Source organism: Xyrauchen texanus, chromosome 16 (assembly GCF_025860055.1).
Source record: "Xyrauchen texanus isolate HMW12.3.18 chromosome 16, RBS_HiC_50CHRs, whole genome shotgun sequence".
In the NCBI taxonomy this organism is placed as follows: Eukaryota; Metazoa; Chordata; class Actinopteri; order Cypriniformes; family Catostomidae; genus Xyrauchen; species Xyrauchen texanus.
The window spans coordinates 21188381-21260469 of record NC_068291.1 but is presented as its reverse complement, the minus strand read 5'-3'; the positions used below and the strand labels follow the sequence as shown (position 1 = coordinate 21260469).

The 72089-nt window shown below is 37.6% G+C and overlaps 3 protein-coding genes and 1 pseudogene across 3 annotated transcripts; 2 read left to right on the top strand and 2 right to left on the bottom strand.

Moving 5' to 3' along the window:
* Positions 1–24227: 24227 nt before the first annotated feature.
* LOC127656740 (RNA polymerase II-associated protein 1-like) lies at positions 24228–47189 on the bottom strand (annotated as a pseudogene).
* Positions 47190–48104: 915 nt separating this feature from the next.
* On the top strand, positions 48105–54536 carry LOC127656562 (transmembrane protein 151B-like). Its single transcript, XM_052144942.1, has 2 exons — positions 48105–48209; positions 52983–54536. Exons 1-2 carry the CDS (start codon positions 48105–48107, stop codon positions 54534–54536), a joined length of 1659 nt encoding a protein of 552 aa, XP_052000902.1.
* Positions 54537–62315: 7779 nt separating this feature from the next.
* Positions 62316–65852, bottom strand: haus2 (HAUS augmin like complex subunit 2). Its single transcript, XM_052144951.1, has 8 exons — positions 65835–65852; positions 65564–65680; positions 64537–64657; positions 64348–64443; positions 64181–64250; positions 63936–64068; positions 63634–63742; positions 62316–63415 (listed from the first exon to the last, which is right to left on the bottom strand). The coding sequence occupies exons 3-8, from the start codon at positions 64621–64623 to the stop codon at positions 63302–63304; spliced, it is 609 nt and encodes a 202-aa protein (XP_052000911.1). The 5' UTR covers positions 64624–64657; positions 65564–65680; positions 65835–65852; the 3' UTR covers positions 62316–63301.
* A 577-nt stretch (positions 65853–66429) lies between these two features.
* Positions 66430–70661, top strand: LOC127656565 (ADP-ribosylhydrolase ARH3-like). Its single transcript, XM_052144948.1, has 6 exons — positions 66430–66977; positions 67228–67324; positions 67466–67673; positions 68679–68866; positions 69583–69683; positions 69786–70661. The coding sequence occupies exons 1-6, from the start codon at positions 66803–66805 to the stop codon at positions 70139–70141; spliced, it is 1125 nt and encodes a 374-aa protein (XP_052000908.1). The 5' UTR covers positions 66430–66802; the 3' UTR covers positions 70142–70661.
* Positions 70662–72089: the final 1428 nt, after the last annotated feature.

Below are 72089 nucleotides of genomic sequence, written 5' to 3'. Positions count from 1 at the left end.
CAGAACTGCTCAACTGCAGGGTTAAGAGAAACAGTTAAACAGCTATTAGGCTACATCACTCCTCTCTCTAGAGCAGTTTTAATAAATATGAAATGTACAAAACCAATAATAATATAGTAATATTAATACTATAGGCTACATAAAAATGTCATATTATCTATCTATCTTATATACATATTAAATAAGAAAGGTTCTCAACATTTAATTTGTTAAAAAAATTCATTAATTTAGTCAACATTAAACTGACATTTTTAATGTAACTGTTGAGTATTGACTTGTACTCTTAATGTGAAAGTTCACTCAAAAATGAAAATTCTGTCATCACTTATGCCGAGTTTACAATACATGAATAGCCAGATTTACGCTCACCAACAGTTTTGTTGAGATCGGTGACAAAAGCCAGAAATCATAGGCAAATCAGAGCTCGCTCCCGTGAGCAACGAACGCAATGGATGAACTATCAAAGACACGTCGCTGATGTCAGCGAGATGTCTAGTATGTTAAATATCTGGACCTGTCTGCAATTCCAAATCGTGCAATGTGAAATATGTTTTGACTGAATACAAGTGCAGCGTTGACCTACAGCCAATGAGAGAGTAAGAAAGGGGGCATGGGATGTTTCAGTGGGAGGAGTCCTGATGTACCTGCAACAGAACATCAACTAGCGGCTGCGGTATCAATAAAGTCTCACTGGACCGAAGAAATGGAGGAAAAATTTGTGGAACATTGGCAGGAGCACCAGTGCCTGAAATCTGATGTTTCCTCTGAACTTTACCACAACCGAGTGAAGAAAGAGAAGAGTTAGAGAGAAATTGCCAATTCTCTTAGTCAGGTGAGCAAATACGTACATTTTTCAGTAGGAGGTACTTTTTCATATTCTAACCAATAAAATATATAATTAAAAACATACACATCATATTCTGAAATGCATAACATATGATCATGCATTTGTTTTCATATCTCATATCACTTCTCGCATGTACTCTGTAGTGAAACGTAATTTAGAGTACAGGCAGCGTCGTCGAGGATTCAACAGTGAAGTGTCTTGTAATGTGTTCATCCCTGTCGCTGATTCGTCTTGTAATTTGAAAACGCTATGACTTCCATGACAAGACAGACAGTTGTGTAATATGAACGGTACCATGAGCCGACATCATTGAAAGTTGTGTAGTGTGTAGGAGGCATTACTCACCTTCATACTGACTAACATCTCCTTTGGTGTTCCATGGAAGAGGCAAATTAATGCAGACTTGAGGGTGAATAATGACAGAAGTTATATGTTTGGGTGACCTGCCCTCTAAATACATGTTAAAGTATTTGTTAAAGGTATCTGCCAAGAACAAGAACATTATGTAAGTCAGCACATGTTTACATTACGTCTTGCTGGGAAACAAGTGACAGAAGAGAAGGGCCGTAATGTATACTTAAAAAAAAATAAAAAATTAGGTAACCAGTGAGAAATGTAGCCCCTGCATGATATTTAGGTAAGATTGTTGTAAAATTTCAGATGTTTTAGTATTACAAATTGTATCCCCACAAAGCGCATTGGTGGAGGGGTGGAGGAGCCTTTCCCCCACTGCAAGAGCTGAATTCTGTAGGAAAAACTGACACAGAGAGCAATGCGATTTTGAGCCACTCTGCAGTCAAGTGCTTAACCAGCAGATGACTCACATGGTAAGAACCTTAATAAGTCAAATAGAGTTTATGGGCAACGGTGTGATCAGGACCCCTGCAGATGGTTAAATCAAAGTGAATAGTGACTAAAACTTTGAAGCTCCAAAAAGCACATTAAAGCAGCATAAAAGTAATCCAAATGACTCCAGTGGTTTAATCCATGTCTTCTGAAGCGATCCAACAGGTTTTGTGTAAGAACAGACAAAAATATAACTCCTTTTTCACTGTACATTTTACCAATGCTGTCTCTAAGCAAGACCATGATTTCAAGATTGATTACACTTCCTAGTGCTTGACACATGCGCAGAGCGCTAGAAAGGGTAATTGATCTTGAAATTATGATAGCCAAGGAGACTGCTGATGTCAAGATTTATAGAGAAAAGGGAGTAAAATGTGGGTTTATTTTCACCCAAAACCGATTAGATCGCTTCACAAGACATGGATTAAATCATTGGCGTTATGAATTACCTTTTTGCTGACTTTATGTGCTTTATTTGTGGAATTCACAGCTTAACCCAGCAACCCTGTATACCACACAGTTATGGCGGTTGGCTGGCTCGATATTAAATGATGACTCCCATCCTTTGCACAGTGAATTTCAGCTTCTTCCTTCTGGACAAAGGTTTATAGTTCCAATGTGCAAAACAAAGCGGTATAAAAGCAGCTTTGTTGAGGCAGCTATAACTCAGTTGAATAAGTCCTAGCAACATTGCTAATATGATGATATAGATGCAATGTCTATTTTATTTAACTATTTATATATTGTTTTTAAAGATTGATTGGAACGCAGAGCACTTTTATCATGTTGTACACTGTTTGTGTTTTTTTTTTTAAATCATGTTGTTTTATATTTTTTATGTCATACACTGATTGTGTTGTTTTTGTATAAACATTTGTCAAACATATGAACTCATCCACTGCAAACAAAAGCTACCTATAGGTATAAATAAAGTAACCTGAACCTTTATGGAGCTTCAAAATTTTAGTCACCATTCACTTGCATTGTATGGACCTACAGAACATAAATATTCTTCTATATATCTTTGTGTGATATGTGGGAGGCAGCTAAATATTACATTTCTTGTAATTAAATTAGTTCTGAAATAAAATGTTTAATACAATGAATTTAATACAATTTTTGTATGTATGACATATAACTGATGTCATATAATAGTTTATCTGACATGGGATTTGTGACTCTGTATGCTGTAAAACATTTCATGGGACACCAAAATGTAAGGTGTCATTTATCTTTAATTGTCATTAATCAGTGTTTTCCTATATGTCCCTTTGTTGTTGTTTTACTATTACCATTTTAAAGAGATAGGATTAACTCATAAAACAAACCTACAGGGAAATAAATTGACTTGTTTAGTCAAATGTTTTAAAACAGTGTCAGTGTAAATTAACATAACACAAGAGACCTTTGCATCTGCTGGTTTTCTCTCCTCCATGAAGTTTAAGAGGAGTCAGTCCATGAACTGCTCTCAGCAGGCCTTTGCTTCAAGTCCCCCCTATTAAATGTCACATATCTGCTCTTACATAACATATGGCCTTTAGGAGGGCTCTTTTAATTATGAGCAGAACGTAATCTTGCATCAGCATTTGTGGACTGTGGCAATACTGTACATCTATGTGGCTTGCAGTTATGTGCTAAAGTCCACATAGCCTTATATGAATTGGTAAGTGTAGTCCCCAATTCACTTTTGCCATAATTTCTCAATGTGCCATGCTGTGAGACTTATAGAGACAGAGTAAAACTGCGATTTCACTGTCATAATTATTTTTTGACAGAGAGCATAAATCAATTCGGTATAAGTGAAGCACAGAACAGAAACTCCCAGCAACAGTTGTCTAAATCTCAACCAACACAAAAATGCAGAGATAAAAAATTTAATGTAATATCTCTTTATTACTAAGCAGACCAGACATGCCACAAATCAACAATTAATCAAACAGAAGCTGGTTGAAATTTGCTTTCTACAGAGGCTTTAGCTTTTTTAAGATTATCTGTAAAATATAATGAACACCATTTTGCAGCCCAGGCCATCTAATTCCAAAAATTATATATTTTTTGATGGCCAACATTGAATTCACAATGTGAATTCATCACAATACTACGAGGTAACGAATTCGTACAACTTATACATCAATCAGTCACATACGCTTCATGAACATGCATTCAGAATAAGTTTATTAATACTACTGTGACAAATTCCCACGAGATCGGGTTGGCCAGTCAAAGGTATAGACATTTATTCAGCCGAAATACATTTTGTTTTGCAAGCAACATATTGTAAGGCTCCAGACTGCCATGCCTCTCCCGGCCAGCCCCTGATTTACTCCATCGTTTGTCTGCTCATTATGTTCATTTGTATCACCTGTGTTTTACCCTATATAAGTTTGCTAGTTTCATTTACATGTGTTCAGACTTGAGCCTTCATTGCATGGAATATTCAAGCTCTGTAAAGCCGAGTTCCCCTGTGTTTAGTGTTTTTGCCTTATACTCACCTTTTGTTCCCTTCTACTTCCATTTTCGTTGAACTTTGTTATCATTTCTCCAGTAAAGTACTTAGTTTTGATATCCAAGCCTCCTTCCAGCCTTTACTGTGGCAAGCCAGGCCACTTCAGATCCAACTGCCCTGAACTGTCGGGAAAAGTCAACTTGTAACGCTCAGCCTAGATTATAGGAGATGATACACAAAAAAAATACTGTCTTGACCCTAAGTTTGTATGGTGATGGAAAATTTTATCAAACAAAAAAGGCTAGGAAGACAACAATTCAATTTAAACCCAAGGTGTATTTACAATAAGTAGAAGAAAAAACATCAAAGTGAATCCAGACATATATATACAAATGTACAAAAGACAAACAAGAAAGCAAAAAATAAATAATAAATGAAAAGTAGATGGAATGACTATAGGAGTCCCATACAATGTCCTGTTTATGTGTGTGTGTTGAATCGGCCTCACCGGTGGTTATGTTATGTCCGTGAGCTCGATGTGAAGCAGCGCTGTTCTGTGACGAAATCCAAAGGTGAAAAATCAACAAAAAAGATAATCCCACAGTGTCTTTCTGTTCACAGTCTGTAACAGCCTATGGTGGAGGTTTTCGCGCGATCGATCACAAATCCCCTTGAGCATAAACGTGTCGCTCTCGAACGCCGGTTTCCCGGCTCCATTTAAATGGAAGAAAAAGTCACACAGCTGATTTGGAGTGACATCACTGGGAATTCCTTGGAGCTACGCGACACATTTACTACATCGGTTCTTGGAGGGTTGCCCCAGCACACAGTGTAATTTATTGGCCCTGTTTTACTTTTTATTTCAGCTGGACCCTCCCACTTGGGCGCTAGCTTGGCAGAGAACTTGATGGAGGAACTAGAGAGAGGATGGGTTTTAATCCATACCAGGTCACCTGTTTGAAACTGCGCATTTTTTCTACGGTAATTATAATACCTAGCTTGTTTGGCTTGGCACATCCTCATTCTCTCTCTCACTTCTGCCATCATACTGTCTTGTCGTTCCACCAGGGAATAAGCAGCTTGAGCTGGTGAAGGTGGTCGGTGGATAAGACGTTCCAGTGGTCCTAGAATTTGCCTACCCAGCATGAGCTCTGTAGGAGACTTTCCTGTGGTTTCTTGCTGGGCGGTGTTAATGGCATAGCGGAATTCAGGTAGCCACTGGTCCCAGGACTGATGTTGTTGTCCCACATAGGTAGCAATCATGGTTTTCACGGTCCGGTTGACCCTTTCCGTTAGGTTTGACTGTGGGTGATAACTCGTAGTGAGTTTCTGGACACATCCCCATGTTTTGCACAGATCACCCAGGATGCTGGAAGTAAATTGGGGACCCCTATCGGACACCAGGTATTTGGGTACCCCCCAATGAGTGAATATCTCCTCCCGCAGAATCTTCACTATTTTCTGGGTCTTACTGTCTCTGAGTGGGAACATTTCTACCCACTTTGTGAAATAATCCACAATGACTAGGAGACAAGTATTCTGCTTCTTGCTGATGGGGAAGGGTCCCATTAGGTCCACCCCTAACGTGTGTCCAGGTTCGGTGATCGGTGTACTCTGCATCAATCCCGATGGTTTGGTATTGCTGGGTTTATATTTTTGGCATATCTCACAGGTTTTAATGTATTGGCATACGTCTTTCCGGACAGACGGCCACCATGCCACATCTAGGATCTTCAGCAGGGTTTTCAACTGTCCGAGATGGCCTCCAAGTGGATTATCGTGATAGTAATGCATGAAATCTGATGTTAAGGATTGTGGTACCACCAGTTGATATTTCACTCCTTGGTTTTTTATGGGAACTTTGCGGTACCACACCCCTTGGAGGTCTTCAAAGCTGATGGATTGGTCTTTGACTGCTCGGGGTTCAGGATAGACTGCAGGTGAGAGATGGTATCATCCAAACTTTGAGCCTTTGATATTTCTTCCATAGAGTGAGGTAATGGAGATGCATTATGTGAAGACAAGATCAGGCAAGGAGCGTCATCAGCACCAGGTTTCTCCAGGACCCGGGACAACGCATCAGGTCCCTGGTTGAGACAAGCTTTCCTGTGATGAACTTGAAAACAGAACTGTTGCAGGCGGAGTGTCCAGCAGGTAAGGCGTGAGGAGGTCTTAGGGCAGTTGAACGCCCAGGCAACAGCCGCATGGTCTGTGAAGACGTCGAAGGGTCTTCCCTCCAGGTAATGTCTCCACTTTTCTACCGCCCAAACCACGGCTAGACATTCTTTTTCTGAAGTGCTGTAATTCTTTTCAGCTCCAGTTAAGGTCCTTGATGCATATGCCACCACCTTTTCTCCCTCCTCAGAATGTTGAGTGAGGATGGCTCCCAGTCCTACCTCACTTGCGTCGGTATGAACCTGGAAGGGTTGGTTAATATCAGGTTGTATTAGGACCGGTGAATTTTGCAAGGCTTGTTTTAGTTCTTCCATACTAGCTTGACACTCGGGGGTCCATTCCCACTTAACTCCTTTCTTTTTTAGGAGGTTCAATGGAGCAGTAATGTCAGCAAAGTGGGAAATAAACTTATGGTACCAGCCTGCCAGCCCCAGAAATCGTTGCAAAGCTTTCAGATCTTGCGGTGGGGGGAACTCTGCAACGACCCTGGTCTTCTCTCGGTCCACCTCCACTCCCCTCTCCGAGATTATATGGCCGAGGATGTTGAGCTGTCGTTTGAAGAAGTGGCATTTCTTCATGCTCAGTGTCAGATTGGCTTGGGTCAGCCGTTGCAGAACCATATCTAGGTGTTGAATATGTTGTTAAAGTGATTTGGAATAGATTATTATATCGTCAATGTATACAAAACATATTCTCCCTCTCAGATCCGACAGTACTCTCTCCATCAACCGTTGGAAGGTAGCAGCGGCATTTCTGAGCCCATAGGGCATCGACTTGAATTGAAACAGCCCCTTGGTTGAGATAAAAGCAGTCTTCTCTTTACTTTTTTCATCCATCTCCACCTGCCAGTACCCAGACTGCAGATCCAAGGAAGTAAACCAGGAAGCTCCTTCCAGGGATTCAAGGATGTCATGAATCAACGGCATTGGATAAGCGTCGGGTACGGTCTTGCTGTTCAGCTTCCTGTAATCCACACAGAACCTGTAAGAGCCATCAGGTTTGTGGACCAGGACTACCGGTGAAGACCACGGTGAAAAGGAGGGTTCAATGATATCGTCCCGTAGCATCAGGTCTACTTGTTCTTCAATAATCTGCTTCTTCAGAGGAGACACGTGGTATGCACGGGACTTGAGGGGTATGTCATCTGATAATGTGATTTTATGTTGTACAATAGAGGTCTTACCCAGGGTGTTTGAAGTGGTGCATGGCCAGGCGGAGATTAACTTCATTAACTCCCCGTGATTGTCAGTGTCCCACTCAGGGATCTCTGAGGAAATGGACATGAGTTCGGGCAGTCTACCAGTGGAGGGTAAGGCATAATATAGATTCAGCTGCGCAGCCATATTAGCAAGCACTTGACCGGACGGGTTGTTTGTCTTAGTGGGCGTCTGTGATGGTATGAAAGGGTAATAGGTGTATCCTTCGTCAGATGTTAACCCATATCTGCCTCGTCCCACTTCTAGTACTGCTCCCATGGCTCTCAGAAAATCCAGACCAGCAATGAGTGGAAAAGCTAAGTGAGTGTCTTTTAGAATATACGTATCCATTTGGCATAAGTGGTCATGCCATTGAAACTCAATCCTTTGCAAGTCTCTGGACTGGTGAATCGTTCCGTCTGCCATCATGAACCTTTGTGGACTGGAGGTAACCACTGATGTAATCTCCCCTCTCAACTGTTTCCACAGGCTTTCTTGCATCAAGGTGTAAGTGCTACCTGTGTCTACCACTGCCTTGACCTCCTTGCCCTTCACCCTTACAGGCACCACAAGAAGAGACGACAGTGGATGGGGTTGTGCTAGTGTTACTCCAGCCAGGTTTTTTCGGAAGGTGCCTTCAGCTGATTTTTGTTGGTCTTTTCTTTGCTGCTCTGAGTTCCCACTTTCTGCCAGTAATCTTTAGCTCCCATGTAGTCCTTTTCCACCATGGAGCCGATTTTCACCAGGTGTTCAACCGAGTTGACTGTTCCCTCATACACCCAGCGACTCTGGGGTTGATGTTGTTCAGTATACGATTCACTAGCTCCTCTTCAGAGATCTCTGGCTTCCATTTCAGACATAAGGCCCGGTAGTCATATGCAAAGTCCCTCAGGCGTTGTCGTGGCTGCTGAACCATCATCCTCAGCTTTTCCTCCACTTCTGAGAGGTAATCATCTGGAAGAAAAGCAGCCATGAATGCCCTTTTGAAGGATCTCCAATCCGTTACCTTGACCTTCTCTGCCTTCCACCAGCTCAGAGCGGGTCCCTTCAGTACCGTACTCAAGGTTCCTAGTAGTTCAGCACAGGGATGGGGCCAGATCTCCAGGAAGTTCTCACATTGCTCGATGAAGTTGAGCACCTCTGCCGTCTCACAGGAGTCTCCGAAAGAAGGGAACTCAATTCGGATAGGCGGACGGGCACAGAATGAGGATGCACCTGCCACTACAGAGGAGGTAAGCACATTAGGATGGTGAGCAAGCACCTGAGGTTGAACAACATAAGTATCATTGAGCGATTTATGAGTGGGAATTTTCTCTCTAGATACTAGAGCTGGGGTCAGTGGTTGACGGACAGTGGAAAAATGGGAGGAATCTGGTGAGTAGGCCTGTAATCTGGAGAGTGTGGGGGTGCTAGTGAGCCTCATTTTCCTCATTTGACTTTCCCATTTTGCATCTCTCCTCAGAAAACAATCTGTTACAGCCTTTTCTAATTTTTCCAGTGCCTTAATGAAGTAATCCTCCAACCCTGCCAAGCTAGAGTCCATGGCTTGCCTAAAGCTTGCTTCCCTATTCAATGTACTGTCCATTGACTGTTTGAAATCTTGTTCCAAAGTATGTAATTTTTGATTTAGAGCCAATAAATTACCTTTACATTGAGTCAAGTCAGTATGCATCAATTGTACCATGCCTATATTCAGTATGCTACCTTCATCATCATCATCAGATTGTTCAGTGTCAGACATGTATAATGAACTAATCATTGAAGTTATTTCCTCAGGCGGATTACGCCTGGTTACAAATGAACCTGTGGTAAAATCCACCTCTGTTTGTTCAACATCATTTTGGACATTTCCAGATTTCACAGGGTTATCCATATTCTCTTCAGGAACTTCCACCAAATCAACATTTGTCACATCCATTTTGCAAATTGAAAAAAGAGAGAGAGAGAGAAAGAAAAAAACCACACCCCAAACAAACACAATAATAATAATAAAGGGTCCCCGTACGGGCCACCAATATGTAACGCTCAGCCTAGATTATAGGAGATGATACACAAAAAAAATACGGTCTTGACCCTAAGTTTGTATGGTGATGGAAAATTTTATCAAACAAAAAAGGCTAGGAAGACAACAATTCAATTTAAACCAACAAGACAACAATTCAAAATTTAAAAAGTAGATGGCATAACTATAGGAGTCCCGTACAATGTCCTGTTTATGTGTGTGTGTTGAATCGGCCTCACCGGTGGTTATGTTATGTCCGTGAGCTCGATGTGAAGCAGCGCTGTTCTGTGACGAAATCCAAAGGTGGAAAATCAACAAAAAAGATAATCCCACAGTGTCTTTCTGTTCACAGTCTGTAACAGCCTATGGTGGAGGTTTTCAGCGATCGATCACAAATCCCTTGAGCATAAACGTGTAAGCTCTCGAACGCCGGTTTCCCGGCTCCATTTAAACGGAAGAAAAAGTCACACAGCTGATTTGGATTGACATCACTGGGAATTCCTTGGAGCTACGCGACAGAACTCTCGCGTGAGTAAAACGAGAACTCAAAAACACTTATCTTGGCAATAAACCCAGGAAAATAACATATATTAATTATGGCTGTTTTCTAAGAACAATTTAGATTTTAAACAGCAATATATATATATTCCAGACTTATGTGGCAGCGCTACAAACTCTCATCCAAAAAGAGAGGAGCTGGGATGAGAGTAATCACCTTCCCCTGTCTGGCAGCTTCTGGAGTTTTCATTCATATTACACACCTGGGGCAAACTAAATCACAAGCTTCGTGCTTTTACTGAGTCTGGGTCTGCCAGAGTTTTAAGGACATTGAGCTGACCAAGTACCTGCGTATTCAGCCCATTACTCAGCCCATTGGTAAGCCAATGCACTACACCTCTCCATTTTCAAGTGGGTTGTCATAAAAAACAGATACAGTTTTTGTGCAGAGTTCCCCCACAATATACAGACTTCATTGAAGTCTTCAGTCAGACCCAAGCTGCCTCTCTGCCACCCCATAGACCTTATGACTGTGCCATTGAACTGCTTCCTGGAACCTGCCCACCTCAAGGAAGACGTTTTTCCCTCTCTGCCCCAGAAATAACTGAAATGGAGAGGTATATTAAGGAGGCACTTGAGCCCCCGGCCATGCATTGATTACCGGGGTCTTAATCGCATCACTTTAAAGAACCGATACCTGCTACTTCTGATGACTACGGCCTTCGAGATCTGATGCTACCATCTTCACTAAACTGGATATTCAAAATATCCTGGTCAGGATCCAAGCTGGTGATGAATGGAAGATGGCCTTTAACACTCCAACTGGCCATTACGAGTACTAGGTAATGCCCTTTGGTCTAGTCAATGCCCCAGCAATGATGTGCTCTGAGATATGCTGAATAAGTTTGTTTTTTTTTACCTTGATGACATCCTCATTCCCTCCCATTGTTATCAAGAACATGTTCAGCACATCCGACTTGCCCAGTTGTTGAGAAACAAACTTTTTGTCATGTCTCCACTGTCTCTTTTCTTGGCATCATTGTCTCCAGTGGCAGCGTCCAGATGGATTCTGGCAAGGTCTGTGCAGTTCTGACTTGGCCCCAACCCTGCTCCGTCAAACAGGTACAACATTTTCTTGGTTTTGCCAACTTTTATAGAAGATTCATTAGGAAATTCAGCTCAGTTGCAGAACCCTTAACTGCTCTCACCAAGACGACATCAAGACCATTTATATGGACTGGGAGGGCTGTCCAAGCTTTTAACAGACTCAAGCAACAGCTCACTTCCGCACCCTTCCTGACTCTCCCAGATCCCGACTTGCCCTTTGTAGTGGAGGCGGATGCATCGGATGTCAGAGTAGGGGCTGTCTTGTTTCAGAGGTCAAGGAGCAACAACAAACTTCATCCTTGTGCTTACTTCTCATGTCGACTCCCCCAGAAGAACTATGACATTGGTAACCGGGAGCTGTTGGCGGTGCACTGAAGATATTGGCTGGAGGGTGCCAAACATCCATTCCTCATCTGGACAGAACACAGGAACCTCACTTACATCCGGGATACCAAGTGGTTGAATCCACGGCAGACCCAATGGGCCCTCTTCTTTAATCGGTTTGATTTTACCCTGTCGTATCATCCAGGTTCCAAGAATTTGAAGCCTGACACCCTATCGAGACAGTTTTTTCTACCAGAAGAGAAATGCAGACCTGAGCCAATCCTATCCACCTCTAAATTGGTGGCCTCAGTCCAGTGGTGAATCAGGTTAGCCCCCCCACCCCCAATCCCTCTGTTTCCCAAGCAGGAACCTGAGGTTTGCATTCCAGCCGCTGCTTAACTGGTCCAGAGATGTTGGAGAGCCTGTGCACACAAAGAGTTTGGCTATCAACAAGGTATGTTCCTGAATGAGTCTCATAAACTAGCCCCTAAGTTCATAAGACCCTTCAAGATCCTGAGAAAGGGTGCTCTTATCCAGGTCCATGCGCATTCATCCCACTATTCACATTTCCTGTCTGAAACCTGTTGTCTTTTCCCCTCTGTACCTCGTATCATTGACGGTCAACCAGCTTGCATTGTGCGCCGGCAGTTAGACTCTCGTCGGGTCCACAGGAGGGTCAAGTACCTTGTGGACTGGGAGGGCTTTGGCCAGGAGGAGCAGTACTTGGTACCAGCTCAAGACATTCTGGACCCAAGTCTCATCAGAGACTTCCACCACGTGGTCCTATGCGCAGCTATGGGAACGTCAGGAGCCTTTCCTAGAGGAGCGGCTCCTGTAATGCTCCAGACTGCCATGCCTCTCCCGGACATTAGTTGGCATCAGCCCCTGCTTTACTCCATAGTTTGACTGCTCATTTTGTTTATTTGTATCACCTGTGTTTTACACTATACAAGTTTGTTTGTTTGATTCACTTGTGTTCAGGGTTGAGCCTTCATTGCCTGGAATATTCAAGCTCTGTAAATCTAAGTTCTATGTTTAGTGTTTTTGCCTCATACTCACCTGTCAATTAGTGGTAGAGAACTGTACACCTAATCTGATAACACCAGGGACCCAGGTTCGATTCCCACCTCAGATTACCTGTTACACATATAACAATTTGCAAATATTTCATTCTATCATGTAAGAAATCAGTTACCAGGGCTTAATAGACTGCCTTTGAGATAAATGAAAACACAAACCGAATGCCACATATTATAGACATTTCTCATCTGACTCTTTAAGATCCAAGATTAATTTCAGACCAGCTAGTTGCCAGGACACATGGGCAGCAATTAGAATATCATCACTTTAACCAGGTGTAAAAGTATTTTTCATCTGAGACTCCATGACATACACCAGATTGCTACTTCCAAGAACATTTCACACAGTTGTCAGAATTTTCAACCATCTATTGTTTCAGCTTAAACATACAGTATGTCCAATATTGTTCTAAGACAACTAGTGGCGCTGCAAACTTGATGGTTGTATAGGCGATTATGACAACCTTGCTGCAAGCAAACTTGCAGACATCCAGCAAGCTTCTCCTCTGTGCTTGTTTTCAGCCTATGGTTAACATGCTTCTAACTCAATTTGGGATTGTCAGGGTCTCAAGACATTGCCAGAGCCCCATGTCTTCAGTCTAATATAATCAGTCCCAGTGAATTACTAATAAAATTATGACCTGGTGACACCAATTTAGTCCCTTTTGGCCGGGGTCTATACCTTCATATTACATGGTCTGTTTACCTTATCCTCTGTTTGAAGCGAGTTGTAAGGAAAATTTGTGAAAAATAGAGGATAATACAATGGCAAAACAAACTGTTTTTCTGCATAAATTGGTCATAAAAAGTAATCTCATCTTCATCAGTCACAGGTATAGACAAACACAATGTTCTTATCTAACAACACACAAACAATTATAATCTGTCATGTCTTTATTAAACACATCCCATTAAACATTCACAGCGGTGTGGAAAAAATAAGTGAACCCTTGGATTTAATAACTGGTCGAGCCTCCTTTAGCAGCAATAACTTCAACCAAGCATTTTCGGTAGCTGCAGTTTAGACCTGCACAATGTTCAGAAGATTCTTCCTTATAGAACTGCTTCAACTTAACCATATTCGCAGGATGTCTGGTGTGAACGGCTCTCTTGAGGTCATTCCACAGCCTCTTTATTGGGTTAAGGTCTGGGCTACGATTGGGCCACTCCAAAAGGTGTATTTTCTTTTTTTGAAGCCATTCTGTAGTGGGTTTACTTTGATGTTTATGGTCATTGTCCTGCTGCATCCCCCAACGTTTACTGAGCTTCAGCTGGTTCACAGCCACCCTGACATTATCCAGTAGGATATCTTGATAAACCTGGGAATTCATTTTCCCCCCCATGATGGCAAGCAGTCCTGGCCGTGAAGCAGCTCCAAATCAAGATGCTTCCTCCATCGTACTTCACCGTTGGCATGATGTTTTCATGTTGGTATGCACTGCCCTTCTTATGCCATACGTAGTGCTGCGTGTTCTTCCCAACCAATTCAACCTTAGTTTCATCAGTCCACAAAACATTTTCCTGGTAGTATTGTGCCGTGTCAATGTGGACTTTGGCAAACTTCAGATATGCAGCAATGTTTTTTTGTTTTTTTGTACTGCCATGGACACCATGCCTTTTTAATATTTTTTGTATAGTAGGCTCATGAAGAGAGATAACCAGTTCCAATAATTTGTTTCCAAGATTTTAGCTGTCACTCTAGGGTTCTGTTTTACCTCATTGACTGGATGGTCACTTCTAGGGAGAGTAGCCACAGAATTAAATCGTCTCCATTTATAGACAATGTGTCTAACTGTGGCAGATCAATATCTAAGCTATTCGAGATAACTTTGTAACCCTTTCCAACTTTATGCAAAGCAACAGTGTGATCCTAGATGTTCTGAAATATCTTTTTTGTGTGGCATGGTCCATGTCAGCAGACACTTCTTGTGAATAATGCTTTTAATAATTCAAAGTAGTTCTATCCCAAACCTCCAATCTCATTTTATTAATTAGATGCCAGGTTTGCAAACTCTTATTAGCTTTTGTTGACGTCATTAGACTAGGGGTTCACATACTTTTTCCAACCTACACTGTGAATTTCAATTATGTATTTAGTATATACAAGAATAATACATATTTTTTGTGTTATTAGTTCAAACAGATTGTGTTTGTTCATTATTGTTACTTAGATGAATATCAAACCAGATTTTAAGTCAAAATTTGACATAAATGCAGGTAATTCCAAAGGGTTCACATACTTTTTCTTCATGGTTCCTGCAGATCCTTTAAAAGTCTTAAAATGTCTTAAATTCAGTTTTCCAAAATGTAAGGTCTTAAAAAGTCTTAAATATCTTAAATGATACAACAAAAGTCTTAATTTTTTATTTAGAGGTCTTAAATTTGGGAGCGGAAAAACAGGAATCATGATAAGATCTAATGTGATTATCAAACTTCAAAAGAATATGATTTAATTAAATAAATGCATGCACTGCATCCTTCAGAGTAATAACGTGTCACTGTTGTATTTTCTCCAAGCACGTGGGGGTTATGAGTGTTTTCAGCTGTTGCCGAGCAGTTAAGCCATATCGGAAACTTATGACAAGCTATCTCTAACGATCAACTGTTGATGATATATTGTTGATGAAATATGACAATGCTTAATTGTTTATTGTAAAATGTAGATTATTGTAGGAGTGTACATTTTATATTCCTTATTTATTTTGAATGAGCAGCTTGAAGCAGTGAAGTGGAAGCGTTTTAAAATATGAGTATTTTAAAGTTAAAGTGACTTTAATGTTAAAAGTTCCACGCTATGAATCAAATTGGGATGAGTTGGGACTTGTTTGAACAGACATTTGAGCCAATGTGAAGAGCAAATGCAGGCTGAATGATGAGGTTAAAATGTGTAAAACAGGGAGTCATCCAAGTAACAAGCTATTGCAGGAGAAAAACTGTCATAAAATGATTGAGTTGAAGAAAACAGTAACACAAAGAGGGCCATTCAACAGTGTTTATGAATATCAAAATGAATATCAGGCACCATCATTAATACACCAGCACATCTGGGTTCTTGCCCAAAACCTAGCATAAAGACCATGGGCCATTTCAGTGGCCCAAAAAAGGCCAATTTAAAGGTGCAAAACAGTGCAGTCTGTGTCTGCTTTCACACATATGGAGTGGAAAGATGGGAAATCTGATCAACCACCAAGTGACAAAAACAAACAGAAAACCCTATAAAATCTCCAGTTGAAAAAAAGTGTAGTGCAAAAGAGCAGTGTCCTGAAAGGTTATTTTTGTACGGGCTGGAATATAAATTTTTATAACCTGCTGTAAATAATTGTGGGGATTGAACAGAGCTTAGTTTATTATAGTTCACTCCAAATTTAAAATTCTGTCATAATTAAACCCATATGACTTTCTTTATGTGGAACACAAAAGATGTTATGCTTTCATGATATGTTATGTCTTTTCAATACAATGGTAGTTGATAGTGCCTTACATTAAAGCTTAAAAAGGACCCAAAAGGATTAAATGTCATTTAAAAGCATAGGATTTGGTGAAAAACAACACAAACATTTGCATGCTCGCATGTTCAAGTAAGAGCTTGTGCTGTTAAGTTCTAAAAACACAGGAAGTTTTTGTGTGAACATTTGAGCATTCGTGAACGTGCAAAAGACATCAATATTTTCACTAAAAATTACTTAATGTTTCTCAATCAAATGCCTTTCTAAAGACTTAGAAAATTATGAGCTTCTTTTAGTATAAATTTGGGTCCTTTTTAAAGCGTTAAAGTGAGTCCATTTTACCATTTTATTAAAATTACAGACCTTTTTCATTAAAACAGGTTTGGGAAGACATAAGGGTGAGAAAATAAGATCATTTTCATTGTTGGGTGAACCATGCCTTTAAGTATGGTGAAGTGGTGAAAGTAATTTTGTACTTTCCCAAAGTACTGACTAATTGTATTGATAGATTTGTGAGAATTCTTAAAGGGATAGTTCACCCCAAAATTAAAATTATCTCATCATTTACTCACCCTCATGCCATACCAGATGTATGACTTTCTTCAGCAAAGCACAAATTGTTTTTGAAGAATATCTCAGTTCTGTAAATCCCTTTAATGCAAGTGAATTGTGACCAGAAATTTAGGCAGCATAAAAATAATCTATATGACTCCAGTGGTTATAGGTGTGGGTGAGGAACAGTTTAATATTTAAGTCATTTTTTACTACAAATCTCAACTTTCACATTCTTCTTCTTGTGTTTCTGACAATCCACATTCTTTGTGCATATCACCACCTACTGGGCAGTGAGGACACATGATAGTAAAAAAGCCTTTGATCTGTTTCTCACCCACACCTATCATATCACTTCTGAAGACATGTATTTAACCACTGGAGTCTTATTATTGTTTAATTATTTTTATTGCTTTTTACAACCAATAACATACACAATGCTCATGTACACAATAAGAAATGACCAGGTCAAAGAAGAAGAAGAAGAAGAAAAAAAGGAGGGGGGTATTGTTGGTTTATGTTTATGAAGTACTATACTCAGTTATGCTATGTGCCTCTAAGTACTGCAGAAAAGACTGCCACATCTTGAAAAACATTTGACATGAATCTCGAATTGAGTGCTTTAACTTGTCAAGTTTAAGATGTGCCAGCACTTCCTCCATCCATCTTTTATGCATTGGGGGCAGTGCATTTTTCTTGTTTCTGAGAATCAGTCTTCTTGCTAGAAGTGTAGAGAAGGCTAAGACCTTTGTATAACATACTCATACATACATAATGTTCATGTACACGATAACAAATGACCAGGTCGAAGAAGAAAAAAGACAGTATGCCACTTTTACCCAAAAAAATCCAAATCATGAGAACTCTTGGAATTGGAAGGGAATATTAAAAGTGCAGAGGCAGAGCTGAAGTGCCGAATGTCATCTAATGGCCTCAGAGAATTGAACCGATTGAAATACAGATATAATATTATTTTGTTGCAGAAAGTGGAGTTTTGGCTATTCAGCTAGACAGTCATACTTTGAGTCTGGGGACAAAGCAGGGAAGCTTCTGGCTAGATACAGTATATAAAACAGAGAGTCTTTTTCTACCTTTCTCTCAGTGAAGTCTGCTGGTGGTGAAATGTTTACCTCGGCCACTGATGCTTTTAAAGAATTCTTGATCTTTATAGTGCCACATCTTCCTCTACTGAAGAGGAAATTAAAACTTTGTAGAACCATTAGAACTTCCTAAACTGTTGGCTGAGCAAAAAAAAACTTGATTCTGAGATAACCTTGGAGGAGCTTGGCGAGGTAATTAAGGTCTTGCCTACAGGTAAGGCTCCGGGGCCAGACAGCTTTGCCGCTGAATTTTTTAAAAATCTTACAGAACTGGCTCCACTTTTGTTAGAAGTTTATACAGAATCATTAAAGAATGGAAAGCTTCCGCCAACCATGACACAAACCCGGATCAGTCTGATTCTTAAAAAGGACAAAGATCCAAGTGAGTGTAAGAGTTACCGTCCAATTTCTCTGATCCAGCTAGACTTTAAAATATTGCCAAAACTTTTAGCCAACCGATTAAGTTATGATATCTCTTATAAATATAGATCAGGTGGAGTTTATTCTGGGCCATAACTCTACTGATAACATTAGGTGTTTCATCAATATTATGTTGTCAGTGGAGAATGATCAGACTCAGGTTGCTGCTATCTCATTTGACGCCAAAAAGCCATTTGATATGGTAGAATGGGATTATCTTTTTAAGATTTTGGAAATGTACTGGTTCGGGAATATGTTTAATTATGGATTAAGTTACTTTATAGACACCCAGTAGCGGTGGTACAATGGATTAATTTAAGATTATTTTACTCTGGATAGGGGCACCCGGTAGGGTTGCCCTCTTTCCCCATTATTGTTCTGTCTTGCCCTGAAACCATTAGCAGCTCCGATAAGAAAGGAGGATGATTTTCCAGGGGTGATACGGGAGGTATGGCGCATAAGCTTTTGCTTTACGTAGATGATATTTTATTATTTGTCCCTGACCCCACCAGATCTCTGCCTTGCCTCCACAGAATTAATAATTATTAAAAATTAATTAATAATTCCTTTTAAAAGTTCTCAGGATACAGAGTTAATTGATCTAAATCCGAAGCTATCTGACAGCGTACTGCCCAGTAACTGCTTTTCAGACAGGCACCTTCCAGTTGCCCAAGCAGTGCGTTAAGTATTTGGGCATTTTATTATCAGTAAATTTGTGTGATTGTGTGAGAGTTAATTTTGACCCTTTAATAAAAAGGTTTTTGAGTGATGTGGCCAGGTGGGCTTCATTAAATTGATCTGACTGGGAAGGTTAATGCTATTAAAATGAATTGTATTTCAAAATTCAACTACCTGCTACAATCTCTCCCTATAGATGTCCCCCTCTCTTATTTCAAGCAATTTGATAGCATAGCGAAGTCCTTCATTAGGAATGGTAAGCATCCCAGATTACATTTCAGTGAGCTGCATAGGCCGATTTGAAAAGGTGGGCTAGACCAACCCAAGATTTTGTTTTATTATTATGCATTCGGTCTCAGACATTTGGCTCATTGGTCACTTCCACCTCAGAGAGCCCCTCCCTGGTTTTGTATTGAACAGGAAGTTCTTGCCCTTATCTTGCCATTGGAAAGCCTATAAAACTAACCAGAGAAGTTAAGTTACACTCCGTTATCTCGCATTTCCATGTGGTATGGTCAAAGGTGTCCAGAATGTTTAATTTAGACATTTATTTAAATGTTGCTTCTAGCATATGGCTGAACCCAAAATGATGTATTAATAAGTACCCTTTCTGCTGGACAGAGTGGATTTTGAGAGAGATTAATACACTCGGTGACATATGAGAGTGGGTTGTTGAGATCATTTGAAAATATGGTTGAACATCAGGTCTCTACTTTAGATATTTACAACTGTGCCACCTACTCTGCACTATTTTTGGGAGTAGCCTACACCCCCCTAAAGGGGCAGACACTCTGGGAGTGGTGATTACGTCCTTTGGAAAAGGTCATGGGGCATCAGTGTATTACTCCCTGCTAATTCATAGTTTGGGGATGGAGATTCAACTTCTCTCAAGAGATTATGGGAGAAAGATTTAAACTTGGTATTGGAGGGAGTGTGGGCTAGGATTCTAAAAAATATAAAGTCTGTATCTAGAGATGCAAGGGTGTGCCTTATGCAATTTAAGATTTTACATTGGTTCTATTTGACCTCCTCTAGATTGTATAGGCTTGCTATTAAAGACATGCCCACCTGCTGGCGATGCCAATCAGGATATGGGGACACAACCCATGTTTTTTGTGGTGTGTTAAGATCCAAGAATTTTGGTTGAGGGTTCAGAGTTTTGTGTGAATTGTTGGGCACTCAAATTTCATTTTGCCCCAGACTCTGTATTTTAGGCGATGGGGCAGTCATTAATATAGGCGATAAATACATAAGGAATTGGGTCCTAGCCAGTGTTATAATTGGCAGACAAATCATTCTTAGGGGATGGAAGTCGGCTGGAGCACCCTCGTTTCAAAAGTGGCACACAGAGAGGGGCAGGGAGGCGGCATTTGAGGGAATGTCGTATAGTAGGCTAGGTAGAATGGATTTGTTAAATAAAAAAATGGGGCAACTATTTGGCCTTTTTGGAGAGTTCTTGGGGAGGGGCAGTGGAGGGAGATTTGTAGTTTTAAATCCATGATTTTTTTAAAAAATTTTAAAGCTATTCTTAAGTGTTTCCTCTTGTCTGTTTTTAATTGTATTTGTATGTGTGTATACTTTCATTTTGTGTTGGACCACAAGATGATTGTAGTGCGAGGGGGGGACGGGACATATCATTTGATTCTGTGTGTGTATGTTCTGTTTCTCCTGTTGTATTGAATCAATAAAATGTTAATATAAAAAATAAAAAAAACATTTGATCATCATTCACTTGCATTGTGAGGATCTATAGATCTGAAATATTCTTCTAAAAATCTTTGTTTGTGTTCAGCAGAATAATGAAATTTATAAGTAAATTATAAGAATATTTTCATTATTGCTTGAACTATCCCTTTAAGTCCAATGTTTCCCTAACCTTACTCTTGAGTTTATTTATTGTTAACATGTTTCCACAGATCTTGGCAATAGGAATACATGTTTTTAATTTGCTTTTACTCTTGTAACAGACGGCATTGGAAAAATATGCTACTTTTTCTTGCAATATTATTAGAAAGGTGACTATTAAATTACAAAATGAAGGAAGAATACAGAAACTGGACTGTAAACAACACAGTCTTTGGTCTTTTGTATGTCTTCAAATATAAACAAGAATGAGGTTTCATAGTAAAATATCAACTCTCACCAGTCCCTGGACACAATTCTCAACAGGATACGTTTTAACACATTGCTGTCTCTTATAAAAAGACTCTTATACATTTCTGAATGCCATTACAAAATATTAAGGTGGCATTTGGAAACTAACCCCAAAAAGAAGAATAAATGTAAGTACTTTTATAAAATTATAAACTCTCCAAAAATTGGCCCCATTTACTTCCATTGTTAGTGCCTCACTGTAACCTCGATTGATTTTTGTTTTAAAGAAGGGACAAATCTAAATATTTTGTTGTGGTAATCAGCATTGTGCCATAAACACTGTCAATTGATCTTAACTTATATTCAACCTGGAATATTCCTTTAATCATATGAACTATGGTCATGTTCCACTAATATTTGACAACCAGTAAGTGTCCAAATTATTTGTTTTATTTAATATTTAAAAATTTTTTATCATTTCAAACCTAATAATTATTTTTATTAAATGTTTTGCTTGAAAGTGTCTTTGCAATGACTTTCTTTAAAATAAATGCCACTTGCTTTGGTCTTTTGTTATCAATGACATTAATGCATTTGTTATTGTTATGTAAGCATCCAAATACATTTTGGGCGCTGTGTATATCCTTATGGAAGAATGTCTGTATGAATTCTCATAACATTTGTTCATTTAGTTAGATGTTAAGTATGGGAAAATGTAATTATTAACAAGACCTACCTTTGCTGAAAACAATATTTAATAATTATATATATAATCATTTTCTATGAAAACAAATGTTGTTTAAAACTTGTAGTAAACAAGACAATCAACAATTAATCACCATCTAGTATATGTCCTGAGGACTCTCTCGTGACTCACAGATGTAAAGCAACATTGCAAGGTGAGGTCAGTAATTGACAATTTTATACATCTGTAATGCTGACAGACTCTTTAGGTCTGTGCATGCTAATTTATGGCTTATTTCAGAGACAGTTGATGTAGACAGTCTGCATATATGGGGCCTCCTATGTGGCATTTTGCTTAATTCATAAACAAGTAAATGGCATCGAATTTAAATCAGCAGTCTGTAGTAGCATCAAGTTTGAAACGACACAAATAAGTCTGGACAAAAACAAATTTGTATAACTAAGATCTCAAGGTTGTGATCCAGTTAAGATGCTGTTGTCTACAGGAGCCACAGTGGAACTCCGTGCCCCCTGTCTGTGATATAATGCAGACCAGATGTCAGCTGAAGCGTGTGACTCGCATTTGCAGTGCTCACAGGAAGGCTCATTGTGTTCCATTGGCAAGCCAGAAGTCAGCATTCCTAAAGAGGCTAACCAACAACCACTGCTTTTCCCATTCATTCTCATTTACTTTAGATTTATTTCATTCCTTAATAACATTAAAAAACAACAAGAGAGAGAGGAAGCTGCAAGCAACTGCATAAACACAATTGCCCTATCCAAAGACATGACACCATGCCATCTATCCAGTGCCATACTTAATAAATAAAATAAATAAATCTAGCCTTCAAAGGGGTCATGACATGCATGTGTTTTTGTTTCTAAAGGTTCACTTATAACAGTAGTAAAGATATTTTTGCACAAAAACAGTCATATAACCTGCAAACCTATATTCCACCCTCATCCTGACCCTCTGTTATTAGCCCTTTTTCACTGACATGGTTCGAGGGGCGGGTTCCTTGGCAAGTGCGAATTCTTGAACTGTTCCAGTCGTTTCCACTGCTGTAAAGACCGTTCCGGGGCCTTTAAACTTTAAAAAGTTTGTACATAATAATGTAATTACATTACCTGTCGTCTTGTGCATAATATCATCTCTGGCAATCTTGTTGAGCAATGTAATAATGTTAGATTGCATTTTTCTGTAAGTTTAAATATCTCCTAAAAATAAAAACAGGAGTTAAAACTTTAGGTTACACAAACACTCTGATGTTTGTTTATGCTTGAGGTAGTCACGCAAAACTAACAAGTAGCTACTTTAACACATTACGTCACCGTTCGGCTCTCAGGTAAGTGGAAAAGCACGGCCGATTTACGGCTCCAGATTGCCCCGGCAGTGAACCAGCCAAGCACAGGCTCGGCTTAAGCACCATTGCCATTTCGATGGAAAAGCGTTATGTCAGAATCACTCCGTTTTGGTGCTGCTACTCCTGTAAGACATGATGGTACATGCCCACTGTTCTGATTGGCTCTCTGCTCTTGACTGACCTGCTCTTTTCTTGCCATCTTTCTTGTACAGGTGGTCAGATGCAAATGTCTACCAAAGTAAAGTGTGACATTACAATGTGGATGAAGTAGAGAACGGGTCGTTTTGGCAGCTTGATTTCAACAAATGCTCTTTTTGCAGTGAGGAGGAAGTTTTGAGTTCTGTAACTTACAGTATGTTTTTATAGTACAATGGCCTCTTATATGTCAATCGATCAAGGAAAATTGTATTCCTCATGTCAGGACCCCTTTAAGAAAATATATGTGGTGCTTGACTGTGCAAAGAACAGCACAACAATGCTAGATGCTGCAATGGTTTTCTCATACACAGTATCTAAAATGGTCGAGTCAAAATCAGGGAGAAAAAAACAGATATCCCTTTGTCTATATTTGCCCCCGGACATTTTCTACATTTGACTTTGGTCAAGCTGCTTTGTGGTATGATAATTTAAGTACAATGAACAGTGTATGGTGTTTGTTTCCCAGTATGCAATATTTGAATATAACTGACATAAGTGGAGAATGCTGCTCATGCCTCTGATTCATTTTAGTACTAGTTGGAAAAAAGTAAACAACATTTAATGCTTTGAGATTCCCCATGACTGCTTGTGCAATTAAAGAAGCTCTAAGCCAACAATTGTTGTGTAGTTTCACTGTAGGGAATCTGCTCTCTTTCCAATCAGTTGTAATCATAAATCTACATAAGGTTTCAAAACAATTGAGAATAAGTCACCTTGAACTTTTTACTGGAAAATACACCCTGATATTCGAAACGCGCCAAACCCAAAAAGACATTGTTCTTCTCAGGGAAAATGAATAGTGTATTGACACAAGAAACCACACAGTTTAATTGAGTACAAATAAAAAACATTTATTTCAAAGTCATAAATTACTTAAGAGACGTGGAGAGTACTCTGTGGACAAAAGTACATAGACACCCTCTTCTAATTGACATGTATGGCTATTTCAGTAATTCTGGTAAAAACAAACCCCATTCAACACATTTGAGATGCAAACGTTTCTCTAGAATGTCCTTGTATGGTGTAGCATTAAAGTTTGCTCACACAAAAATTACTTGAATAGCCAAATCCATTTGTTAGAAAGGGTTGCCACATTCTTTTGACCATATAGTGTATATGACTCAGGCCAAGAGAAGAGCATCTAGTACCTCTGTTCTTCTTTTTCTTCTGTTCACACAATGCTTTCCAACCTGTGTGCACAAATCGGGGACAGCTGTTCATTGGTGGTGAAGCCTAGCTCTGCATCCTGCTGGGGCTGACGGAAAAGAAGCAGGTGGTTCTTTAACACCTGAAGAAAACAAAGAAACCAGACAGGTCACTGAGAAATAGACAACACAAAACATCAAGAGAGAAAGAGACATACAGGTCAGAAAAAAGCAGCTAGATTAAATGATAAAGAAAATTGAATGTCTCTGGAGGTGAGTGTTTGTGGTACCTCATGTGTCAGTTAGTAGGTCTTTCTTAGCATGCTGCAAAGTGCAGCTTCCTCCTCCTACAGAGATTATAAGTCAAGTCATGGTCATAACTCACAGTACAATGACAGAATAAGAAAACTAAGAGACTATCAATCACATTTGCTTCACTTTTCCAGCATATATCAATTACAACCACTCCATTTGTCACTGTGTATAGCTCTATAGTGAGAGAGAGCACTTGCATGTACCCCCCACCCCAAAGGAGAAAGATACAGTGCATTCAGAAATATTCAGAAACCCTTAATTTTTTCACATTTTGTTATGTTGCAGCCTTATGCTAAAATGCTTTAAATAAAAATCAATCTACACTCCACACCCCCTAATGACGAAGCAAAACCCATATTTTTGATAACTTCGCAAATGTATTCAAAAGAAAAATTATTTTCTGCCATTCTTCTCTGCAGATCCTCTCAAGCTGTGTTAGGTTGTATGGGAACCGTAAGTGGACAGCCATTTTCAGGTTTCTCCAGAGATGTTCAATTTGGTTCAAGTTCGGGTTCTGGCTGGGCCACTCAAGGACATTCACAGAGTTGTCACTAAGCCACACTTGTGTTGTCGTGGCTGTGTGCTTAGGGTCATTGTCCTGTTGGAAGGGGAACCTTCGGCCCAGCACCCTGGACCAGCTTTTCATTAAGGATATATCTGTATTTTGATGCTACCACTACCATGATTCACCGTTGGGATGGTATTGCACATGTTATGAGTCGTGCCCGGTTTCATCCAGAGATGATACTTGGAATTGAGGCCAAACAGTTCATAACACAACAGTAACAACACAATCTTTGTTTCATCAGACCAGAGAATCTTATTTCTCACAGTCTGAGAGTCCTTTAGGTGCTTTTTATTTGTCTTGCACTTATTAGAGGCTTCCGTCTGGCCACTCTGCCATAAAGCCAAGATCGGTGGAGTGTAGCAGTAAGGGGCAGTCAGCTCCAGCTGTACAGGCAACATGCCTTGTCAAACCAATGAGAGCAACAGGCAGCGCAGCCTTCCATAGAAGCTCAAAGACAGCTGGACCAAGCACAACAGAATGCTATTATCTCATTTTTCAATATTTCAAACTACATTTCATTTGACAGTCCATAAAACAGTGATTATTGACTAGAGACACTGAAAACTAGTAAAGCAAGACACAACCAAAGTGAGACGCACCTAAAGCATTCATCTGACACATGAGTACATAGACCACCAATTAAAAATAGCTCAGATGGAAGTAGGCCAATAATAGGGTTATGTTCAATGATGTGGAAATACACAATATTTTGACTTTTAAGACAATTTTTTAATTGTGGACATGCTTAACTGGACAGCTGCTATGATATATGTATATGAAGTATTTTAATTAGTGCTGTCAGTAGCTGAACATTTGTAATCACGATTAATCGCATACATTTTCATAGTTAATCGCGATTAATCGCAGATTTTTAAAGTGTTGAAATTTGACAAAATTAATTTATTTCCAAAACATTATGTAACAATATAATGCGTTATTAAAATGTTCTAAACAAAACCTTCCACAGTATAAAGATAGAAATGTACTAAAATAGCACCAATTCAAGTAACATTAAAAATTAAAAGAAATAGTCTACCCATAGGTTACATATTCATTGCAATGGGCATTAAATCTCTTAAACTCTTATCCTCCACAATATTAATCTGCTGGTAGACTGTGGCTATTCACTTTGCTATTCACTCACAGCAATTGTGAAGCCACGTCCATAATTTGCATCAGCACCAGCATCAAGCGCTGCTTTGAACTCCACATGAAAAGCGCTTGCAGACAAAAACATCTCATTCTGCATTTTTGTGATAGTAAATATGTTGACTTGTACAAATTTGACTTGCTTCTGTGGTAATTAAAATGTGCCTTACTTTGGCTGAAAGATAATTGATTTCTGTCACAAGTTCCATATAGGCTTGTGTGATGAGGAGGAGGGTGGGGCAGAGCCATGAGTCCATACGGCCGGCCCCCAATCGGGCTAATCAGCCGAGGAGAGGGATAAGGCTGAGCCGGATGTCTTTTAAAGTTCATTAAACATTATTTTGACTGTTCAGCTGGTTCCTGCCTCCTCCTTGCCCATTTTAAACCTTGTTACTTGTGCAACAAATAGCATTAAGAGCTCCTTGTTTTACCCATGACTTTATCACTGACACAGCTGTTGTGCTTGTGTTTGTGGTGTTTGTAGCTCCAGGCAGAAACATTGCAAAGGTTCGGCCCTTCCAACCAGTGTTTATGCTGATTTATGCTGTACTAGAGGTAAAGGCATTAATAGCGATTAAGACAAATGAACGCATTAAACTTTTTTAATCAATCGTATGCGTTAACATATTATTTTTGACAGCTCTAATTTTAATGATTTGAATTATAATATTTATTATTTATAATTATTTTATATATTATATACCAAATTATCTTTATTTGGGGGCCTTCAAATATTGATATATGCAATTAATTGCCAATTAATCAAATTAATCACACATTGTGTAATTATTTAGATTTAAAACAAAATTATAGATTGACAGTCCTAGTCCAGATGCATTCCAGCAATACGAATTTTGTGGGAACTGTGCGTAGTGCAAATATGCAAAAACGAATTAAAAAATGTATAGACTTAACTTTGGGGTGAACCTTTGTTTTTGTGATAATGGTGCCCAATAGCAATTTACCTCTGCCACAGCATCCTGAGAGAAGTTGAGGTGGGTAACAGCCACCAAATACAGCACAGGACACCAGCTCCTCTTCAGAGTTCCAGTAACTAATGCCCGAAAGTACAGCCGCATCATAGGCAGGGAATCCTCCATGAACTTCTCCAGCAGAATGGGCAGCTGTGTAGGACAAACAAACAAACACATTTCAGATGCAATATTTTGTCTTTGTTTTGCCATTTGTCATGATGGTGAACTAGTTTATCTAAACTTTATTCTTAAATAAATGTTGATATTTTTAGCTTTGCATGTAGACTCCTGCATTCTGTTGCAAGAACACATATTATATGTCCCCTAAAAACATGTCTGATCAAAACCAGCCTTATTACACTGGGCTTCCTTTTAAGACCAATTAGTCAACTAGTCATTCAGGAAACCCACAGACTATTACATTTTTTTATATATATTTTTCACATTAATAAACTAAATAGAACATTGCAAGCTCCAATCTTCTGGTAAACCTAAGCTTGAATTTGATTACAGCCCAGATACCCACAATCGGAATGAGAAAACATTAGCCCTGTTTTCACAACCATGCTTTACTTGTCTATGCATTGGAAAAACTTTTATACAGCATGATCTGAGACTAGACATAGGATATCTAATGAGAAGAATATCCCATACCAGCTAGCGAGACCCCCAGCGATCACAGCATCCCCACATCATCCCCAAACACAGTCAGCCTCATGGTGACACTGTATCGCTGCTGTAGAGGCAGCAGCATGAAGCTGCCAAAGAGCAGGTCGCAAAATGACACCACCTCATACTGGGCCAGAAGGTCATGAAAGGATGCCAGACAAGGTGGAAGTGAGCCCAGATCCAGCGACTCAAGCTGTGCTGGCCGTGTCAGCCCGCAAAACTGTGCTCAGGTAAGCTCTTGCATGGGCTTTTCCCGGAAAATGTCACTGGAGCACAGGAAGACACAGGCCAGCCGGGCTATCTTAGCAACTGGTGGTACCACCCGAAGTGCCTGCTCTCTCCAGCTTTCCAGAACAAGGAGCCACTGAAGGCAGTATGTGGCTGACTGCACTGAGCCTGCTGGTAGAGACTCAACCTGCTGTCCCCCACCACCTGACAGTCCCATTTTCTCATACAGGATGATGAGCAGTAAGAAGGGGCAATCAGATGGCAAGGAGGGGCCAGTAAGCTCAGGTAAGAGATTTGATCTGACAAAGGGAGTTCGGCCGAGATACTGGTCATGGGAAACAAGGACAGCAGGTTCCATGTGTGCAAGGTGGGTGAGGTAGCAACCTCGGATGGAGGGTAAGTGAGGAACAGCATTGCAGATGAGAGCACTGATGCCAGGTGAAGTCTTCTTTTTAAATTGCAGCTCAGCCAATGCAGTAATCTCTGGTTCACCACCCTCACTAAAAATAACAAAATGACTCCATGTTACAGCAGTAAAAACCATTAATTCCTTCAAGGCAAAGAAAAATGGAACTTGGAAGTGCGATAATGCAGGTATTGTTGACTTTTGTATGACAAATTGCTTATGTTTCGCATTTGTAAGTCGCTTTGGATAAAAGCATCTGCTAAATGAAATGTAAATGTAAAAATATATTAAAACATGAATATATCATATATTACAAATGTGAAGAAAAAAAAACACATGTCCTTTAAAAAAATTTGGATACAATCAAAGTACAAGTTTGGCAAACTTTTAGAAAAAAAATGTTCCATGATTTTTTTCATGACATTTACAGTTGTGATTAAAGCATACAATAAAAAAGTGCATTGTAATCCAACTACAAAGTAGTTAGTTACGGCAACCTAATTACTTTTAGTCAGAATGTAGTGTAATTCATTACATTTACAATTATTAAAATCAGATTAAAGTTACTGACTTTCAATTAATTTAATTACTTTTAAGAACATTATAGGGTTATGCTTATTTCTAATATATTATTTACTGAGAATACATGAATTATGGCCCCATAATGAGTCATTGTGAAGGAGAAATGTCACTTATTAGCAATGTGATCATGTCAATGAAGTAATAAGTAAAGTAATCTGATTACAATTTTAAATAAATAATTAGTTGTGAATAATTATATATTAATAATTATTTAAGTAAATTACACCACACTGATTGTGAATCTATTTGACACATACATTGAAAAGATTATTGCAAAAATTTGCAATATATTCACTACAGAAATGTACAAGACTTTCAAGATGTATTAACTTCGACAACTTTTCCAGGCCAATAAAATTAGCTCATATTTCCAGGTTTTCCATTACCACAGGAACCCTGATTGTAGTCAATACTTTTTTTTAAATAAAAAAATGATATTTTTATTAATGTAATAACATTTTATTTTAATAAAAATAATTAAATAATGATAATAATTATGATTATTATTATAAAAAGATAGTAGTGGATGTAGTGGATGCTGATTGGCAGCCGCAACCCATGCATTTTAAGTCTAGGCCTTCAGTGCGATGCATGTCATTAAGCAAACACACTTTCACAATGAATAAGACACTCTAAGCATTATGTTATGCATTGTGAATATACTGGTGGCCAAAAGTTTGGAATAAAGTACAGATTTTGCTCTTAATCTACTTCAAAGATTTCTCATAAAAAAATCCTCCACGTGCAGCAAAGACAGCTTTGCAGATCCTTGCCATTCTAGATGTCATTTTGTCCAGATATTCAGGAGACATGCCAGTCTATTGCATACAGTGGCAACTCAAAAACAAACACAAAGACAATGTTAAGCTTCATTTAACAAACCAAATGTCAATATCAATGTTTGATATGATGGCAAGTGATTTTCTAGTACCAATTTAGCATGATTACTCAAGGATAAGGTGTTGGAGTGATGGCTGCTGAAAATGGGGCCTGTCTAGATTTGATAAAAAATTGCTTTTTTCAAATGGTGATGGTGCTGTTTTTTCCATCAGTAATGTCCTGACTATACTGTTGTGATCAGTTGAATGCCACTTTGGTGAATTAAAGTATCAATGTCCTTCCGAAACAGCTAAATCTGTACTTTATTCCAAACTTTTGGCTGCCAGTGTAGTTCTGCTGCCTAACAACAACCTTTGGCCATGACTTTGTTCATTAAATATCACAAGGGATTTATTGCGGAAGGGATATAAACATAGTAAAATGTGTTATATGGAGTTGAGAGTACTACACTCTTATTCATAGCTAAAAACATCATGAAATTAGCCAAAATATTTAATTAATAAACAAACATGCAAGGGGTGGGGAATGAGCAGACCTTTTATGAATGACAGATGTCACAGTTCTGCAGAAATCTGCTGAATTTTCTGCAGAGTTCTTCGTGTGCAGATTCCGTCTAGGCATGCTCATACCTTATTGCTTTAGTATTCCGTTAGGACACACAAAATAAAGGATGTTTTATCAGAAAATATGTGGCGCAGTCAACCATCGAAACAGTACTGTTTGCTGCCCTCTTGTGAGTGGGATGTGACACAACAGATGAAAAAGCAGGAAGCTTGAATCCTAATATCTGGATTTGTTCACTTCACATCTAGTTTGTTCAGTCTTGCAATAATAAAAATTAACCATAAACCCATGCTTGAAACTTATGGAAATTGGAAACTCATGGAGATCAACATCAATCAGTTAACACCATTAGAATATGAGCAACACCATAACATGCGGGTTAATCGAAATATACAACCAAGGGCTGAGCAGTTTTAAGGCTGGAGACCCTTTATACAATCTCCCTCACTGTGTTTCAGCTTTTATCTTCTTGGTACAATTAAAGAAAGATGGGCATGTTCTCACAGCACATCTCTAAAGAGGCCTCCGCACTGTTTGTCAAGAATATAAATTCTACCATTTAAGATCAAAGTTGCATAACAGACATGAAAAATCGCATGGCACCGAGATCCATCAGACTCCAAATGTTTCTCATCAAATCACACCCTGTGGCCCTCTCATCTGTACGCACTTGTACACACTGTTAGCAATTCTGAAGTTCAAAACAAAATGAGGACTGAATCGGTTCAGTTAAAAATAATAATAAAAAATTCTTAAATGTTTTGCTTATGTTGAGATTATAATTCTATGGATATTTACCCTTTTTTTAAATAAACAAATGACAATAAACATATATAATATAACAAATATAATTATGAGGAATTTACATTGGCCTGACACCTAAGCCACACTTAAATATTAATACAGTTCCTTGAATTAAAGGTTTAGTTCACCCACAAATGTCACCCAATTGTCTCATCATTTATTCACCCTCATGCCTAATGTGCATGACTTTCTTCTGCTGAACACAAACAAAGAATATTTCAGATCTGTTGGTCCTAACAATGCAAATGAATGGGTACCAAAACCTTGAAGCTCCAAAAGTGGAGTGGTGGTGGCGTAGTGGGCTAAAGCACATGACTGTTAATCAGAAGATCGCTGGTTCGATCCCCACAGCCACCACCAAGGTGTCCTTGAGCAAGGCACTTAACTCCAGGTTGCTCCGGGGGGATTGTCCCTGTAATAAGTGCACTGTAAGTCGCTTTGGATAAAAGCATCTACCAAATGCATAAATGTAAATGTAAAAGCACATCAATGTAGCATAAAAGTAATCCATAATACTCCAGTTTAAAGCTATATTTTTAGAAGCCACATGATAAGTGTCTATGAGTGTGATTGTTTGCTATAAATTCTCCTCCCTCCCCAGTAAGTGGCGCTATTCAAGAATAATGCTATTCGCCAAAAACACAACAAAACAATAAAAATGTGAAAGTGAAAGATGAGATTGATCAGTTTCTTACCCATACTTATCATATCACTTCTGAAGACATGGATTAAACCACTGGAGCCTTATGGATTACTTTTATGCTGCCTTTATGTGCTTTTGGAGCTTCAAGGTTTTGGTACCCATTCATTTGCATTGTGAGGACCTACAGAGCTGAAATATTCTTCTAAAAATCTTTCTTTGTGTTCTGCAGAAGAAATTAATTCATGCACATCTGGGATACAAAATATCAAACCAAGTTGCAAACAAACAACTCTAGACCTTTTCTCAGAACTAACGTTTGTTCCTTAGCCATTTTGCAATTACTTTTAACCCAAGATCATTTTAGTGGATGTATGAAGTCAGTTGTCCTTGCAGAATAAGCACAGGTGTAGTTCATCAAGTAAACAATGGACGTGTTCCACTAATTGTGACAACCAGAAATTGTTTAAAAATCTTTGAAATAACTACTTTTATAATAATTCATTTTATATATTAATAAATAATTTATATATTTATGTATATAATAAACAACACGATGTTTAATTTCCATAACAAAAGTTGCAAGTTGTTTCCCTGAGTGTGATTCAAATCTAATCACAAATATTTTAAGGCAAACATTGCCAGGAGAAGACTTACGGAAGGAGGCTGTGGCTAAAGGTCATGGTGGACATGAGTTCATATTTCAGGTATTCACTGCCAGGAAGCAACAATGAGGCATTTTTGGCAACCTCTGTGTCAACTGGAACCTAAAGGTATTTCAGTCACAGAAGTAAGCACAGAAGTAAGCGATGTTGCAAAGAATAGGGTGAATTACCCCTAAACTCACAGGCAAGTCTATGTTAACATAATCAAATTCTAGCATGTGATTGTCACCACAACATTTCAGAACAACAAATGGGACTATCACAGTACAGTGCAGAAGTTGCACAAAATAAATCCCTGATTACAGAGAGCTGAACTGTTTATCACTATGGTTTCACTATGAATATCATGGTGAAAATATGGTTACCGTAGTAAAACAATGGTAAATATATAGTGAGGAAACACAAAACTATTGCGAGGGCACGCAAAACTTATTATGGAGAACGCAAAACTATTTCAGAAAAAAAATACCTGCCCTGTCCTCTAAGGGGCTCTGTATAATACAGTATAAGTTATTTATTTGAAGAAGAAGAAACAGTTGTGAAAAATTAATAGTGTGATAAATTAAATAATCCGATAAATACACATTTCGTCCATATCAGAACACTAAAGCAAGAAAGTCATCACCCCACCTGAAGCAGCTGATCATATTTTGCAAGGTCTGATGTCAGTGGCAGAAGCACCTCTGAAGTTAATGACTCCAGTTCCTGAAGACACTGTACTGGCTGGAAGGAACTCTAAAACAACCAGTGAAAAATGGTGTTGAATGTTAGGTATGAGCTCCTGATGTTTGACATATCAGTCAGGCATTTCTTAAAAAATCAGTGATGCATTTATTGAAAAAACCCTTCAAACCATTTACAATGGAAATCTGATCTGCCTTTGTTTATGCAGATCAGTGTGACATTGGTTTGGATTATTCATGTCTTTCATAGTAACACTGACCTGCATACTGAGCTGTGAGTAATACATCTATATATTGAGCAGGTAAGAAGGAAGCAGGATAAGTGCACTTGACATTTGTCCTGGGTCATCTAGAGCTCTCAAACAGCCCTTGAGAAAGCCAACAACAGTGGGCTGCAGACCGCTCAGATGACTACATGTAACAGCAGGGGGTGGAGAACACTCTGTTCCATGAGAGCTGTCAATGCAAACAGCAAAACTGATCAAAGTTATATAAAAATTGTATAATAAACAAAAGAAAGTACAATATTAATGAAAAGGACAAAAATATTGTTGTGACACAAAAAAAGGACTCCTATATTCTTTCAACAAAAAGTCAAATATTATAACGGCTGACAATCCTACCAAATGCTTGGAAGGTTTCTGACAATTTGTATAACCTCATTAAACAGAAAATAGTTCAAAAGCTCTTAATTAATATTATTATTTCCTGGGTCTCTTGAATACTCTATTCTGATTGGTCAATGGCACTATCAAGCGGCCTGATATTTCTGTGGAACAAACGCATATCTGTGGGTTAAAGGGATAGTTCACCCAAAAATGGTAATTCTCTCATCATTTACTCACACTCATGCCATCCCAGATGTGTATGACTTTCTTTCTTCTGCTGAACACAAATTAAGATTTTTAGAAGAATATATCAGCTCTGTTGGTCCATACAATGCAAGTGAATGGTGACCAACATTTTGAAGCTCCAAAAATCACATAAAGGCAGCATAAAAGTAATCCATATGACTCCAGTTGTTTAATCCAGGTCTTCAGAAGAGATATGATAGGTGTGTGTGAGAAACAGTTCAATATTTATGTTCTTTTTTTCCTATAAATTGTCCTCACTGCCCAGTAGGTGGCATATGCAAAAAGAATGCAAAAGGCCAAAAAACAAAAGAAGAAATTTTTTTACAGATTTATTGTAAAAAAGACTTAAATATTGATCTGTTTCTACTTCTGAAGACATGGATTAAAACACTGGAGTCATATGGATTACTTTTATACTGCCTTTATTTGCATTTGGAGCTTCAATATTTTGGTCACCCTTCACTTGCATTGAAATTACCTACCTGTGTTCTGTGTTATGGTGCTACATAAAACAACTTAGGACAAACACAGAACCACACGAGACTACACAGACTAAATAACATACCTATATAAAGTGCACGTGCAAACGTGTGCAAAAAGTACGGGACAGTACAATAAATTACTAAAATGGAACAGGACAATAGGCACAGTGAGAGACAGTGCAGCGCCAACCAGTACACAGTAGTGCAAAAAGATGACAGTTTCTAAAAATGACAAATGTAAACATAACATACTATGAGATAGATTTTTTATTTTTTTTTATTCCACCGTCTTCCTCGTTTGGACTGCATAACAGCAACAACTCTTGTATCTTTGACAATATTAATCCATATTTTTATCCTCACTTCAATGCATATTTAGTTATTTTGATTAGATAATCAAGTGTTCTAAATTTTTCTCTTCATGTACAGACTGCTGGCCTGTCTGTAGCTGGCAGCCACTGCAAAGAGAAAATGCGACTATGTGGAAATGTGCCCCATCAGCACATATATCTTGTGAATAATAATAAACCTTATTCCATACTAAACCTCATCAGGCAAAATATATATTCTTTATATACAAAACCCTTTATCTGGTGAATATATAGGCTATAAAAAGCATAATTTGGTAAACACATACAATACATATAGAGTCTTGTAACAAATGCATGTCTGTCATTTTAAAATAAGAGTCCCTAATGTATTTTGCATGTGTTTATAGTTAAAAGTCCCACCTTATGCACCTAAATCTTCAGTTTTTCTAGTTTGAACAATAGACTGCATCTGGGATTTAATTCATTTTAGACTCTTGTAGGCTCTATGTCTGTGCCCATCATGGTGAGGAATTTAGTTTTATTATTATTCTATAAATATATTTTTAAATCATTAGCCCATTAATCAGCCCTTTAATCGGTTATAAGCCTTTTCCAACACCTTAGTTATCAGTATCGGCAAAATCCACTAATAGTCAACCTCTGTTACTTATAGGTATAGGAGAGAACAAATTACATTGAAAAGATGACATACTGCAGCTTTAAGGAGGACAACACAAAAGGAAAACAATTTTTCAAATTAACCAGACTATAAAAATAAAATTCTACCTCACAGTGAGGATATATATACAGTAGACATAGGTGCAAAATTATTACTTGACATCTGGATAGGAGAACGCCTGTCAATCTTGCAATAAGTATCATTACCATTTACTAAAGTGTGTAGGAGACCTGTCAATCTCGTTATAATTATCATAATCATTTACAATTAGTGGGTGCTTGACACTGTTAACCTACACCAATCATTGGATACTCACTATTCTCGCACAAGCATGCCTCCCAGCACTTGCTAAAATTCAAAGCAGCTTCATTGCCAAGGCAACAGGCAGACCATACAGAGACGACGGAGTCTGTGAAGAAAGGAGCCCATGAGCAGGGAAGATAGTCAGAAATCACGGTGTCCATCAGCCGTGGGTAGTCCAAGACCTTAAGGAAACACAAAGTGATTCTATCAGTGACACTCCTTCGCATGTTAATAAACAAATTATATAAAGAGGTAATTAAATAAACTGAGCAAATTACATAATTAATAAAAAGTAGGCTATAGTGCAATAGTATAGTCGATGAAACTAGTCATTAGTAGGGCTATTTTTTTTTCCTATATTTCTATTTCTATATGTAATTGGCTAATCATAATATTTTTATGTAGTTAACGCATTCGGCTCATTTTTAAGAAAAGAAAGCTAAATAATAGGCCTGTGTGTAATTATTACACTTGGAACTTTGTGCGAATGTCATAGTGACAACAGTGCTGTTTAATCATCTCACTCATTTCTCAAAACACATTAAAACAGAAACAGAAATACACACAGAATTCAATGCAAATATGCAATAATTCAATAACGAGTCTCCGCAGTGTCATGCACAATGAGCCACATGATAAGATGTGCGGATTGAATGTCTCAGAAGCGGAGGCAACAGGCATTAGACCCAAGTTGGCATTAGACCCAAGTTACCTTGACAACATCCTGCTTAGCAACAACATGATCTGACTTCTTTTCCTCTTTCTCTTTAGCAGTCTCTTCATGAACTCATCATCCTAATCTTTATTCTCCTGAGCTGTAGGCAGCATTGTAAATGTGGCCTATCCCAAGCAGCCATGGGAAAGCATTGTCTAAGCACTCCTGGTTGAGAAGAATCAGAAACTAGTCAGAAACTTTATATTTTCATCAAAAGTGCATAACTCAGGCTTCTCACAGAAATGATTCACAAGATGCTTTTTGCATACTTCATAATCAGATGAAACCAGCAGAGCTCGTAAGGTATGCATGGCAGCTGACATGACACCCTCCACACGGTAATCCAGGGAGAAACACAGAAGGAAGAGGAGTCCTGCATCCAGTAAAGAGGACACAATGCTCTTTCACAATTTGAGCCCGATGAATATTGGCATTGTCTTCCAGGAATATGCCCAGGTCAGGGAAGAAAAAAAATCCATTGATGGGATAACCTGGTCATTCAGTACATTCAGGTAGTCAGCTGACTTCATTTTATTGGCACATAAAGTTTCTGAGCCTAGATCTTACCAATTGAATTAACCGCAGATCATAACGTTCACCTCCAGAGGCTTATGCAGTAGGCACTATGCATGACGGGTGCATCGCATCATGCGTTTCCTTCTTAACCTGACGTGCCCATCACTTTTGAATAGGGTAAATCTGGACTCATCAGACCACATTACCTTTTTCTATTGATCCATTGTCCAATCTTTATGCTCCCTAGCAAACTGAAGTTGTTTTTTCCGATTAGCCTCACTAACAAGTGGCTTTCTTGTGGCCACACAGCTTTTTAGTCCCAATCCTTCTCCCAGAAATTCTCATTGCATTGTGCATGTGGAAATGCTTTTACTTTCACTATTAAACATAGCCGTGAATTCTACTGTCGATCTTTTACGATGCGTTTTAGTGATCTCCGATCACGATCATTCAATATTTTTTTCCGACGACTTTTCTTCTGAGAATCTGACAGTTCACCACTATTCTTCCAGGTTTTAATAATGCGTTGGACCGTTCTTAACCCAATTCCAGTGATTTCAGCAATCTCATTAGGTGTTTTCTTCGCTTGAAGCAGGCCAATAATTTGCCCCTTCTGAAACACAATAACATCTTTTCCACGAGCACGGGATACGTCTTCCAACATGGTTGTTTAAGAAATAAAAAACTACACACTGAATCAGTTAGGGTTAAAAAGAATCTATAAGTAAGGAATAATGAATTAATAATTAATAATGTCATTATCACAAAATAAACCCAGGCACGGTGCTCAAGACCCAACACAAAGCAAAACGGTCTTGTATCACCAAAAAGGGGTTTATTTTGCGATAATGACCAGCTGTTATCCCACTTATTACATGAATATTCAGGAGATTTAACAGCTTTTCAAATTGATTTAAACTCTTCAACTCTGGGGCATATTTAGGCTGCAGCCTGCAATTTTTCCCACTCAAATTTAAAAGCTCACAATTTACACATACTGTGGACTAATTGCCAAAAATGTTGTTGTTGTTGTTGTTGTATTAACTTTGTAAGCATGTAATTCTGGTTCTGTTCACGCCATCTCCCTCAAAATGTCTTATTTTATTCCACTCAGCAAATTCTAGAAAATATGATTTTTGCTCTATCCCATCCATCACAAAATGTTGATCTGAAATGTATGTGACGTTCTAGCGCATTATAGCCCTTAAAAATGTCCTCGTCCATAAACATTCAGTCTAATTTTCAGTTCACACACTACCCCCATTGTTTCAATGAATATATCGGCCTCTGAGTGGACTAGAAGCTCAGCCTAGGTGTCATTAGAAAGCTTTAGAAAAAACATTTGAAAGCTCCCCTTTACGATGTTGTATAATATTTTATCTTCAATAGTCAAAAAATAAATTCACAAAAATTTGTTTAGCATGCTTATCCTGCTGGACCGCATATTTTGTAAATAACATAACTTAGATATAACATTGGATTATTCTCACAAGCAAGCTCACAAACAAGTAAAAAATTTCAAATGTTTTAGAAAACTTTCTAAAATAAAAGGATATATCTAGTTTTTAGCTGTTTGGGCACAGTAGCAGTGATCGGTCTGTATTTTATGTCTTCCAGAAATCATATTTCACTTTGTGATTATTTTGAAAATCAAACTGTGGTATTACTGAGAATCTGAGCATTCATTTGATATATGAGATGTCTATTTAAGTGCTATTTGAAAGACTTTTACATTCATATTAAAATTTCTACCACATGACCTCTTGGTGCTGATTTGTGATGTGAATGAATTCAGGACATATTTTGTTATTTCATGTAACATGAATGCTATAGTGATGGTTATCTATGAAGTGTAAACTTTTATATATTTACTTTCATCAGGACATTAGCTAGAGTGCTGATGGCTAGATTGAGCTGTTGGTTTAGCTGACTGTGGGACATGAGGAATAACTCCTGCTGGGTAGCCAGCCAGCTGGAACATGAAAGACAGAAAATAATGTTTAGTATTACACATATCAATGAGAAATGTCTTTAAAATGTATTAGTGAGATCAGCTGTATTGCACTGCCAGTTATGAGTCTGAAGAATGTGCAGTAGATAAATGAGCCCACTAACCTCTGGCTCCTCTCCATGGTGATGCAGGCCTAGATGGGTGGGCAAGTCTTTGGTAGGGGGGGGGGGGTGAAAGTGCCAGCAAAGTCAAAACGAGCTTGCATAGCCTGAAAATGTAATGAAGAATTCATACAAACAAGACCTCAGAATATAACAGTTCACATCTCTGCCTCATTGACCAATGACTCATCTGAGTTTTAGTGAATTAAAAACATACAATATGGTTCCCGAATGAATGACACTTATGAGCTGGTACTTTATAGTGAATCAAAAACACTTACAGTATACATCAGATCTGTTAATGAATTAATCTGATGTACAAGATATAACTTTCATCAAGTCTCAACTCGAAATGAAATAAGAACTGTTACTGTGTTATGTTATATAGTATTTAAGGCTTGTGAAACTTATATTAAGCAGTGCAGTTACTGACTCATTGTTCACATGATAATGTGTAGTTAAAGATACACAAAAGTTCTGTTGTAATCAGTGAATAATATAGTGCTCAAATATAGCGAGTAATAGTTAAGTATATGTCTTTGACATACATGTTACATGTAAACAGGTTTGGCTTATAAGCCACGTTTTGCAAAAACATAATATTAACATCTAAAAAAATAAACAGAACATAAAATATCACATACCATTACTAGGAGGAGGGGATTTCCATTCAAATGAGCCCACACACAACATAATCAGATGCATAGACCATTAAGTAACCGACACGAAGCACGATTTGTGTTGTTTTATAGTCATAGAAGGCGGTCATATCAAATAATGTTTTGATATTTAAAAAGAAGTCATGGCATTATTTTGAAAACAGCATCACTACACAACATGCCTAAAACTTTTGCACAGTAATGTATAGCAAAGATCAATTAATGAATTGCCACTAAAAAGTTTGTGTAAACATGCCTTTTAACAAGAAAAGCATTTAATTTACTTCTGATTATTAATTTCTGTTCTTTTGAAATCTGAAATTATCTCATCAATTTGCAACAGAATGCTGAGGGCAGTAAATGCAATATGAAATGCATTTCTTATTTACAAATAATTGTCCAAATAAATTCTCAAAAGTACAAAAATAGAACTGCTAAATTCCTTTCAATTCCCATCCCAAGTGTTCTGGGTGTTTTTTAGCGCATCGCGTCAAAAGAGCCATTCTCTATGATATTGTCATACCTACAGTGCATCCGGAAAGTATTCACAGCACTTCACTTTTTCCACATTTTGTTATGATAAAGCCTTATTCCAAAAATGGATTAAATTCATTATTTTCCTCAAAATTCTACAAACAATACCCCATAATGACAATGTGAAAGAAGTTTGGTTGAAATCTTTGCAAATTTATTAAAAATAAAAAATGAAAAAATCACATGTTCATAAGTATTCACAATAAGGCTGTAACATAACAAAATGTGGAAAAAGTGATGCACTGTATATGGCTTGGCATCTTCTGTCAATGTAAGTCTATGGGAATACAGGTGAAATCAAAAATCGTATTGCTGAGAAAGTAATAGCACACTTCTCCTCAACATGCCGCGTGACTTGAGGTATCATGTCCATAGCACAAACGGGCATGACTCTAGTTTTTCTGGCTCCATGTGAAGCCACTCCTTCTGCGGCATGATGGGTAGCTCATCCTCTATACACAAAGCAATACCAATATTCAAAATAATAGTATTGATAATCAAAAAAAAACAAGCCAGTTAGACTTTAGTTAGTTATACAAGCTAATCCTTAACATGTATGTAGACACATACTAAATACCACAAACTGACTGCAGTGCAACTCTGAACAGTGACCCCTGGTGCGTCTCATCCATAAATGTCAACGAGTCCCTCTTATCTCTATTACCCTACAATGAATTGGTGCTTGCTCCAGCTAACTCTGCTCTAATCAGACTAATTGAAATTGATGCATTTGCCTTAGCACGCTGGACACGCAGTTTAGCTGGACAGATCTGCCAAGTGGACAGTCCTGAATTTGTGTAGCTAGTTTAAAAGCCCAGGGTGAATAAAGAACTGGCAACTGTCCAGATGCACTTGAGCTGACAACAATGAGAAGACCACGTTCTGTACATAAGCTGTAATTTCTAATGCTGCATGCATGCAGTTCAGACCAAAAACTCCATTCAGCCTTTTTCATGGGAATCATGTGATGCTGTAATACAACCTTTCAGAAATACATGACAAATAAAACCACAGATATGCAGGTGTTCTATGTAAATAACATTCTAACAACATTTCATCCCAGTAAAATGGTATTTTATCTGATCTGAAGCAGCTAAAAAAACCTAAGGACAACAAAGACATGGAATCTAAATGAGATTTGTAGCAGTTAGTTTGTGCATGTTAGCTTTGAGGCGATCTAATGTATTTCTAAATGTAGACAACATTTACTGCATGTAGATTTATGCATTTAAAAGTAGGGCTGAAATGATTAGTCAACGTTATCAAAATTGTCGACAATAACAAATTGTCGACAAAATATTTTGTTGTCGAATAGTTGATCTCATTTAACGTAACATGAGATCACATTAAACTGTAATGATGGCGCACGAGAACAGTACTGCAGTTCGTGCCTGACTGAGAAGAGAAAGAATTACACAGCTCACAGTCCAGATGCACTCTAAACTTTCCAAACAGCTTAAGGTGATGTAGATGGCAAAGAAAGAGGGAATTATACAAAAATAATAAATAAGTAAATACAGAAGCACTCTCGTTTATCTTAAATGCAGATATTTAATGCGTTATAGCTTTATTAAAGTTCAAATAATATGGAATCAGATCATGCAAATAACTACAAACTCCGAAACTGGCATTTCTCTGTGTGGTAAGCGCCTCTTCTATGAGTTGCCCAAATTTTCTGATCTAAGGAGGAGAGATTGAAACTTTACCCGGCTGATGCACACTGTCATGGGGGCGCTCATCCCTCGAGCGCGCACTTGCTGCAGCTAGATTATAACGTGATGGCTCGAGACTTATTGAATCATAATAAATGTCACTGTGCAATACGCAGATTTATTGATTAGAGACAGTTTGTTTTGTGTGTTAAGGATGGGTTGAAGTGATCAGAAAGGTGAGAGAGGGTAGACTTTGCCCCATTATACAATGCAACGAAATACATTTTGATTTGTTTTTGTTTTGTCTTGTTTTCCAAAATAATTATCTAAAAGTCCTTTAAAACAACTTACTTTCTGTATGTTGTTTTAAAGGAATGTTGAATATAACATTAAAAATACAAATATTTTAAAATATCTAAAAATCCTTTAAAAAAAAGATGCATTCACCTGAGAAGCAGCATATACGATATTTAGACTTGCTTTTAGAGAATAGATCTTGAATGTAAAACTTTACTGCACTCGCAGATGTATAACTACGTGAAAAATACACATATATTTAAGATACATTCTCTTAAAGCAAGTCTAAATATCTTATATGTTGCTTCTCAAGTAAATTTATCTTGTTTTAAGAATTTTTAGACAATTTTAAATGGAAAACAAGACAAAAACACTTGATAACAATAGGATTTATTTGCAGTGAATTTCTTTACTGAATTAACTAAAAAAGTATTTTGTCCCTTAAATTCAGTGAATGTCATTTAGAGGTATTTTTAAAAGATGATTTTGTCCTCTTTATTGTTAGCAAGCATGTTTAATACAACTTTTTAAGTTGGGGCACAAGCTGAATAATCGGTTAAGAACTAATGATTAATCATTGCAATAATCGCCGAATAGTCGAATAATCGTTCATAATTCATATAATAAGACAATGTGAGGTTAAAGCAAATAACAAAATTTTAGTTGTAGTAAGCGGTGTCAGAAATTAACCAGGGCTTGAGATAAAAACTGGCCCAGATATTTACAACCCAAATTTCAGAAGAGTTGGGACAGAATAAAAATGCTAATAAAAACAAGAATGTGTGATTTGTAAATTATATTCACCCTTTGCGATATTGAAAGCACTACAACTACACATTATATGATGCTTTACCCTGTGAATTTCATAGTTTGTTTTATAAATGCATAGTAATTTCAAATCAGATGATTGCAACTCACTCCAAAAGATTCGACTAATTTTAGTTTTTAATAGCATTTTTTATACTGTCTCAACTTTTTCGTAGTAGGGGTTGTAAAACGTGGGTGCAACATAGGCCTGCATTGAAACGTTTTTCCGTTATCTAACAGATTTAGTATTTCATAATATTCTATTGTAGGGCTAATGTATGTATGAGAGTTCTGTGTGAGGAAAGTGATGAATATTTAAGTCCTTTTTTACTATAAATCTCCACTTTCACTTTCTTCTTCTTCTGTTTTTTTGTGATTCACATTCTTTGTGCATATCGCCACCTACTGGCAGGAAGGAGAATTTATAGTAAAAGATTAGTTAAATATTCAACTGTTTTTAATAATAAAATATAAAATAAAAATAACTGCACTTATTTATTATTCTGCATTATTCTGCATGGGACGGCTGTGGCTCAGTTGGTAGAGCGGGTTGGCCACTAACTGCAGGGTTGGTGGTTCGAATCCCAGCCCACACGACTCCACATGCTGAAGTGTCCTTGGGCAAGACACTGAACCCCAAGTTGCTCCCAATGGCAGGCTAGCACCTTACATAGCAGCTCTGCCGCCATTGGTGTGTGTGAATAGGTGAGCGAGACGCAGTGTAAAGCACTTTGAATACCGTTAAGGTTAAAAAGGCACTATATAAGTGCAGACCATTTATGTGCTTTTTGAGCTTCAAAGTTTTGGTACCCATTTACTTGCATTGTATGAACCTATTGAGTTGAAATATTCTTCTAAAAAACTTCATTTGTGTTCATCAAAAGAAAGTCATACACATCTGGGATGGCATAAAGGGGAGCAAATGATGAGAATTTTCCTTTTTGGGGGAACTATCCCTTTAAAACAATAAAGTCAGTTTAAAAGTAGATTAAAATCTAATGTGGAAGTAGACAGCAGAGATCTATGATTGGGGACAATTATTATAAATGTGTTCTACCTTAGTATTTATTTATATGATATTTTATGTGTTGTTTACAGCTACTTTTGTATTTGATATAGATTTAATTTCATAGTTAACAGCAATACCTGTTCAGATTGAGAATGTGTTACAATTAATCAAATCAACTTACATTTTTGACATAACACTGTGACAAATTTAGGAAAAAATGCCTTCATTAAAAATCTTTTTCAAGGGGCCAAATATTGCCCCTTAGTAGTTCATTTAATAGTTTATATTAAATAAACTACTAAGGGGCAATATTTGCACTTTACACTGGCAGTAAGAACATGTGAAGTGTAAAATTTTGTCAGCTGGCTGCTAAAACTTTAATTTACTTTGTGCTGCAGATGTACATTTTAAGATGTTTGCTCTTTGGCACCAGAAGTGACGGCAGTGGGAATGTTGTCCAGCTCACATAGCTGGGCCAGCAGCCTACTCTGTTCTTCCAGTATTTCATTGTGGGACATCGTCTGCAGATTTGCCTGATTCTCCTGGTAGACTTGGCACTGTTTGAAATTCCAAGTCCTTGACCTGACACAAGCAGGGGGCTACTGACAGCATCTATAACAGAAAATATGAGATGATCATACCTTTGTTTACTATTACATTACCTGCTTTTTAAAAAGTGATTGTGAAATGCTTTCTGTAATTAGAATATCACACCAGCAAATAAAATATATCTCTCTCTCTCTGAATGTGTTTGACAGGTGGAGGGGAAAATAGCAATAAACACTCACTGACAGCATCTGATTTAGGTTGCTCAGTCTCCATGGTCTCCAATAGTGAGAAGGCCAAATTTGTAGATCCATATGACTGATCTCTAGTCTCTGAACCATTTAAAGAGGATGCATCATCCTTCTTAGCCATTTGTGCTGCAATCTGATGTGCAAAAATACTATTTCTGCCTTCAGATGCTCTTAACTGCCCCTTGACACGACACAAAAGCACAGACACATAAAGGATAAGTAGGGAAAAATTTTGCGCATTTTTCATTCATCTCATATTAAGAGAACATCACCTGACTTTCCACTACAGATCGACGGATGACTTTGGGGAAAGGAGTGCCCGTGAAGCATGGGAGTGACACAGGCTTGGCACTTGTGTCCCTCTCCTACACAGAGATATGAGCAATAAACATTGTATCATGGTGTAATTAAATTATACATCCAAAAATAAATTGTTTATGCATGACTCACAATGATTCTGAAAAGCACAGCACTGATGAGAGTATCATGTCTGTCCAGTCGCTCTTCTGGGTCATCATCCTCAAACCGCACTCGCTGCTCCTGCTTGAAATGAGACTTCTTTGGAGGTGCAGGTGTCAGGGTGGGAATCTCAACTGGGAGATCTGAATACATATGAAGACATACTTATTTGAGTCTTAGAATGAAATGTTTTATATATATATATATTATTATATCAATATTTTATTATATTATATTATATCAAACACAATTGAAAGCTATTTGGTTCGTTAAATGAAGCTTAAAATTGTCTTTGTGTTTGTTTTTGAGTTGCCACAGTATGCAATAGACTGGCATGTCTTAAGATCAATATTAGGTAAAAAATGGCAAAGAAGAAACCGCTTAGTCTAGAAACTCATCAGTCAATCATTGTTTTGAGGAATGAAGGCTGTACAATGCTTGCAATTGCCAAAATTGCCAAAAAACTGAAGATTTCATCCAAATGTGTACATTACAGTCTTCAAAGACAAAGGACAACTGGCTCTATCAAGGACAGAAAGAGATGTGGAAGGTCAGATGTACAACTAAACAAGAGGATAAGTACATCGGAGTCTCTAGTTTGAGAAATAGACGCCTCACATGTCTTCAGCTGACAGCTTCATTGAATTCTACTCGCTCAACACCAGTTTCATGTTCATCAGTAAAGAGAAGACTCAGGGTTCAGGCCTTATGGGAAGAATTGCAAAGAAAAAGACACTTTTGAAACAGAAAAACAAAAAGAAAAGGTTAGAGATGGCAAAGAAACAGACATTGGACAACAGATAATTGGAAATGAGTGTTATGGATCTTAACCCCATTGAGCTTTTGTGGGATCAGTTAGACTGTAAGGTGTGTGAGAAGTGCCGACAAGACATTCACATCTATGGCAAGTGCTACAGGAAGTGTGGGGTGAAATGTCACCTGAATATCTGGACAAACTGGCAGCTAGAATGAAAATTGTATTCAAATTGTAATAGTAATTTTTCATATTATTAATGTCCTGACTATACATTGTGATCAGTTGAATGCCACTTTGGTGAATAAAAGTACCAATATATTTCCATAAGATATAAATCTGTACATTATTCCAAACTTTTGGCCACAGGTGTACATATATATATATATATATATATATATATCAAGAATATGGCAAAATTCATTTAATTCTGAGCATTTTAAATTCCCCAGATGAATTGTGTCATAATTTAAGCTCTATGTCAAATGTTAACAGGTGCTTCAGTAAACTATAGTCGCTATAGTCACAACATCTCTCTCTGATTTCGCTGCTCCTCACGTCTATCAGCTGAAGCAGCGCCTCCTCTGCGTTTATCAGCACGCTTGACAGCAGTGGACTAACTGCCTGTCGCCAGAAACTCCTGCTGCTCCAGGATCAAATCCGCTTCTGAGTCTGTGGGCTTGGGACGTCGCAACATCCCAACGTCCTGGAGGAAAAGAGAGGAGGTTGATTTCAGAAACAAACGTCAGAAGTAATAATGAATCAGCATTTGCTCCTAAACTGTCAATGTAGTGACTGTGACTGACAGTCTCGACGAGTTTTCTGGTTGGTTTGCAGTGGATAACTGGAGAAGCACCTATCCTGTAAGCTAAGTGATAATTACTGTTAGCGGTCAGCAATCCAGTAATAAGCGTTAAAGTTCATTTTACTGAAAATTAGGCACTGTTCTGCAGGCTCTCTGTCCCTTGAATGAACAGACTGAACACATGTGTTTACAGCTATAATTAAACTTCCGGTTATCTGTGACTATTGCAAAATAAAGGCATTTTAGTTTATTGTAGCATATGTTTTTTTTTTTTTTTTTTTTACAGTTAATAAAAGATTGAATGCATATAAGATAATAAAACAATAGGCTACTATATACATTAGTTGTATACATGCAAAAAATATAAATGTAAAATAACATGCATATATCCATATATGTATTTTATTATTAAACAAAATATGCAATAAAATGGTGATGCTGATGATGATGATTGGGTAGTTGGCAATAATATAAAGCCTTTAAAAATAAAATACTTTATGGTTCAACAGATTTTAAATATATACTATATTATTATTATTACTTTATTTATATATATATATATATATATATATATATATATATATATATATATATATATATATATATATATATATATATATATATATAGTTCAGTTAGTTGCTGATTGAATTTCAAAGAAAATCATTTTTGTGTCCACCACAATAATGATGCTGAAATTCACTGATGATAAACTTGCATTGTGGCAAACATAATTAATAGATTTTCTCTAATTATGCAGAGATATCACACGAGCACATCTCGTGCAGCTTAGTGAGTTCAATAATTTATTGTACACACGTAGACAAACGAATCTGTCTCCATGAGACTCTGGAGAGCAGTTCTCGTGCTTTTTCTCAGTCCTCCGCAGACTCCCCGCGGTATCCGCCACCAAGTCAGTCTCCTTGAATGGCAACACCCAGAGCGGGATCCCCGGCGCTTCTGGCATCCATCCAAAACAAACAGTCACGTTTTAAAGCGGTTTTATATATATTTGAAGAAAAGCGGCGTGTTGGAGGTGAAATACTTAAGTGCAATGTTATACCTGACGCAGGATGTTGACTCTAGATCTGGAAACTGATACCACTGCGGAGGATACAGCGCCAAGCACCCCAGGTGATAGTGCGGAGACACCGGCCAGTCTCGATGTGCTGGAAGAGGTATGACATGAGCCTAATGACGGTCTCATAGCTGCATGTGTCATTGCCTTGGAGGAGACGAGATTTATGTATATGCTATATATATATATCTATGATTTAGTTTATTTAGACTGTTAGACAGTTGTAAGCTGCTCGATGTGTATGTGTAAAATTCAAAATATTTCTCCTTTTGCATTCAGTTAATGTCAGTGAAAAGGAGCAATTAGAAGCCACTTAAAAAAAACCTTATCATACATAAGTTATTGAAAGTAATTTATTATTAAACCAGTTGTATTCATTTGCATTATATAGACCACTGACTGCAGATCATGAGTTATAAAGTCACTAAAATGCTAAATTAAGATAAATAAATTAAAATAGATATGGGCTACATGGTCCATATTGGTAGTAGAATGTATGAAACACCTGGTTGATTTTTGTGGGGCTTATCTTTTTTTTTTTTTTTTTTTTAACTTCTGCTTGATTTAATTGCACACATTTTAAAGCATTTTTTATAAATGTAATAAATATTAAATATGATAGAAACCCCAAGGACAAATACAGATTTGAGGTGGATAGAGCTTTAAGCACTTTGCATCTCACTGCATATTACATTCACTGCACTCAGTATGTGTTTTATGCATTGATCAGCACCTCTGTAATAGACTACCATAATTATGGAACTGCCATTCAGAAAAATTAAATGCCTGTTACCATGAGAATCATGCTTGTGGTGTTACAGTACTGGTTGGTTTAACTCCACATTTTTGACAAAGCATACATTATGATATCACACTAAATGTCCTGGTGTTGATGCTGATCCCAGCCGCATCTCTGAGATTTATGCTGTTAGTGCATCTTGCCTTGAAAATCTTTTATGGCCTGCCAGTTTTGTGAATTTTCCACATTATACTTACACTTTTGCACAAATCTCACCTGCTAGAACTGTGAATTGCTCCTCTCCAACAGTTTATGAATTGCGGATAAGATGTGACTTGGTATTTCCTTTATGGGCATGTCAATTATGAATTTATAACAGTTATAATGGAGCACAGTAGAATCAGCATCATTGATTGTCACTTGAGCAACAAATTGTATTGTCTGCTTTCATTGTAAATCATCTATGCAGAAATAAAACTTAACCTATTCAGCTGAATCAGTAAACATTAACGAAATATGATTAAATTACTGAATATGTTAATTATGCTTTATAAATGCATAGATTAACTCTTAACCCTCCTATGGTAATGAAAATACTCCCATTGGTATTCGTGGTCTTTTTTAATGCAAATATATATATATATATATATATATATATATATATATATATATATATATATATATATATATATATATATATATATATATTTATTTATTTTTTTTTTTTTTTTTTTTGATGATGATGATGCAATTTATTTTCCCCTTAAGTAAGAACAATTAAATTATGCATTTCTTTTGGGATTTTATGCTATTTTGGTCTTATTTACATGTACATTTCTAAATCTTTCCATTAATTTGCATGTACAAATAAATGTACACATTTTTAAGAGAGAGAAAAAAATTACAATTAAGAACCTACACTTCTCAAATTTGAAACATGACTAAAATATGAGAATGTGACATAAATTAGAGGCAGATTGCTAAATCGCATGAGTAAGTAGGTGTACAGGTGTTCCTAATAAAATGCTAGGTGAGTGACAAATAATATTTTGATAATGACTAAATATACAAACTTTAGCATTTGTTTTGTTTTTTGTTGTTGTTGTTGTTTTTGCAACATTATGCTTATAGTCAAACCTGACCTGGAGTTACAAAGAGAAGACATAAAATAATAATTTTGTTCAAACATCAATTTATAATTTATAACTTAAAGTAAATTAATAATAATGACAAGAATATGAACAGTAATAAACAAAGGAACAGGAATGGACTGAAATTTCAATAGATTGTATTTGACAAATATAAAACAATTTCGACTTTCCCATTAACTTCTTATGGGCAGTCAATTTTGACATGAACAGCAAAGTTTTACAACCAATTAGATATTTCAAATAAAGTCCAAATTCATTTTTTTGTGTTCAGATGGCTAGTGGTGGAAAAGTCACAAAGTTTTGTGCTGGTCAAATAAACAAAACAAATTTTTTTTTTGACCTAACAGAATAGGAAGGATAATATCATATTCAGAATCTTAACAGTTGTCAACTGAGTGTGCCATTTTGCTACTGTTGTATTTTACAACCATGAGAAGGTGACTCCCAACACTGTCTTGGGACGGCTTTGGAAGTTGGTGTTTCTGCTGTCGTGGAAGTTCCATAATGGCCAAAATCATTTACAGCACCTTTAACGGATGCTTTGTGAAATCTGAATGCTTTAATTTTTTCCAAGGCCATTCAGATGAGCAGTTACTTCAAATTATACTTAAATTCTTTGAATAGTACTCTATATTTTAGCATGGTATTCCTTTAGTCAATATGAAGTTTCAGCTGTAATCTGCCTAAGCATTTTAGATTATAATCATATCATGTCAAAAATGTCCCTTATCCCAGAGCAATGGGGATATGAGCAATTTTTTTTCCTACAAAATGCTTTTGGATTGCTGACTGTTAGCCCTGTCACAGTATTGTCTTTCATGTGGGATTTCCATTATTAATGTTGTGTCTCACTTCCCACCTTAAAAGCCTTTCAACTCTTATAAATATCAAAATCTGTGGTATTAGCTACTGAAATTTACTGACACTTACTGGACAATGCCACACATTCTGACCTCATAAAGAGATACCATATTGAGCACAAATCTCAAAGAAACTCAGTATTTACTTTCAAAGTAAAACATAAATCACATCTCTGATGTTTTATGCCAGTTTAGTGTGTAAACTGAACTAAACCAGTGTTGAGTGCTAAATGTCATACAACTCACAGCAGTAGCTGAAAAAGATCAACATCCAAAATACTCAGAGTGTCTTTGCTTTTAAGCTTTCAAGAATAGTGTGCGTTGTATCAAAAAACATTTAATAAAGAATTATATAAGCCTTCATTCTTTGTACACATCTTTAAAATATATGATTTCTCTGACATTTTCATTGTTTAGCCTAGAAAATTGTCAAAAGCAATTGATAAATAATTACTGTTTTTTAGTCAAGAGTGTACAAATAAAGCTTTATATCTTATCTTGCAGGATTTTGATGACTCTTATGAGTCTTTCGTGTTACTATTTTTGCTACTTTATTGTTCAAAACAAGCTTAAATATCTTTCATGTCGGTATTGTTTTAAAAAAAAAATATAATATGCTTAAGTCAACCATACAGATGTCTGAAGCACCTAAGCCAGGTGAGTCTTTGTCTGAGTTCGGAATGGCATACTACCCATACTCACTAATTCTGCCATATATGTCTATGGCAGAAATAGTAGGAGTGGTATGGTAGTATGCCATTCCGAACTCAGCTTTTGTCAGAGTTAACCCTTTAAGCTCTGAAGGTGATTTTAAAGATTTCCTGTTTCATTGACATGCCCAAAATTAAAGGCTTATAGCTCTACAAAAAACAAGGAGGGTCAATTGTTTGGTATATTTTTAAAGAATATTTAGTTTTTTTTTTTTAATGAAATAGATTATGATAAATTATGATACTCTCAGCATAAGAAACTGCTGAAAATCACAAAAAAGTGAGTTAAAAAGGTATTTTTGTATATTCCATAATAAAATGAATAAAATAAAATTCCGTAAAATAAGGTAGCTCCAAAAAACTGCTTTTGTTTTGTTCCCAGTCATGTCACCTGTAACTGAGTAAAGTTTGATTTGACATTACAAAAATAATTTATATTATTGTACTAAAAAGTATCCAAAAGCCTCTCCAAACAAATAAAACATAATAACTGTACATAAGAACTAATTACACATGCAAATACAACAATGCAAATACAACACATGCAGGCATGAGTAATGAGATTTTGTGTCATTTGAACCATCATTAAGTCATATACTGTAATTGGTGCCTATTCCTGGTGACCATATGCAATTAGAGTGAACGATCTTCTGTGCCCAAATTTGGATGACTTCCACTTCTGCTTGCAGCAATCTGAATCTTAACATGTTTTAACCAGATAGCACATTATGTGCTGTGTGAACATTGTTCTACGTGTGGATTATCTAATGATCTATGCATCAAATTAATTCTATTTGGGCTTGTTTTAATTGGAATCCCCTATGTGTTTTTATGTTCCTTTTATTTTTTTGTGACGTTATTATTGAAAACATGGCTTATAAACAACACCGGTTGTCTTGGAACATGCATGTCAAAAACATGTATTTTACTCTCTATATTCTTGTCTGTAAGTACAAAAATTGGCTGGTTCTATTCTACTCCTTGAGAGCTTTCCAACAACATATGACACATAGCTATTTAATCAGATTGTGGTTTTTACAGATTACAATAATATGTACGGTGCAATGTTTTTTTTTTTTAAATAAATCATAAAAATAGAACACTTCTGATTTGTCTGCAAATTTCTGAGCACTTCTTCAGTTTTGGTCATAGTGAGTGGGGTGGCCACTGGGGTGGCCAAGCTTCGGCCCATAGTGGCTATGACTACACATGGCTACCTGCTAGCTCCACCACTGATAAGGCATACTGAACATCTTAGGACATCTGATACTTTCGTCCAATTGTTCCTCATATCAGTGACTAGGGGATTCAAATTCCTGATCTTTATTCTTATTTTACTGCATTCATAACAAGTCTACATGCCTTATACTATACTGATTTTCCTCTCCCTTTCTTTCTCGTCTTTTCATGTAGCAACGGCCAATCAAGCAGTCCTTGAGTGCCTCTATGTGCAGTGAGAATCATTGGCGTTGCCTCCTCTTGTCCTTACTCATGTACAGCTGCCTGGGTGCTGTGGCCTGGTGTCAGCTTACCCAAGTGACCAAGCTAAGCTTTGATTCCTCCAGTACTTCCCTTACTGTCTCAATGAACTCTCTTAGAGGAGGAGGAAGTCGCACCATGGTATACCACGACAGCCCTTGTTCTGATGGCTATGTGTACATCCCCTTGGCCTTTCTTCTCATGCTCTATGTTGTTTACCTCATGGAGTGCTGGCACTGTCGTGCCCGCAGCGAGCTTCAGTGCAAGGCCAACGTGGACAGCATCCATGAAAGGGTTCTGCGCATGCGTCAATCTCGACCATGCATCTGGTGGAAAGCTATCAGTTACCATTTCGTTCGTAGGACTCGACAAGTGACGCGTTACCGGAACGGGGATGCCTTCACCACCACACAGGTTTATCGCGAGCGTGTGAACACGCATGTAGCTGAGGGAGAGTTTGACTATAGGCGTTGTGGCATGCGGGATGTTTCACGCAACTTGAGTGGACTGGAGGGTCACGCAGCAACACGATTGCATTTCACCAAGTGCTTCAGTTTTGCTGGAGCAGGGCCAGAGAATTCTTACCTTAACCAACGGGCCAGGTTCTTCTCCGAAATTGAAGGCCTGGATGACTACATGGAAGCCCGCGAAGGCATGCTGCTAAAGAATGTCGACTTCAAAGAGCACATCGTAGCTTATATAGATCCTGACCAACTACCGTGGTACACCTCAAGAGTCACCTTCTGGATGGCTGCTCTCCTCATGCTCTCCTGGCCACTTCGAGTGTTGATTGAGTACCGTACGGCTTTTCTGCACTATCAAGTTGAAAAACTCTTTGGGCTAGAGTACAGCAACAACAACCCATCTCCAGAGGTAGTCGCTACAGTGAGGAACACTCAATATGGCCTTCCAAGAGCAGAAACAGTGGACAGCACAGAGTTGGAATGGCACATTCGCTCAAAACGTCAGCTTATTCCGAGCTACTCAGAAGCCATGCTGATGAATCTGGAGGCTTCCAGGTCAGACGACAGAAGCAGCCTTTCCTCCAACCGTTTCTTGTTGGATAGCAACCCAGCACAGAGCTATGGGACATTGCAAAACTGTGAGCACAGTTGCCAACATGAGGGTGGACAAAGACGGCCAACCATCACCTCTAGCTGTTCCTCCATCTTCTCTCGACATACCTTCCACTCCCGTTTGTCACTGGATACATCCCACTTCTCACTATGCCGCATATATGGCTCCAGGCGCACCTTGGGACTGTGTAGGAGCCGAAGCAGTACACTTACAGATCGCTGCTGTCCTGATGAGCAGTGCTCCAGGTCTTATACCAGTCAGCTGGCCCTTAATGACAGCCCACCCAACTACCAAGATTCTCGCTTTTTCCCAGTCCTCATTGTACATCGGCCTGAGGGCTGCGGGGACTCTTCAGAAATTAGAAGGTATTATGTACGCAGGGGCTCCTGTTGTGTGGAGACTTCACTTTAAAGTGGCGTGAACTGATCAAGCTGACTGAATCAAAAATAGAAAGCAGTGTTGGGTTAAACATTATTACTTGCACTAAGCAGAAAGTGGACTTTGTGGCTGTTTGATTCCATGTGAGAAATTGCTTTGACTTGGATTCAAGTGGTCGACAGCAAATTAAGTGTATTATTATGAACTTTGTCTTGCTCTAATAGCTAATACATGCAAAAAGTAGAAATGTGGCTTATTCAGTGCAGCACTGAACACTCTTTTTGTTTACATTTTATTTTAATCAAAAGGGCTGAATTGGAATCATCTATAAATAGATTCAAGTTTCATTTAATATCCAATATCAAATATGTCAGATTTAATAAATACATTTAAAGAAAATCCTACCACAAACATATGTTATGATATAAAACATGCAATGCTTGTAGTAAATATCTCTAGCATCAAATTCACTAAACTTGAGCCAACAAAGAACAAAGGTTTATGAATGTAGACTTGTTCAATTGAGAGATAGATATATTTATATAAAAAAAAATCTTGTGACTATTTTTAATTGTGTGCAATAATTATTAATAACACAAATATCATAAGATGTTTTTTTTTTCTTGAAAAGATCTTTATTAATGGTATTATTTACATTGTTTAACATTAATGCATTGATCAATTCTTATTTGACAAACGTAGCCAGAGCAAGAAGCAAATAAGAATTGCTATAGGATTATAAAAACCACTCCCAAACACTTGTCAGCCAATGTATGGGAGTAGAAAAATACCTTTTTTAATACATGGTTCAAAATATATATTTTAATCTCTGTTATCATTTTTTATAGTTATCTTTATTTATATTATTTTTGTTAATTCTAGTCCATTTAATTATGAATTTATTTTATAGGTGCATATAAGTAAAAGTTGCATGGCAATTTGGCAATTTGCTCACATTCAAAGAGAGGCAAACTATTACAATATGTATGCAGCTTGCAGGCAACTGTACTTGTGAAGAGGTTCCAAGAAAAGCAATATGGTCCTATACACATTGATATAATGTATATCTCTGTAACAGAAGAAATCACATTTGAAATACTTTGGCTCATCAAATGAGCTTGGTGAAACAGACACATAATTTACATCAATGCCCCTTTAAACTACTTGTAAATGTCATGGCCTGAAGTTTATGTTTGAAGTATGGATCTGTGAAAATATAGACTACTTGCTGCAGGCAAGAAATGCAGTAGATGCAATGCTGTTAAAATGGCAATGACTGTTAAAAAATAGCGCAGAATAAAATTGTGCCTATACAAAACATGAAAGTGTCTCCTAACCATGTTATTCATCTGAATTATTTGTTCTTTTCATATGCAAATGTTATCATGATTGCTTTTGTTTCCTCTGTTGTGTAGACAGCATTGTCTGCTATGTGCAGGTGTGGTGACCAAAACAGTCTTATGACAATTTGTACAAGGTGGCGAAATCGTACAGTAATGTACAACTTGGGTGGTACGAAAAAGTACTTTTACACCAACAAATCACATACGCTTCCCTTGCCTTCTTATAACCCCTAATATTTCCTTTATTCCATAATGGGTTTGACTTTACGGTAAGGTTTAGGTATGGGGTTAGGGAAAAACGTGCATTCAAACACCGGATGTTTCTTTTTCTTTCATCTTCAACAGGGAATGAGCGTGAGTAAATAATGAGAGAATTTTTGGGTGTAATATCCCTTTAAGTGATGGGCTGTCTCTTTACAAATGCAGTTAATGCAGCACCAGAAGTGCAAAAAATATATATGCAAGATATTCAACACATGGGGCACCATATAAAGGGGGGTGCAAAATTTAGTTTTGCATACCCGCTCAGAAAAGGGTAGTTGTGCCCCTGTGCAGCGCACTGAATTATCTCCTCCATAGACATGCATTCAAGATAACCTTGATTCCCTGAGATGAAGGGAACACGACATTGCATGAGGAAGCTTCCACTGGGGAGTGTCCTTCTATACGACCTAGTTGAAATCTTTCTACAATACCACCAATTCTAAAATTGGCTATGGTGTTTAAGCCCCGCACTTTTAGGCACAAAGCTGTCCAGGTGTAATGTGCTGTCCACTGTCCAAATTGTTGCTTTGTTTTGGCATAACATTTCTCATAGCCTGCAAGTGTTGCCGAGTCGTGACGTAGCGCTCCAAATTTATCCATAGAGCCGCCAAAAAGGCTGGCTGGGGACTCCGGAGCATCAAATAGAGCAGCATCATGCATTTTCCTGAGGGTTAGCAAGATTTGACGATCCACAACCACTAGGTTTCCCATTGACTTGCCAATGGCCTGTGCAGTGACTTTCGTGGCACGCAGCGCTAAGTCCGTAGTGGTGCGGAGCTCTTTGAACATCTCAGGATTGTAGCCTTGCTCGTCCATTTGCTTGAGGACTTTAGCTTGGAAAACTTGGGAGCACAGCCATTGCGTGGAGTGCTGAACCAGCTTGGCCCGACGCAGAGTATGCTTTTCCAGCCAGTGCAGACGTGAAGCGACACGGCTTGGAAGGATCAACGGGGCGTGATTTACACGCCCAGCTAATCGTTGGGCAGAGATGTGCTGCTACCACCTCTTCCACAGGGCGTAGTTGGGCATAACCTTTGTTTTCCCCATGGTCCACTTTATTGAGGAGCATGGAATCGATGTGCGAGTGAGCTGAATAGGGTGCGCCAGGATTTTGTCGGTTCATTATGAACTTCCTGGAAGAACGAGGCAGATCTGCAGAACGTGGTCGCTTAACGACGTCCAGACTGCAAGAACCATTCATCAAGGGAAGATTTTTCAGGTTCCTCTGGAGGAGACCATTCGAGACCGAGCTCTTCGACTGCTCTTGAAAGGACTCAAAGCATCTCCTTGTCAGTGGAGCGTGCACGCTCCTCGCCCTCGCTGGGGGAAGGGGTTGCACCGTCATTCTTTGACCACTTGCCAGATGCAGCGAGAGGCATAACATCCTCTCCAGTGTCAGAACCACCTAACGTGACCATGCGCTTCTGCAGAGCATATACTGCAACGGCGTAGACACAGTATATTGAGATTGAGGTGCTAGCGGATATCCCTCGGGAGTCACAGAAGAGGTGGGTGGGAGGGAGCGGGAAGCTGAATCATCCCTCAGAATGAGGGCAATTTGTGACCGAAGCGTCTTGAGACTCATGCCCTCAAGGTGAGGGGAGTCCATCTGTATGAGAGATGTCTCTACATGGGCATGTCACAGTCAGTAAATGCAGCTCTCATGCTGATCTAATGGCGGGATGTGTCCCTCGCATAATGAACACTTACGGAACTGCATCTTTAAAAGACGTGAACACGTGAGCGGCTCTTTTAGTTAATATATACACTCACACACACACACACACACACACACACACAATATCAATCACAATAGCTTATATTAATCACAAAACTCCTGCCGAAGCACTGCTGGGAATCAGGATGCTGAAGTGGCCCATTCACCAGCGAAGCATCAAGGCGTAGTAACTGTTCGCCGGAACACTGTAGGGAGCGGAGCGCCTCTCATTGGCGTGAAGATCCCGTCCGCTGACTCGTGTATATCGACAGCGAAGCAGTAGAAGGCTTCTAGACGATAAGATGAATCGCTGTCTTGAAGGAAGAAAATTATGAGGAATGGTGTTTGCACGCCTGCTTTTATAACGGACAGTGCCTAAAAGGGCGGGGCTTAAGCACCATAGCCAATCTTCGAATTGGCGTTTTGTAGACAAGTTTCAACTAGGTCGTAGAGAACACTCTCCATAGAGTCAAGTGTACTGAGTTGTAACAAAACAGCCTCTGGTCTCCTCGCCAACTAATCTTTTAGGTTCTTCTTAGTAGAAGGGCTCTGATGGCACCCGCTGTGCGTGGGAGGAGTGCATCTTGTTTCTATGCCAAAGTCTGGTATCCGAGTGCTGCAAGAGCTGAATTTTCACAGGTAGTCAGCGAACTGCTTTCCTTTTGCTAATTAAAAGTATGCGTTTTTTTTATATAATAAAAAGGTATTATTAATTTGATATAAACTGCTTTAGCACTGTATAAAGGTAACTTTATTTTACCGTAAGCTCTGAGCAGTAATTCCAGAACAGAAGCTTGTGACGTGAGATCACAGGGATTTGAAGGTAAACTTTTCATATTACCATCAAACTCGCTACCTAAAGATCAGAGGAGCTTCAGAGAGCTTTCGTGTTCAAGTCAGTCTAGCTTTGTAAAAGCTAAAGAGGCTATTTTTGCAGTGTTTTAAAACCAGGAGACCTTAATAATCAAGTTGTATTTGACATGTTCTATCATGTAATGAAGAGACTTTCAACTATGCAAGCAATGAAAGTTGCTGATCTTAAATAAGATCATAACTCTAAATTTGTTCCCCCTTTTTAGACATTTTTCCATAAGGCCCTTACCAAGTACCATGAATGTGCATCATGCTAAATGGAGTCCAGCACCACATTGTACAAAGAGGAGTGACTTTACAGACCATTTTTGAAAAATGCAATCCAAGGTCTTTCTTTCTCTGATGAAGTTATGCAGAAAATGAGGCCATTTTTTCTGAAGAGATTATTTTAGTTGGCTTTTCCATGACACAGGCCCTTTGGCAGCAAGTGCCAGATTAAAGAAAAGAAAGAAGCATAAGAACAAAGAATTGCATTGTGAGTTATTTAACCCTAAATGAAGGCAGAGTTTCAGTACAGGCTTCTGCCGTGAACACTATGGCATGCTTCAGAATTCCTAGAGATCAAAGTGAAGTGCACAATGCCTTTAGAATGACAGGACAATTCAGTGTCTTGAATGTGCTCACCTGCCTGAAGGAATCTTCTCTAGAGTATAGGGAGAAACAGGGCAGGAGCAGTAGGTGGCAGGAGTTTGCACTGAAGATGCTTGCCAAGAATACCGAACAGACATTTTCCAACCAGCAGATCACCAAACAGAGTCAAAAGAAGACTGGTCCTCTTTTGCCACTGAGGAAACACCACAAGTAGGTTATTGTCACAGATTATTTTCCTATCATCAACATGGTTTTCTAAATCGATAACTTCCATATGGCACACTTTTCCCAGGTTTAAACCAGACATGCATTTTAAGTTGCTATATTTGGTATCTGTCAACAAGCAGCATACAAGAGCAGCCCCATCTACTTGATTGGGAAAAGACCAAAACCTCCAAAACGAATAGTCAAGATTACGATCAAAGAACATATTTCAAATCAGCAGTAGTTTTCTCGGCTTGTATAGCTAGTGTGCATGAGCGTTTTCGAGTTGATTGACAGTTGATGTCTTTGTCTAAAAGGTGATTGGCTCTTTTACCTATAAGGCGGGACCCCCTTTCTACATCCACTGGCCGTTCTGCATTCCAATATCTCCCATTTATTTTAACAGAAGTGGCATGTCCTCTGTTAAATGGTCTCTGTTACAATCTATCTGTGTTCATTTAATTCATTTGTGTTTGACTATGTGAATAATATTTGTAACATCAATGTTTTGATGAAACTGGGCACAGGATTTCCAGTTACCAACATGCAAGTTTTATTTTAATGTATTTTTACACAAATTTTTACTGTATTATTACTTGTTCAATATTCTGTTATGTTGGGATTTAGAGGAGTTTCTGTCATGTTGAATTTTTTTGCCAGATACCATTGTGGAGAAGAGTGGCAGTAACGGTTAGATAAAGGTTGAGTAGGCAACATTTAAAAAGCGTCTGCCAAATGAATAAATGTAAATGTAAATTATTGATCAGGGATCTGTAAACTCTCAGCAGCATGATAATTGTCATACAGAACAAAAAGTGTATATACTGTATATATTATGCTAATAGGTCTTTTGCAAGGTTCAATAGCTGTTTGAACAGATCACATTTAAGTTAAGGTTAACATAATTAATTTAGGTTTTCACTACTCAAAGTATTTTTTTTACATTTCATATCAAATAAACTCATTTGCATTGTGTGGAACCAATGTACACAATTTAATTAAGTTAAACCAACACTTTTTTTCAGTGTATTTTGTTCCATAGCAGAAAGAAAGTGAACCATTCCTTTAACTTGGACAGGGTGTCACGTTGTGTAAATAAGACAGCAACCACTATCAAGCACATTGAGATCAAACAGGCCCATCACCTGCAGGATATTCTGAATCCTTGTGCCGGCAACCAGGTTTATGATAAAGAGAACATTATTTAAGAAGAGATCTTGTCAGGTAGGATTCAACATTGCCTTGCATGTATAGGTTTGCTAAACATGTATGTTGTCAAGACAGAAATAGTCATAATTTGTCAGTGTGTACCAGAAGAATTTACAAGAGAAGAGGATAAAGTCGCCATTAGTGAAAGTGCATAGTGAAAGCATGGTGTTTGGCACCTATTAACAGTGTATGCTTTCATCCAGATACTGTTCTCATTGATGGATATACTATAATAGAAAATTGACTATATAATTTTGACAAGGAAAGCTGATAGATTCATATAAAAATGTATGTTAGTGTAACTCCAACAGGTCCAACACACTGACCAAACAAGCGTGTTTGTTGGTAATTGTTCGAGTTGGAGATTGTTGGGGCAGTGTGAATTGGCCTTTACATGTTTCTCTAACAGGAACCGGTGGAGCTATGAGAGGGGCACAGCAAAAGGTGGATCTGCTCATCAAAACTGGCTTGCAAACCTCTTAACTTATTCAGACAGTATTCTGAGATGCTGGGACAGCAGCTGCATTTCAAGTCTGTAGCAGAACTTTCCACTCTTCACTATGCAGAGTTCACTATAAGAGTTTTCCACTCTTAACATTTTCTGTTAATGCATGATATTCTGTAAAGCTGCTTTGAAACGATGTGTGTTGTGAAAGGTGCTATACAAATAAAAATGACTTGACTTTTGGAGGAGTCCCTGGAACATCAGTGGGTGTTTCTTTTTACAGCTCTATACTTCTCTTATTATTAATGAGTTGGGGTCCCCTTAAACTGCTTTTTTTTCTCAGAATTATGTTAGATGGTTTGTTACAACTGTTTGATAGTGAGCTTACATGTAGATAGATAAATAAGTGCAAAACTACATGCATATTAATTGTGTGTGCATATTAAGTAACCTAGCAACTGTTCAGTTCTAAGAACAATGCTCATTTAATGATAGTAAATTAGGTGTACAAACAAATATATATATTTAGTAAGAAGTATATCTTACCATTAACGTGAGGTGATACTGAAGAAAATATAATTTAGATTACTTGTGAAAACTGGGACAGATTTGGTCAATGTCACATTGTCAGTGCATTAATAAAAAAAAGTAGTTTTCTCTTTCTAGCATTCTAGTTTCTACAAAACATCAGGGGACCTGATTTTGGCCTAATGACGGGTCCACCCCCCATCCAATCCGAACACTGTAGACTTGTTGATTTGCAAGCAGACAACATGCCAACACATAAATAGAACTAGATGTGATATGTGGGTTGTACAATGAAGAGCATATTAGATACATTATTGCTTTTGCACGAGAATCATTCTGTCTGTCTTCTATTGCCCTGGCAGAATGTGACCATTGAGGGCCTAAAAAGGGCTCTTTATTACCCTCATTACTCTGTGCGGCTGGAGGCAATCATAACTTGTTAAGTTAAACAGTGCTAACTGGAGAACTCAAATGCAGACCTGTAAAGGCATTGCACTGCTCAATAGTCCCATCAATAGAGTATTATAATATAATATAAACCCATTTTACTTCCGTTATCTGACATATATCTGAATGAAAGAAAATATTCAACAAGAAATTAATGTAGGATAGGATTTTATCCATTAGAAATTGTTTGGGTCAATGGCCATTACATACCAGAATTTAACTTGTAGGTTGAAAAATAAGAGAGATTGGTGACATCAGCCCAAAAGGAAAGTCATGTCAGAAGAAGTTATCACATAGATGAAATATTATAAAAGCATGTTGTTGTTTTTTCACACAAATTGTGCACCTTAAAGGGATAGTTCTGCTGAAATAAAAGATTTTTAGAAGAATATTTGCAGCACTGTAGGTCTTAACAATGCAAATGAATGTTGACCAGACCTCTGAAGCTCCAAAAATCACATAAAGGCTACATAAAAGTAATCCATAAGATTTTACGTCCAGTGGTTAAATCCATGTCTTCTGAAGAGATATAAGTGTAGGTGAGAAAAAGATCAATATTAAGTCATTTTGTATCATATATCTCCATGTTACGTTTCAAAACGTGAAAGAATGTTAAAGTTAAAAGTACAAATGTTGATCTGTTTCTCACACACACACACTTCTCATTTTGGGGTGACCTATCGCTTTAATGCATCACTTTTTTTCTCTCTTGTTTAAAGTCATGGAAAATTAAGTGGATTGTGTATGTGTGTGGATTTGCTGTGCTCTCCTATTCACCGCTATAAAAGTTTACCCTGCAATAGTTTACTGCTGCATTCCGAAACCCCAGAAATGTTCTAATGTCCAGAAATGCTCTGGTGAATTAGGTAACCAGGAGCAGTGAGCATTGACGGTCACCACTTTTCTCTGTATAAAGTATCTAAAAGGTGTCAACAATCACAAGGCAGTTACAAGAGACAAAATATGAAAAGTCAATAGTAAAAAAAGTACAGCAAAGCAAAAATGTATACTGAATCTGGTCAGTGATCTTGATGCAATTGCTTCCTTTAATTATTTCAATGTGTTAGACCCAGATGTCAACTTGTATCCTGAACAAACTGTAGATGCCATTAAATTTAATTAGACCAAAAAAAAAAAGCACAGTATTATTAATGCATATTTAAATCAAAAATATTTATCAACTGGACACATCTTTAATCTTGAGCTGTGGCTGGCCTCGTTGCTTAAGAACTTGCTTGTATAGATTCTCGACCTCAGTGACCTGAGCCAGTATCTGAGTCATGGCATTGTTCTAATGAAGAAGAGTGATAAGAAGATCAGTTAGCATATGTATTTACAATACAATAAAGATTCAAGTTTGCTACAATAAGGTTACTAAATATCTATCACATACAGACAAAGGTGTGATACACTGGTTTCAAATTTTCATTTAGGTTTTTAGGTCAAATAAGCTATTTCTTGTTGATTTTTATTCATTATAAAATACATAAAAAACACTAATACCCTTACCAGAATACTCAAAGAGTCCTCAGTGGTTGGAATTGCTCTAACCAACTCAATTTTAACTTCCAAGTTCTGAATGAACTCCACCACCATCCCCATAAGCTCTACCACATATCTGTAAACATAGTTATGCTTAAAAATACATAAGATTCCAAAATGATGTGCATGAAAAACATCCCAATCACCGATCCCAAACATCCCATTGCCGATTTTTTTGTGTGATGTTATTTAAATAAAAAAGCTAAATTTTAAACCAAAAGGAAATAATTTTTTCCATGTGCGCTGACAGCATGTTAAACCTCTCTGACCTGTGAAGATCAGCCTGAATGGGCAGGTTCTGCTGACATAGTGGCTTTGTGAGCCTTTCTAACAGGACTGTCTGTTCTCGCAACACTTCCAGAAGGTGGGATGAGGACTGCTGCGAGGCGGCAAACCTTGGACCTTACAAAAAGACACATTAATAAGTAAATGTAGAGTCTTCCCGTATACAGAACATGTAAATCCACAATTAAAGATCATACTGCACAGCTTTTACTGAGATAATACAACTTACTGAGATAATGACTGTGAGTGACATCTGCTACATCCTTTTCCAGCTTCAGCAGCTCTAAATCTAAATTAGCCTAAAACAACATGAGCGTAATTATGACAAAAAGAAAACGAAAGGAATTGGTCACATTTTGTGACATACATGGTTTGAAATCTTTTTTTTTTTTCAACCTGATCAAGTTCGTCTTTAATTCTGTTCAGCTGTTCGGCTTCGAGTAAAAATGAAGAAAAGACTTCTGATTTTTGAGGGACAGCATCAAGCTCCTCCTATAAAAAACAAGACGAAATATATAAATTAGCCAACATAACCATCATAATGGTTTAAATAGAATTAAACAGGGTACTTTTTAATGGGCTTACCTGTGTCATGGTGCCTGTGGCTACACATCTGGCTAAAATCTTAGCTGCAGGTGTTACCGAGTAAGGACTGGGGTCCCAGGGATTCATAACGCGTTGTCAAACCGGATGACAATCTATAAGTCTAGAGTGCACAAAAATTAAAGATTGTGTAAAGATAAAGAAAAAACAAATGGCTATTTAATATTAATTTGAACTGATGCTTAAAAAGAAAAATAACTGAGGCAATGTTGAAAAATAACTGAATATTGATGCTTTTGTCAAACTAAATGCTGTTGTCCAGCATAATGACTGAAAAACTATGTAGCTTAATTTTAGTTACATTGTTTAAACTCCAAAACAATTAAAATAGCTGGAAATGTATATATATATATATATGTAAATGTGTGTGTGTGTGTGTGTGTGTGTGTGTGTGTGTGTGTGTGTGTGTGTGTGTGTGTGTGAGCTACAAATTAATAAACACACTTTTGCTGGGAAATTATGCTGTTGTTTTTTCTTTTATATCATTTTTTGTATATATATTAATATTTTTTTTACTCAAATCAATCATTCATTTTATTACTAATAGTAACTAATAACAATCAAATTTACAATTTTATTGAAATGAATACTTTTAATTGTACTATTTAAAATTAACTATTAATTGTATTTCGATTATTATTTAAGAATAGGCTAATATTATTTAAATGTATTATTCATTTTCAACCAATTCTATCTCTCAATCCCAAGAGTGTTATATTATTAGTATTATTATTGCAAATCATTCTCGCAACTTTATCTATGTTTGTCAGCTACACACGTTAGCTTGATGACTTTAGTACAATTCGCAACAAAACAAAAACATTTAATATAACACGGAAATCCACATTTTGCAAGACACACAAACATTATGCACATGAACAACAGCATTGGCCCGATGGGGCAAGATGTGGCAGTTCCGTCAAATGGCTCTGAAACGTTCTCTATCGCGCACAACATTCTGGCCCTGGGCCATCGTTATTGTTGAGTCCTGTATTATGTTCAAAATTACCTGTCGTTCTAGTCTGCAACGTCCTAGGTTAGGACGCTATCCACTTTAATTTGCACAGCAAAAGTCTTCTTCTGTTGTTTCAACCTACCCGCCACTTTGAACAGCGCAGCAGAACATCTACACATACGACAGAATTATGAGAAACGCAGATATCACATGCATCTGCATACATTCAAAAAGTTTTAACCCGAAACCTGAAGAATGAGCATATGATGTATATAAGTCGAATGAGCAGAGTGACGCGTAAAAAGATTATTTAGCAGAAACCGACCACTTCTATTAAAATGAATGGGAGCTATTGGAACGGCCAAACGGATGTAGAAAAGGAAGTCCCGCCTCACTTTTTATAAACAGAAACCGCCTCTCAAATCAACTCGAGAACGCGCATGCGTGTTAGCTAGACAAGTCGGGATTGGTTGATTTATGTATTTTCCCGTAATCTGAAGTAAAGATACACAATTTATGATACCAGTGTTGTTGTATTTTACTGCTGATTTGAAATATATTCTTTGATCGTAATTTTGGAGATTTCGGTCTTTCGCTCAGTCAAGCAGACAGGACCTGTTGTTCTATGCCGCCTGAGGCTGTATACATAAAAAATAGTTGCCCGGAAGTTGCATATATGGTCGCCGAGTGGACGGATTGCTTTGAAAGAGACTTCTTCTTGTCCGTAGATTCACAAATGACCCCAAATATAAACCGTCCTGCACTTTTATAATTAGTACAAATAGTGCTACTTAATTTTAAAAAAAATACATAAAGACTGGTTTGCCTATAACAGTCTACTTACCGTGATTTAAATATTTCCACAAGTAGATGGTTCGAATTGTAACGCATCGTGACGTGCTTGAGTACAAGCTGCGCGCCATTACGGTTTGCGTGTGCTCTCGCGCGCTTCGATTCTATAATTGATCAAAATAAAATACAAAGGAGGGGGAGACACTTTTTATACATAAATAAAAGCTACCACAGAATTATGTAAAGTTGTAACTATTTCACAGTAAATAATAAGTTACATAATAATAATACTTAATATTACATTGGCTTCTGAGTCGACAGAATTACAATGCGTTTATATTTGTCATGGTGCGGTAAAGTGCGGGACACAATAACAACACTCCTCCAGCAGAATAACCAGCGGCGACACGATTTGTTTTAAACGTGATCAATTCAAATTAGGGTAGTTTGTATACATTTTTTAAGTGCAGCTTGGATTTAGGACGCGATAAGGTACTCGAAATGTCAGCTGCAGCACGTCTAGCTGCGCCGTCGATGCTGTCCCGGTTCCGTGGCGCTCTGGTCGGTGCCGTGTTGGGAGACTGTATAGGCGGCGAGTTTGAAGGCGCGGTGGATGTGCCTTTAGATCGAGTTCTGCTGCATCTCAGTGCATTGGAGGATGAAACGCGGGGCGATGGTGAACATTCTAGAATTTATTTACCAGCCATAGCATGGTATAAGACCTGATATTTAATCTCTGCCATGAACTACAGTGTTACTGCATCAGAAGGCCAAATCAGCTATAATTATGATACCCAAAGCAATAAGTGGTGTAATAATATAAACCTTTTGACAGTCACAATTGTATCTTTATTAAACATGTATTTACTATTAATCAAATATTTCTCAATTCATGTTAAAGAACAGTTCTAAATTCTATTTTTCAGGAATTCTCCAATACAGTGATGACACTGCCATGATGCGATGTGTTGCTAATTCACTCCTAACCAGGACAGAGTTTGATGAACAAGACATGGCTCGAAGGTAAGTTATAATTTGGACAGTCATATGGGTAAAAGAGTCATTTTTACATTTACATGTATTCATTTGGCAGATGCTTTTATTCAAAGAGATACTGTAGGGTTCACTGTGACCTTCATGATATTTTATCTATACTGATTCCAGATTCGCAAAGGAGTATCACCTTGCTCCAGGGCGAGGTTATGGGTCAGGCGTTATACAGGTACTGCGGAAGCTTGCGTCCCCTCAACTGAGGGATGTCTTTCAGCCGGCACGGGCTCAGTTTGGTGGCCGTGGTTCTTTCGGAAATGGGGGTGCAATGAGAGCTGCACCCTTCGCCCTTGCCTTCAGAAGTCCCGCTGATGTGTGCAGAGTGAGTAATTGTGGATTGTGAAGCCAAGAATCTACAAAAATGGTAGTCTATAGACAGGGCCATTTCTAGGCATAGGCAAACTAGGTGGTTGCCTAGGGCACCACCAGTTGGGGCCATAGATTAGGCTGTAGCAATGCACCCCAAAACAACCCCCCACCCCCCAACAGGGGCAGCAATAGGGATCTTGCCTTGGGTGCCAGAATGGTCTGAAATGACCCAGTCTGAGCGCAACAGTCTGGTTCCTGGTTCATTTTTTACATAGACAAACTGATATTCAACGATAAATTATAAACCTTTATAGGCAGACCAACCTTGTGTTCAAAGGATGTTCATCGATGGTATATGCCTTATATACAGCATGCCTATGCGTTATTTCAACGTAAAATTTGTGTTCAACTACATTACCCATGGTCCAGCAGAGAGAGATCCACCAATCGGAGAATTTGAGATTCGGAGATTCGAGTTGGTCTCTCTTCACCTTTAAAATATTTGTATATTTTTACATATCTGAATGTTATGCAATAAACATAAAATATATTGTTTTTTGTTTCTATACTTATAATGAACAACCTAAAATCAATAGTTTTATATATTCCCATCACTTTCAAATAGATTACATCATTCACAGTGCTTTATGGGAATGTAGTTTGTGCCCTCGTGAAAGACGGTAATTCCACAGTCTTGTAGCTTTGTTTTTTTGTCAGATTTTAAAATACTTTTTTGCTTCAAATCAAAGTTTATAATGTTGTGATTGACCTCGGAGCTGATTGGTTTGGTTCATGGCATAAAATTCTTTAATGGAGTATTATATGAAAAGCTTATGCAAAAAATTAATGGGAAAAATACTTCCGGAACAAAGCATACATGAAAAATGAAAAGACTGTCAACTATAATCTTAATAAGATTTTAATCTTTATAATGACTAAAATGTTTTAAATGCCTGATTTGAGTGTTTTATTTGGACTGTTCCGGGCTAACATTCTGTCCTTTATTTGCATATGGCAGTACACACGGCTTGGCGCCATGTTAACACACTCCTGCTCTTTGGGCTACAACGGGGCAATGTTGCAGGCCCTTGCTGTCCATCTGTCTTTACAGGGGGAATTGGCTCTGCCAATGGATTTCATTAACAGACTGATCTCAGAAATGGAAGAGGTGGAAAAAGATGAGACAGCCCAGCGTGACGCTAAAGCGTAAGTGAACTCATAAAAATTAAGGACTTCTGTTGGATGTATCTAAAAACCGCTTAACTTGTTTTCAGTGTTGGTTGTAATTTTTCTAAAAATATATATTTATGTGTAATACAATTAAAATGTGAATTCATATGTACATCTGATGCTTTTCCGTGACAGCTGAAGGGTGTGCTATTATGAACGAGGAGAAAATAGGAATCATTTTTAATTTGTTGAGTGGAAAAACAAAAAAATATTTTAGAAAGTAACTTAAAAATAAAGTAATTAGTAATGTGATAAGTTTTCAATGAAGTGTCAGACAGTTGATTAGTAATTTGTAGTGGATTACTTTTTTAAAGTAATTTACCCAACAATGCTTGTTGCTTTGTTATAGTGTAAGGGTCCGTTCACATAGTGTGCTTGTTAAATAATTATATTTTGAAAATATAATAATATTTATATATATAATATATAATTTTTTCAAAGTTAAACTGTTTATAACTTGAAGTGGCATTCATTGCACGAATCACTGAAAAAACAGAAAGACGTCACAGTGGTTAATAAATTTGTCTTGCACATGTTTACTTTGATTACTTTTATTAAAAAACAGTACAAATATACACAAGAACATATCCTGTTTAAACATCCCCTCACCTATTAATTCTAAGCAACACTTAGAAAATGCCCAGACTTTTAATAATGATGCATGTCATTGTCTGTGTTTTATGATTACACAGACTCAATTTATCAGAGTTCCCATATTGCACACGTTTGCTCAGAGTGAAAGAACTTATGGGGAGAAACCGTGTGAGCATTGAGGAGGTCATATCTGAACTGGGTTTGTATTGATTTGTTGTTTGTATCTCTTTCATTATGGCACTGAAGCAGGGGTCTTTGTTAGACTTTTAGTTAACACTCTTTCTTTGCTTTTCTTAATCAGGGAATGGCATTGCTGCCTTGGAGTCTGTGCCCACTGCGATCTTCTGTGTGCTGCATTGTTTGGAGCCCCGGGATGGGCTGCCAGAGCGATTTGGAGGACTGGAGAGGACATTAGCCTACAGCTTGGCTCTGGGTGGTGACACAGACACCATTGCATGCATGGCAGGGGCAATTGCCGGGGCACATTATAGCATCGAGTCCATTCCCCAGAGCTGGCAAAAGAGCTGTGAAGGGGTAGAGGAGGCTGATGTGTTAGCAAGGCGTTTGTACGATCTGTACAGCCTTACACAGTTTGACGAAGACAGGGGGACAACAAGCTGCAAGAACAATCAACCGCACACATGTGCCAGTGATTAGCACACTACAAAATCTGACTGACCCACCATAAGGCCATGTACAACATTCAGTCACAAATATGAGAAACTTTACTTGGCACTTAGTGTCATATTTACTTGCAAACATACCATAACCTAAGTTTATAAAACTGATCTTCTTGTGCAAAAATGTTTACAATAAAAAGAACAAAATGCTATCAGAGTCTTGTGTTTGATTTATTCTTTCACACTTGAAATTAGTCTCAAAACTAAAGTATTTCATATGGACAGTTTTAGAAATGAGGAGCATCTTTTTTTCAATATCTCTTAGAGATACTGCACTTAAATATTCTAGATGTTTTAGAGTTGAACCGACCTGTCTTTGATGTTTAACTATAAATTCTACTAAACGGACAGCATCCTGATATTTGATGGTACGGTAACACTAAACCTTTACACACAGTACATTAATACAATTTAATGTATATATATATATACTGCCTTTTATACAAAACTTTTATACTTTACATTAAGTTGCATTGGTTAACATTATTTTACTACATTAGTTAAAATAATGCACAATATTTTTACAGCACATGTTAATCTTGGTTGAAGTTAATTTCAACATTAAAAGTTGAATATGCATTAGCATTAATTTATGAACTAACTTTAACAGTAAACAATATTATAATTAGATATTAACATTAACCAAGATAAAAGCTGCAATAATATTGTTCATTGTTAAAGGAATATATCGGGTTCAATAAAAGTTAAGCTCAATCAACAGCATTTGTGGCATGTCGATTACCACAAAAATATTTTTTGTTTCATCCCTCCTTTTTGAGGACACAGTGAGGCACTTACAGTGGAAGTGAATGGGGCACATTTTCAGAGTGTTTAAAGGCAGAAATGTGAAGCTTATAATATTATAAAAACACTTAATTCTTTAGCATTAGCATTAATTATTCTATTAAAACTAATGTATTATCGTTTTTACAGTTGTTTTAGGGTTTGTTGATGTCTTGACAATGAAATTGTAAAATTGGCTAAAACTTCACAGATAGGTTAGTAAGTGATTTTATCACAAAAAATTATGTTAATATGTGTATTGTATATGTCTTGTGGCTATACTTTTGAAATAGTGAATATTTTAACCTTTATGGATTAGTGCGAGCAATTTTGTGATTTTTTTTATTTTTTTTTAAAACCACAAAAAATTATTTTAATATGATCGGGCACGATCATATTTTTTTATCAAGAAAATTCACATTGGATCATAATTATTTTTTTTCTAGTAAGACCTTTGATATTAGGGCAAAGATAATATTCTTGATCATATTTTTTTTTTAATTGTTTTCCTGTAAAAAATCTTTAAAACAAGATCAATTTGATTGATCTTGTTTTAGAAACAACACTGCATAAGATATTTAGGTTTTTCAGATAATGTATTGTTAATGTGTATTTTGTCTTACTGTACTGACAGAGTTTTTATAGTCAAAACAAGTGAAAAAATCTCCCAGTGCTGAAGAAGTAATCCAAAGTATTTAGAGTATGTTATTGACCTTGAGTAATCTAACAGAATACGTTACAAATGACATTTTACAGCATGTGTTCTGTAATCTGTAGAGGAACACATTTTAAAAGTAACTCTCCCAACCCTGGAAATACAGTATATAAATTAAGACAAACAAATTAATATTATCAAAATAATGTTACATACTACTTTGTCGTTGATCAGCACTTGAACTATGACACTTGCATCCAGATGTGTAGTCACTATTGAGAAATATTTGTCATTATATGCCAAAACTTGAAGATAATACCTTACATATAAATGTGCCACAACTCTGCTTCCTTCACTCTGGACATCTCACTTTGATGTGTTGCAGAATTCGAAATGGATTATTTCCCTTGAATTAATATTGTGTTTATAATACATTGACAGTTTTGAATGTTTGCTTTAATTGTAATGGCTGTCCCATTCAGCTGTT

Coding starts and splice junctions, on each gene's coding strand:
- LOC127656565 (XM_052144948.1), top strand. CDS start 66,803: ATGTCAGCTGCAGCACGTCTAGCTGCGCCGTCGATGCTGTCCCGGTTC. Junction 67,325..67,465: donor GAACAAGACATGGCTCGAAG/GTAAGTTATAAT, acceptor TACTGATTCCAG/ATTCGCAAAGGAGTATCACC. Junction 69,684..69,785: donor GGAGGTCATATCTGAACTGG/GTTTGTATTGAT, acceptor TTTCTTAATCAG/GGAATGGCATTGCTGCCTTG.
- haus2 (XM_052144951.1), bottom strand. CDS start 64,623: ATGAATCCCTGGGACCCCAGTCCTTACTCGGTAACACCTGCAGCTAAG. Junction 64,069..64,180: donor CACTCACAGTCATTATCTCA/GTAAGTTGTATT, acceptor TCTTTTTGTAAG/GTCCAAGGTTTGCCGCCTCG. Junction 63,416..63,633: donor AGGACTCTTTGAGTATTCTG/GTAAGGGTATTA, acceptor CTTCTTCATTAG/AACAATGCCATGACTCAGAT.
- LOC127656562 (XM_052144942.1), top strand. CDS start 48,105: ATGTTGACTCTAGATCTGGAAACTGATACCACTGCGGAGGATACAGCG. Junction 48,210..52,982: donor GTCTCGATGTGCTGGAAGAG/GTATGACATGAG, acceptor CTTTTCATGTAG/CAACGGCCAATCAAGCAGTC.